This window comes from Momordica charantia, assembly GCF_013281855.1.
Source record: "Momordica charantia cultivar OHB3-1 chromosome 9 unlocalized genomic scaffold, Mcharantia_2.0 BLBB01000009.1, whole genome shotgun sequence".
Classification (NCBI taxonomy): domain Eukaryota; kingdom Viridiplantae; phylum Streptophyta; class Magnoliopsida; order Cucurbitales; family Cucurbitaceae; genus Momordica; species Momordica charantia.
The window spans coordinates 20,087,834-20,159,922 of record NW_028275167.1 but is presented as its reverse complement, the minus strand read 5'-3'; the positions used below and the strand labels follow the sequence as shown (position 1 = coordinate 20,159,922).

General features: G+C 35.5%; 1 protein-coding gene across 3 annotated transcripts; it reads left to right on the top strand.

Moving 5' to 3' along the window:
• Positions 1-25,421: 25,421 nt before the first annotated feature.
• On the top strand, positions 25,422-63,644 carry LOC111023887 (uncharacterized). 3 transcript variants are annotated; one of them, XM_022301385.2, is made up of 15 exons: positions 25,422-25,579; positions 25,706-26,229; positions 27,082-27,612; positions 27,873-28,973; positions 29,077-29,404; positions 47,353-47,608; positions 47,702-47,918; positions 48,053-48,399; positions 48,514-49,044; positions 50,027-51,242; positions 51,653-52,000; positions 54,525-54,762; positions 55,934-60,978; positions 61,064-61,206; positions 62,096-63,644. In XM_022301385.2, exons 2-15 carry the CDS (start codon positions 26,107-26,109, stop codon positions 63,444-63,446), a joined length of 11,775 nt encoding a protein of 3,924 aa, XP_022157077.1. In that variant the 5' UTR covers positions 25,422-25,579; positions 25,706-26,106; the 3' UTR covers positions 63,447-63,644. The 3 variants fall into 3 exon arrangements, with proteins under 3 accessions (XP_022157077.1, XP_087974098.1, XP_087974099.1); XM_088117972.1 differs by having other exon boundaries at positions 25,426-25,597; XM_088117973.1 differs by having other exon boundaries at positions 25,426-26,002; positions 26,072-26,229.
• Positions 63,645-72,089: the final 8,445 nt, after the last annotated feature.

Here is a 72,089-nt window from a genome sequence, read left to right as displayed (position 1 = left end):
TCCTATATGTGATTACAATCCTAGAGAATATCTACCAACTCATTTGCATTATGGGTCAGAGGACCTATGCCTAGGATCATATTTTATGCGCTTATTCCTAAGTCACATCCCATATTGGTTTCCTATTATTTTACCTAACTCACCTTTCCCAAGGTTGGGCTTTGGTGTATAAATCAAGTTCCCACCGGCCGAATGGAAAAAAGACGTAAAGAGAAGTTTTTAGAAACCAACCCAAAAAAGTGCCAGGCGCAATCTGGCCAAAATCCCAAGCGTGTTGAAATCAAATCATTTGACTAAGGCATTCCACAAGGAGGTTGATAACTAATTTAGATCATAATTAAATGAAAGTAAATGCACGAAAACATAAAGAAAGTATTTTTCATTGAATTTAAATGAATAAATAAGTCGTACAAGGAGTTCTAGCTTGACCCTCTTCTCTCTCGAGCGTGAGGGGAGTTGAAACTCGCTAAAGAACTTTAAAAGAACAGAATGAACAAAGAACGGAAGTAAGAAACTGAATTAAAGGCAATACGAAAGGTAAAAGCATGAAAAACGAAGAAATGAACAACTAGAACATGAACATAAACCCTAAAAACGTGTTCTACAACTAGAGAGCATCTAAAAGAAGATGAAATGAAGCTTGGAAGAGATGATTTGCTGAGGGATGGATGACTTCCTTTTATAGCACCATGGGTTAGTTGAAACTCCCCTCCATTTTAGGTGGAAAAGGGTTGAGATTCACCTAACCACCTCTCTTGGACTTGGACTCACGGTTTTGAACATGTGGGAAATGTCCTCCTTGCCCTTCATTAATCAAAACGTGCGTTTTGACAAATTGCCCTCCAAAAATGCGCCAGGTGCAATTCTGCAAAAGACAGAATTCTGTTATTTTCTTCCAACTTTGACCGCATTTATCTCATATTTTTCCTAAAGTACCATAGTTTGACTTTTATGCAGAAATAATCTATGTATGTTCTACTTTAAGAATATGTGGTCCTTTTTGGCAAATAATAATGGAAAATGGGTAAAAAACGTGGTCAAACAGGGCTACCGACATATGTTTCTGCAGTAAAAAGTCAACCCTAACATCTATCTCCTAAAAGAAATAAGCCCGAGCCTGCCCGAATGGACGACAGCAGAGGCATGCATGTGGAATTTGCTTTCGGCTTAGCTCAAACCACTTTTACAAGTCCACTAAAAGACTTTAGCATATAAAGCATCTTTCCAAAGCAAAACTTTCCATGTGAGACAAATGAGTTTATAAAACATATTTTTTATTGTCATTCCTAACAATCCCCACGAATGACAAATAGTAAAACAAAAGATTTTCTAAACAAAAGAAAGTAAACTTAGGCATTAATCTCTTTTGATTTGAATTAATGCATAATAAAGTATGACAACAACTTAAGTAGTGAAAGTAAGTTACCTCTTGAAGTTCTAGTAATTATAGTTGAGACTCCCATAATACGTTTAAATCATTGATTTTGATTCCGTGATAATTATCAAGTATTATTAATGGACATGCACATATAAAAACTTTGGGTCATCGTGAAAGCTCAAGAAAGTGACTTTTCAACTCTTCAATAGAGGTAGCCTCACCTTCATAGTCACGTTATTACTTCATCAAATCTATAATAGATGTAAGACTTTTTCATATTATCCATCAAGTCCATATATGGACCACCCGAATAAGGGCTATGTATTCACACAATGCTTCAATGCATCCATCAAGTCCATACATGGACCATCCAAAAGAAGGGATATGAATTCACACTACATCCATCAAGTCCGAACCACCTAAAAGAAGGGTTATAGATTCATATAAGTGCAAAACATCACTACACGAAATAACGTTTTTCCTGACGCTTAAAAACGTCGGGAAAAACCTAAAAAACGTAAGGAGTCATGGTTTTAGTCTCATAAATCCTAAAGACTCCAGAATTACTCTCTATATTTGGCCTTCGGTGAAAGGACGATCTGCTAAGTTGCTCTCGGACCTCACATACTCCAAGGAGATAATTCCACCTTTCAGCAACTGTTTTACAGCCATTCAGGCTCTTGCCTTTCTAGTTCAAGTGCTATGAACCCAAATTCCATACTCACCTATGTTGAAGAAAGGTTTGGAACCTTGTAGAGAATGAAGAAAAGCCAAGCATCTTCCCCTGAATAGTGCTTCTTGAGGCTCCACTCTCCCCGTAAGGCCCTGTTAGCCTGACGTCAGTAGGGAGGATGAAAGACAAAGAAAGGGATCAAGGGGCTTTATGATCGGAGAAAGGATCTTTATCAACACAAGACTTGGAGCCCCTTGCTCAAACAAAAAAACCTTCGGAATTGAAAATGCCTTTCGGATTTATTCTTGTGGATGGGAGAAGACTCATTTTTCATTCGAGATACGAGGGAGCTATTGTGAAGCCTAGAGAGGTGGAAACGACAAATCACTTTTACCGAGTTCCTCAACAGTAGCTTAGTAGCTCAACTCTTTCGACTGGCGTGACGCTGCTGGGAGGATCCGACAGAAGTACGAAATTCCAATTGTTTAGAGAATCATATCGGTTCTATTAAGGACATGTCATGTTGATGACCAAGAAAACTCTGAAGAAGAAGCAAAGCTTCAACGCTCCCCGAAAGAGTGAAGAGATTTTCGAGTACGAGAAACTGACTCCGATGTCACTACAAGCCCACGGTAGAGCACTCTTATTTGTCCAATTCTGTCTTGTCGCTCTTCAAAAAGTCGATCTCGTGGTCGATTCGATCAAGCTTTTTTAAGATATGTTCTATTTCATTGGCTGGCCAAGGCAAGTGTAGCTAAATCCAACCAATCGCATAGACCGAGCGTAACTCTAATTGTTTTGTTCCGAAGCAAACCACGAGGCGGTTCGTTCTATTCAGATATTAACGACCAAGAAATACTTGATTATCTTTCGGGTAGGCCGAATTTCAAAAGGAGAAGGAAGACTGGAATGCCAACAAACACCTATTATTGAATTCACCCGACCGAAGAAGGAGAGAGCAGACAGCTGTGGTGAAGTCGGATGCTCGAAGCCAATTCTTGTCTCGATAGGGTAGAAAAGGCCTCTTCAGAGTCTTCGGACATTAGCGGGAGGGGCGGGCTTTCCTATGGTAGTCCTGCTACGGCCTCTGACCGTCCGTCCCCAGTGGGGGGGTCGGACGGCTTTGTTTGCCCCAGCTTGGCGAATTGCATCCCCGCGCAATGACATTGTTTGTGTGCCAGTAAGCAAACTATCTATCTTTTCTACATTACAATCTTTCTTCTCTTATGAAATTCAGAGTTTGATCGAGGGCGCTTCTCCCCGCAACTGGAAGAATGTGAAATTCTTTTTCCTTTCTTCCGCAGGGACTAGAAAATTGGATCTAGCCGTAAGAAGAATTTTTGGCTAATAAATAACTCACTTCAGGAACCTTTAGGTTTTCGGGGCATTGGATTCTCACCAATGCTTGCGTTACTCAAGCCGACATTCTCGCTTCCGCTTCGTCCACCCCACTTGCACGGGTGGTGAAACCAATTCTTTCAGTCCCTCTCAATGGGAAAATCGGGGTAGACTAGCACTGTTAAAGGCTACTCCCAGCCATGTTCCCACTCGGTTTCAAGTCTACTATGTAGCGGCTGCCCTAGGGAAAATGAAATAAAAAAATTCATTGCTCTAATTTAATCCTTATCAATTTTGAATATCAGAAGAATTCGAGTTCGACCGCTGCAGCCCCTTTTTGGGGGATCAAGTTCCCGTCCCGAGACGCGTTCGTTGACAAAACCGCCGTAGGAATGGAGACCTTTCCCTCGAGTGGAGGCGCTTGTTCCCCCCAGGGCTATCTTCTTTCCTTTTGGATCCGCCTCTTTGACCTGTGATCCATGAGTCCCATTGTAGATAGCATCTTCAATACGAGTGGCTGCTTCAATCAAAGAGTCATAAGTAATCATCCATTGGAAGTCAAAATAGTAATGGTATTGCCTACTCATGTTATTGATCATTATCCGCACTTTTTCCTTTTCTGGGGGGAGATGGAGCGAGCAATGCAAATCTGCTTTGCTGATTTCCATGAGATAGCTCCTCTGCCAAAAGTAAACACATATCCACATATCCGCTAGTGGAGCTTACTTCATCATTATCTGTAACCCAGTTTGCATCACAATATCCTTCTAGCACAGTAGGAAATTTGTTAAAATGAAAACAATAATTCATTGTACCTCTAAGATACCTTAACAAACGATGTACGACAGTCCAATATTATTTACTAGGGTTAAGTGTATATCTACTCGATCTACTCACAACGTATGCAATATCTAGTCTAGTGTAGTTCATTAAAAACATGACACTACCTATGATTTTTACATATTCAGATTAAGATATACTATTCCTCTGATTTTTCTTAAAACTTATGCTAGCATCATAAGGTGATTTTTACTAGGTGAATTATCATAGTGATCAAATTCATTAATATTCTTGCAATATGATGTGATTGACATAAGGAAAACCTATTATCATTTTTTCTTATCTTAACACCAAGTACTACATCAGCCTCTCCTAACTCTTTTAGTTCAAAATGTGAAGATAGGACTAATTTGGTCTCATTAATGACATTTAAATTCGTACAAAAAATAAGCATGTCATCAACATATAAGCATATGTTCACATAATCAGCTCCAAACAATTTTGAGTAAACACATGTATCAGAATAATTTATTTTATAACAATTGCTTACTAAAGTAATATTAAAATTTTCATACCATTGTTTAGAAGCTTGTTTAAAACCAAAGAGAGACTTTTTAAACTTGCATACTTTATTTTCTTGACCAGCAACTAGAAAGCCTTCGAGTTGTGTCATATAGGGTGTACAAAGTTGACCGACAAACCGATCCGACCGACCAAAATTGACTGAACCGGTGTTGGTCGATCGATTTTCAACCCCTATCGGTCAGAGGTAGGTTTTGTTAATACAACGACCTGTTGGTCGATCGGTCAGGAAAATACCCTTTAAATCGACCGAAACCGACCAACATACATAGATTTTTTAAAAAAATTCAATTTCACGCGTGAATCAGCATGTATCACGATTTAGTGTGATTCACGCTAATTTAACGTTTTAATGGATTCACGTGAATGACCCATTTATTTTATTTTAAATATTAATTTTATTATTATTTTATTATTTTATACATTAATTAATTTCATTTATCTATCCATTCATTTCTCAACCTTCTCTACTATCTATAATTTTCACTACGGAGGTATGTGAAAAACACAAAATGCAAAAAAAAAAAAAAAAAATGAAAGTTGGTTTGTCGAAAACTGACCAAACCAATCGACTACAACATCGGGCGGTCGGTTTCCATTTGGAAATTTCAACCTGAAAATCGACCCAACTGACCGATGTACACCCCTAGTATCATATAGATCTCCTTCTCTAAATACATATCAAGGAATACTATTTTTACAACCATCTGATGTATTACTAGATCACGAATGGCAGCAAGAGTATTAGATACATGTAAGCAAATTGATCATTTATCTTGTCAAAGTTTTCCACTAAGTAGGTAGTTAAAAAGTCAGGTCTGAAACTTTTACTAATCTTTTGCCTTTTATTTCTCCTAGGTTCTAAATCTATGGTAGTATCCATCCTAGGTTCAACATGTATCATATCATCAGAAGAGTAGAGCAAAGATATGCATGTTTGTTTTAAAAATCCATTAGATTCACCAATAGTATTAATCATGGGGAAAATATATAAAGAAATTCAGCATCTCTATACTCACACGCTAAGTTACTACTTAAACACATGAACATATATGCAGAACTATTCTGAGCATAACCAATAAAGATGCAATCAAAGATTTTAGATCTAACCGTAGGTCTTTTGAATGCTTGATATGCCACTTTTGCTAAAGTACGCCCACATTATCAGGTAGCTTAGGTTGGGTGAATATATTTTCCAGAGCTCGTACAATGTCTTATCCAACTTTTTGTGAGCAACCATGTTAAGAATAAAACATGTAGAAAGCACAGGTTCCCCCCACATATCATTAGACAAACAAAACTTAATAACATGGCATTCATCATTTCTTTTAAGGTTCTATTTTTACGTTCAACTATGTTGGCTATTTGGCCCTTAATCTCAAATTAATTAATTTTAATTAACTAATTAATTAATCTTTTAATGATAACAAAATTAATTTTGATTATTGACATTTTTAGTGTTTTAAAGTATCCACGGTGTAGAGTTTAATACAATGATTCTAACGGATCTTGAACTACTCAATTCGGAGCTCAAACGAAGAAGTAATAGCCAAATGAAGTTGAAAGGAAAAATACTGAGATGATGATGTGGTGGACATGGACCAATAACAAGGTGACATCTGGCGAGCTGAAATTCAGTTTAGAAAATGAAATGAGAGAAAAGAAAAAAAGAAAAAGAAGTGAAAAGGAAGATAATAAAATAAAATAAAATAAAAAGACCGTTTGAAGAAGAAGAATAAAAAGAGAAGGAAAAAAAGGTCAAACAAATGGGAGGCATTGAATAGAAGAAATAATTAAAAAAGATCACATTTAAAGAAAGAATTTTTATATTATTATTATTTTATTTTCAATTCAATCTCCATCTTTGATTTAAATTCCACCTCAATCTAATGGTCCAAATTTAAAATTTGATTTCAAATTCTTTCCAACTTTTTTCCCTATATTTAAACAATTATTCTCTTCAAAAAGTAAACAACATTTTCTCTCAAATTCCTCTATTGTTCATCGCTCTAAAAGTTTTAATTTATGTTTCAATATCTTGTAAGAGATTTCATTTTGAGAGATATTGTGCATCCAATTTTATTTTCTCTTAGCCATTTGAGGGATTTTATTTATAAGAATTTTTCTTACAAATTTGTGAGCGAAAATTTGTAAATTCACTTTGATACGAGACAACTCAAGCGTATAGCCAATGTTAACCTATAGCCACTTTAGTTTAATAGTATAAGTGGTTTCAACCTAAAAGGTTAAGGGTTAGAGGGATTATCTTTGCAATCGTTACCTTGAGCAGACAGATTACTTACTATACTCGAGGCCGAAAATACTCAAGGAGTTTGATAACTAATCAAACAAGCATTCTCTAAGGGTAAAATAAATCCTAAGTTCAACCACACAAAGGAAATCAATATTTTGGGAGGGGTTTTGCACAATGCAAAGAGATGAGAAAACTCTCAATTTTCGAATTCTATATCAAATCAAAGGTATGTAAAACAAAGGGGGTACAAGACTATTTATAGGCTAAGACCCATGATCTTTACAAGAAATTTGTAAAATTAAAATTAATCTAAAAACTAATAAAACAAAATAATTGAAATGATATTTCCCTTAATTGCCAGTTTGCTAATCAAGTAACGCAATCATTTTGTTAAACTAACTTTGATAAAAATAAAATAAACTAAAGAAATCAATATAAAGATCTTTCCTAAAATCCACCAACTTGCTAATCAAGCAAGAGAAATTATTCCTTAAATGTATTTTGATAAAACAAAAATAAAACCAAGGAAAATACAAAGGAAATAATTTCCTTATTTGTAAAGAGTGGGTGACATGCAACATCCAATTTGGTGCCAAAGGGAGTGGGTGCGCGCCTGATGGCATGGCGGGGGCGTTGGTGCGCGTAGGGCAGCAGTAGGTGGCATGGCACTGGGTGTGTTGGTGGATCGGCGAGGCGTGGGCAGTAGGCATGGATGTTGAGCGAGGCGCACGGTAGGACACGCTGAGCGATAGGAGGTTCGTGGCAGGGGTACGCATGTGGCATTGGACGCATGCGGCAAGGCAGGGCAGGGTGTGCGACAAGGAGCGCGTTTTAGAGGTTGCATGCAGTTGAGGCAGCAAGAGAACGATGGTTGGAGTGCGTGGATAAGGGTGATGTGCTAGACGACATGAGTGCATGGTAGGCAGCATAAGGTGCAGGCGCGTGCGGGCTGGGTGTTGACGTGCTATAGGGACTTTCTCTACCTTTAAAAAGATTAGAGACTCGTGCAAGTGTACACGGTCACAAGAAATACTCGGAAGTAATCCAAGATCGAATCCTCAAGGACTTGTTGCTTTCAAAACAGTTTTTATGAAGTGAATGGTTCAAATATGCAATTGTAGTTTATGAAGAAAATAGTGATGAAATATCGTTGTTTGGGGTTTTAACTATCAAGCAATTTAATAAAACTCAACCTCTTTGTTTCCTACCTTAGTTTTGATATAAAACATGGAAAACACACTTTGTTGGGAAAATACACCAGGCACAATCCTAGCTTTTCTTGGGAAACTGAGTTCTATTCTTTCGCTACCGCTCTTGGTTGCTGCAGAGGCTAAGGTAACCTACAGTCATATGTCTATGTGTGATTATAATCTTAGAGAATAATTATCTAACTCACATGTATTATGGGTTAGATGACATATGTTTAGGACCATATTTATGCGCTTATGTCTAAGTCATATCCCATATTGGTTTTCTAATATTTTACCTAACTCACCATTCTCAGGGTTGGGCTTTAGTGTATAAATCAAGTTCCCACTGACCAAATGGAAAAAAGACTTAAAGAGAAGTTTTTAGAAACCAACCCAAAAAAGTGTCAGACACAATTCTAAGCAAATCCCGAGCGTGTTGAAAATCAAATCATTTTGACTAAGACATTCTACAAAGAGGTTGATAACTAATTTAGAACATTTTTAAAGGAAAGAAAATGCACAAAAACATAAAAGAGGTTTTTTTCATTAAATTAAACAAATAAACGAGTCGTACAATGAGTTATAGCTTGATCATCTTCTCTCTCGAGCGTGAGAGGAGTGTGAACTCGCTAAAGAACGTAATAAGAACATAATAAATGAAGAACAAAATATAGAACTTGAATTAAAAGCAATACGCTAAGCAAAAGTATGAAAATACAAGGAAATAACTAAAATATAAAACTAAAGCCTAAGAACGAGTTCTACAACGAAGGAGAAAGTAAATGAAGTTGAAAACGAGCTTGGAATGGATGATTTGCAAGTGGAAGGATGACTTTCTTATATAGGCCCTTTGAGTTGTTGAACTTCCCACCTTGTTATGTGGAAATGAGTTGAGATACACCAAACAACTTCAAACAACTCAAACACATGGAAAATGTCGTCCTTGCACCTCATTAATCAAAACGCACGTTTTGACAAAATTGTTCTCTAAAATTACGTTAGGTGCAATTCCTGCAAAACAAAAAACTGTTATTTTCTTTCAACTTTGACTGCGATTTTCTCATAATTTTTCTAAAGTACTATAGTTTGACTTTTCTGCAGAAATGTTCTATGCATATTCTACTATAAGAATATATAATCTTTTTTGGCAAATAATGATGGGAAAGGGGTAAAAAATGTGGTCAAACAGAACTACTGACACATGTTTCTACAGTAAAAAGTCAACCCTAACATGCACGCAGAGGTTGGCAGTGAGGCAAAGCCACGCGCACGGAGTGTGGTATCATGTACGCGTTAGGGGCTACTGATGGCGCTTGTGAGCACGAGCGGGTCGACGACTTGTAAGGTTAGCGCATTTTTGATGGTATAGTCGTGCACGTCGTGGGCATTTTGTGTACGGTGGTGCTCTCCTCTTAACTTGACTTGGTTCCAAGGACTTGAGGTAAATTATGATCATATCACACTCTTTTTAGAGATTTTGTAAGTTTGTTCTTCAAATTCCTATTCATTTGTAAGGGTTACTCTTGAGCCCGAAAAATAGCATTGTAACGGTTTGATCCTGAATCGTGGAAAAGATCAGGTTTGTTCTTACTCCCGGAAAAAGAACATTGTACCGGTTGGACTCTAAGTCATGGAACGAGTCGAGTTCTTCAATTGAACACCCAAGAGGAGCTTGAGAAGTGGAGTCGGTCGGTGTTGCGAACCATTATAAATTTCTGGTGTCATTTTCACTATCCCTATCCTATTTAATTTTTGCAATTAATTTTCTTTATCATAAATTGCATGAAATTTATTGTTAGAATTTATTGTGACTTTTAATTACTATTTTTTAGTTCACTTACTTGATAATGATTTGGGTGGTAGAATTAATTAGCGTGCTTGCATTTCTAATTTATTGATTAATGTTGTGTTAAGATTATCTCTTAGTAAAAAGTTTACTAATTTGTTTAAATTTGGTCAACCGTATTAAAAAGTTTATAAATTATGATTATACCCTATTCACCTCTATGTAGAGTTATCATACTGATCCAACAAGCTATTCCGTTATGTTGTGGTCAATATGGAGCTGTAATTTTATGTCTAATTCCATTTGATTCACAAAAATCCTTAAGATAATTATCACTATATTCACCACTCATATCTGATCTTAATCTTTTTATCTTCCTGTCTAATTGGTTTTCTACTTCAGCTTTGAATTTAAAAAACATACTACTTGCGTCATCTTTCGATTTCAGAAGATATATTTTCATATATCTAGAAAAATCATGAACAAAGGAAATTTAGTGTTTTTTTCCACCTCTACTAGTGGTGCTTTTAAAATCAGCTGAATTAGAACAAATTAATTCTAGTAGTTTAGTACACCTTGTGGTGATAGGTTTAAAAGATTTTTTTGGCAAATTTTGCTTCTACACAGATATGACATTTTGCAGTTTCAGGCATTACAGAATCATCAATTAAATTTAAAGTTCTAAACCTTTTAATCGATGCAATATTAACATGTCCTAATCTACCATGCCATACATCAAAAGACTCAACGATGTAAACGAAACAAGAATCAATTTCATTAATAGAAGCAAAAGTAGTGTTCATAACAAACAAACTGCCAACTAGATAGCTCTTACCAACAAAGTCACTATTTTTTGTGATGATTACCTTGTCAACCTCAAACAGAATCCTAAGCACAACCCGATTTAGTAAACTTCCAAACACCAGATTCCTCCTAGGAAGGAATAGATAACACATTACTTAATGATACAGTTTTGTCAGAGGTATGTTTTAAGAGGATCTTCCCTTTCCCAAATACTCCAGTAGTTGCCGAGTTCCTCATAAAAACACACTCGCCATCAGCAGAGTTTTAAAAGTCATGGAAGAGGTCACATTTCGAGCAGAAATGTCAAGACATTCTGGTGTCAAGAATCCAGTTCGACTTGTTCTCTACCAGTTTTGCTTCCATGATCACGACATCAATGACTTCGTCCATCTCTCCTAGGTTGCTTTTGGAGCATGCTTTTGATTTGCATGTCTTTCCTCTAGGTGTACGGATAGGATTTGTGTCCTGGTATTCCATAGACATACCAGCTTGGTCTTCTGGATTCTTCCACAAAAAATTTTGACTTAGAATCCATTCTTTTTTTGTGCCTTCTCCTTAGGAATCTGTCTTCCTTTGTTTTTTAACCTGTTTCTTAGAAGCACTAGAAGATTCGACCAAATTAGCATTCACTGAATTTACGGACTGAGAAGAAAGTTTATTATTTTGCCTATTGACTTCCTCTGTGCGCATGTGACTGATCAGTTCTTATATAGTCAAGTCCTTCTTTTGTGTTTCAGGTGGTTGTGATAGTCGCTCCAAGAAAGAAGGAATTTCTCGAGCAGAAGATTCACTTGAAGGATCTCACACTTCTTTATCATGCCTTCCGTCAGAACATTTGGCACCAGATTTTTTCATACTTATGAACCTGATCCGTTATTGGTTTGTCATCCGACATCTTAAATTGCAGCTATTTAACGACGACGTACTTCTTCCGGCCTGCATCGTCTCCACCATGTATGAACTTTAAAGTATCCCAAATAATATTTGCAGATTTTTGGACTATAAAAAAAATCAAAGAGAGAGTCGTTCATATGGTTGAGGAGATGCCCACAGACCGTTTTGTTGTCTTTCTCGAATATGTTAGTATCGATGACAGCGATAGTAGACGTCTCGGGATCAATAGCAACAATTGAGGCAGTTGCGGTAGACTAAACAATAGAGCAAGTGTCAGCAATGGGTGGTAGCAACGACGACGGGTTGAGCAACAGTGAGGATGTGATCGATCTCCAACTACTCAAAAAAATCAGTAGCTTCTGGGATCAGCGGCAATAGTTGGACCCATCGAGTGGTTCTAATTTTGACAAGTCTGATAGGACCTTTCTCGTTCACATAGCAGCCATGGATTTTTCCTTCAAATTGTTGGAAAGGATAAGGACAAAAACTGTAACGGTATATAAATTGTCGTTGTGTCGTGGATGGAACCACTACCGAGAAAGAAAAATCGGCATGACCTTGGTGCTAAATGTTGTACTGCCGGAATGCTCCCTTAAGTTAACACAACCTCCGACTTAGACGTACACTCTTCTGAACAAAGTGAAATGAATTTTGTCTCAGAAAATCTTTCGAGAATACAGATGAGAGAATAAAGTAAAGAATGAAAGAAAATGAAATGAGATAATTTGAAGCAGAAGAAGAATGTTGTATATATAGGGAATGAAAGGCCAAGAATAGATTTTTTAGTTTACAAAATTAAAAATAACTTCCAAATTAGCCATTACTTGACACGTGGCAAGACTTCATGGACCATTTGCAGATTTTTGGACTACAAAAACATCAAAGACAGAGTCGTTCATATGGTTGAGGAGATGCCCACAGACCATTTTGTTGCCTTTCTCAAATATGTCGGTATTGATGACAGTGGTAGTAGACGTCCCGGGATCAATAGCAACAACTGAGGCAGTTGCGGTAGACTAAACAGTAGAGCAAGTGGCAGCAGCGACAGGCTGACTGGTGGCGGCAATAGTGACGGCTACGGTAGTGACGGCACCAGCAGCAACGACGACGGGTTGAGCAGCAGTAAAGATGTGATCGATCTCCAACTGCTCAATAAAAATCAGTAGCTTCTGAGATCAGCGGCAATAGCTGGACCCGTTGAGTGGTTCCAATTTTGCCAAGTCTAGCAGGACCTTTCTCGATCAAATAGCAGCCATGGATTTTGCTTTCAAATTGTTGGAAATGATAAGGACAAAAATTGTCGTTGTGTCGTGGACGGAAGCCACTGCCTTGAAAGCAAAATTGGCATGACCCTGGTGCTAAATGTTGTACAGCCGGAATGCTCCCCTAAGTTAGCACAAACTCCGACTTAGACATGCGCTCGTCAGAACGAAGTGAAATGAATTTTGTGCTCAAAAAATCTTTCGAGAATACAGATGAGAGAACAAAGTAAAGAAGGAAAGAAAATGAAGTGAGATAATTTGAATCGGAAGAATGTTGTATATGTAGGGAAGGAAATGTCAAAAATAGATTTTTTAATTTAAAAATTAAAAAAACTTCCAAATTGGCCATTGCTTGACACGTGACGAGACTTATTCTTCAATGGGGTAAGGACCAAACATGTACATCGACTTTTTGTTCAATGCACAAGGGCCTGCAATACCTAAGGACCAAACACGTATTTAATCAATTTCATAAATTAAGAAACTTTTAAAGAAACCTATCTCCAAAAATAAGTAAGTTTGAGCCCGTTCGAACGGTCGGCGACAACGGCGTGCGTGTGAAATATGCTTTGGGCTTACCTCAAACTACTTTTACGTGTCCACACTAATTACAAAGCATCTTCCCAAAGCAAAAACTTTTCATGTGGGACAAAGGAATTTATAAAACATTTTTTCAATTTTCATTCCTAACAAAATTAACCTCCAATTTCTCTTGTATCAGAACGAGCCTATGCCTTTTTGTTCAGTTAAAGGTAGGTTCTCAAGGTAGATTATTTGTTTTTTATTTATTATGATCTTAGTAAATTATATGTTGTTTTACATGTTTGATATAAAAGTTTCATATTGGATATATATGTTTGAAGACAAAGTTGGATCAATATACTTATGAAATAGCATCAAGAAATATGATATGAAATGTATATTGCAAGCTTTATATCATGTCTTCTTGTTATTGAACAAATTAAAGAACTTTTTCATGAAAAGTCATGAATCTCATCAAACCATTATTTGCTGAAGTAAATATGGTAATGATCAATAATTGTGATAAATGTTGAGATCGTTACAGTATTGAAAAATCATTCCCTAAAATGAATCATATAAAGGGGCATGAGTCTTGAAATTGACATATGTCCATGCTTTTAATTGAACTTTTTTAAGCCTCGTTAAAGAAAAATGGGAAGAATGTTTGGAAGCAAACTTTGTTTATATCAATTCTTTTGACTCTTGAATCTAAAATATTTGGATGTTGCAAATGTCTTTAAATCTCCTAAAAAAATAATAGACAATATTGAAGGAGTTTTTTGAGAGATGATGAGTTCTCCTTAAGAGAGAATCTGCAATGTATGCCTGACAGATAGTGCAACGATGTACACAATACTGAAAAGTAAAAAAATATTTTTTCAAATTGACAATGTTGTAAGCAAAAGTCAAAACAATATCACGTTCTGCAAGTTTGATGGAAGGTTTTGGAAAAGTAAATGTTATTTTGCCTAGAGGAACAAAAATTTATAATTGACAATGCATTTTAATAATAAAAAAAGATGATTCCGGTCAAGATACCTACCAAAAAATCACTATTTGATTTTATTTTAAATTCTTAAGGGATAAACACCTATTTAAATGAGGTCGAGATCTCTGCCTCAATAGGTTTTTTGAACCTAGTTTTTAAAAACTATAATAAGTGAGATTTTTTTTTCAGATTTTTTTGATAAACCTCTAGAATTTCTCTCTCATTTAAATATGATATTTAACCATTTAACAAATTTGAAATAATTCTAGTTGGAATTTACTGAGAAATTGATAAATTCCATTTGCAATTGTCGTGTTATATATATATATATATATAATCAAAATTGATAAATCTGAATTTGTAGCCAACCTCAGTCGAAAGAGTTGCAACAAATCTAAAGCTTACCCTCTTTCAATTTTCTCTCTATTTTTCGTTAGTGAAATTTGGATCTAAGGGAGAAAAAAGTTTATAGTTCCAATAAAAAGGTTTTTGTTTTTTAGAGAGACCTTAAAGAAAAAATTGTGAAAAATAACGTGTGTAAAAGTAATTTCAAAGTCTATTTTATATCAGAAAGGGCTAAAATAACTGGTTTTAAAAACGACATAGACTTCTAGAAAGAAAAATCTTGGGATATAAAAAATGACAACTTTCCAACAAAAATGATAGCATGTAAATTTTTTTTTTATAAAAAACAACACTGCATTAAAAATAAATAAAACCGCTAAGAGTTACAGCAGAAGAGTGGTGACCACACACCACAATCAGAATCCACGAAGGAAAATAATTATCCACATTCAATGACGTCGGGGGAGAATCCTCAATTAATGGAGGGATCTTGTCAATTATGGCACCCCTATTTAGAATTGGAGGGGAAATAATTGTTTTTAAAGTTGCTTATCTTCCACTATGACCAGTAGGGAAGGACTGGACAAATTTCCCAAATCATGTTGGTGAATCTCAATACAATAAATACTGATATCCTCAACAAATTCCAAAACTTTGTTTGAGTCGATCACCACTGCACCTCCACCATCACCCACATTTTGCTTTTTCACCATTGCATATGGAAATATAAGTTTTCTGAACAAGAGTGCAATGAAGATGTAGAGTCATCCCAAGAAACCGCAGATGGTTGCCCTCTCCAATTTTGTGCCTAATAACTATTCAAAATGCCATGATGATGAAGTCACAAACCATACATAACAATGTTGCCTTTGATTTTGTCAGCCATAATAGCACTATCGGCATCCAACAAAGAGATTTCCGACAGTCGAGCATCATCCACCATCACAAAAACCAACGGGAAAAAATGATCCTCCCCGAAAATCGCCTCCACAACAACAAGAGAGGTCTTGTTATATCTCGACCTATGCTACTTACTTCTTGAAAAGACCCACGGAAAAATTGGGAAAACCATCTGAAAAAACTCAACCGGAAGACCGGGAGAAAACGCACACCCTTTATGGAGAGGATAAGGAAAGGAGGGGTGCAAGCCATTAGACACTAGCCACTCCCCTCCCCACTTTTTTGTCTAACTCCTTTAATAACTTTAATAACATGTAATCGAATTAAGAAATAACTTAGAAACCATAGACACATTGTGACCATAATGCTCCACCATTCACCTGCAAAACAATAAATCAGTAGTAATTAATTTTTTTTACCTTATATGTTAAAATAATAATAGTTCTTGATAACATGTAATTGAATTATGAACCATTACTATTTTTACATATAAGGTAAAAAGATTTTTTAAATTACTATTGATTTAGTGTTTTGCAAGCGAATGGTGGAGCATTAAAGATAACAGTGGGCCTATTGTTTGTAAGTTAGTGTTACTCGGATTTTGTCTCAAACAATTTCATTAATTGTGTACCTTTTGGGATTTGTTTCTTATTATCTATCAAGCTTTGAAGAACAATGAACTTCTTTAAATGTCTTAGATTCATGTACTTTATTTAGTTTCATATATAATTTCGGATCTAGACTTAATATAATATGTATTAGAACATTTTAAGTTTTATATGAACTTTTTTTTAGATTATATATATCTACTTAATTTGATGTGGGCTTGAAATTTGAAGATTTTGTATTTATGTACTTTAAAATTTCTAATACTTTGGAGGTGTGAATATGAAATTAGGTTCCTTTCATACGTAACTATGAAAACTATCTCAAATTGTGGTGGGAATAATGCTATAAGAATATGTGATGCTATTTGAAAAATGCTATAAATGTATGTGTATATATATATATATATATAATGACTTTTTTTTTAAAGGTTAATAATAGTCTAATTATGTAATATTTAATAGCGTTTAGCATGACGAAAAAAAAGCTATAAAAAGTTAGGTACTTTCTGTTACATTGGATACCACAACGTTTGAAAAAACGTTATGAAATCTTTATAATAGCATTAAAACGATGCTACATAAAATATTATGGAATATCAACTATAGTGTACATGACAAGTAGTGGAAAGAATTTATAACATTGAAAATATACAATTAGAAGTGAACTTTCTATAACGTTGTGCATAGCATGCAAAAAACACTCTGTAACATCGCCTACGTACGCGTCTCAAAAATGCTATAGAAAGTCTATGATAGTGTTTTTTCAATGCTATCATATGTGATATTTGTTGTAATGTCTGCATGTGAGCGAAATTGACATACATTTGCTCTGGCGCACACAAAACAAAGCTATCGGCTAGCTTACGAGAAGCCCCACTAACTTGTTTACTACCTACTACATAATGAAATTAAAAATTAGAGATATTGAGGCCAATGAAGAAAAAGTAGTAGAAACAAACTACATTCATTTGGTTGAGGTTAGAGCGGACTCCAACAATGATGGTAATGACCAACTTTTTCAATGGGTCTGACCATCATATTTTGATGATAAATTTGACAATTCAAACCTCAAGATTTGCCAACATGGCTATGCTGGTAGTGATACAGAACGAGTAATTAATGTTGAGGTAGGCGTAGGTAACGAAATTGAATCTTATGCTAATTTTCTGACTATCAAATAAATATATGTTTAAAATCTGCTACAATAATTACGTGGAAAAAAAGTTGTAAACATAAGTGTAAAAAGCGTTATATTGTAAAGAATGACAAACGATAAAAGATGACAACACTATAATGAAAATGATCATGATGATAACATACGATGGAGGAGGTGACACCAATGTAGAGACCTTAAATGGTTACTACCAAGTAGAAGAAGCACAATTAAGCAATTCAAGATCAAATCTTTTTTCATGTAAGGTTGGGTTTGACCATGTCACTCAAGTTGAGGACCATGAATCTTAGGGTGGTGAGAGGATTGCTACTATTGATAAGTTTTTCTATAGAAATCGAGATGTAAGATTTTATCTTATAATGAAAATTCACTAATCTCGGGTATGTAAAGAATGAGGCATAAACAAATATTAGCAAAAAAAACAAGGCTATGATTGTTGGAAAAATTAAATAAACCCTAATTCATGATTATTCTAAAACAAAAACCATAAAATTCAAGAACAATCAAGGCCAAGAATCTAAGCATGGAAGAAAACCAAAATCTATAAAGAGATTAGAATTACCTGAAACCATTAGATAGATTGACCATAATCTGCAAGAAGTTGTGGTTTGTGGTCTTCCTCAACTATGCAACCCAGACCAAATATGGGCAATACTCTCTGTTTGATGGGGAACAGGAGGCTCAAGAAGCATAGTGTATTGGGGACCATAACCATATATTTATAGGTTAATCCTAGGGTTTCCCGTAATCCCTTAGGATTAATGGGTTGATTTCTACTCAGCAAACCACACCACTAAATGGGAAGTCATGGGCCCATAATTAAGATCACTTGTATGCCCATTAAATAGCTCAAATATAATTGCTCTTTAATTTGTCACCTACATATGAATTAATTATTAAATTAATTCCAACAATCTCCCACTTTGGTAACAATTTTCTTTATTAGCAATTATATTAATTTAGTTCTTTAGTGCACATCTCAATGCTATTAAAATAAATTTCCCTTTAATAACAATCTGGTCCATCTCGTATATCGATGAAGAACCAAAGCGACTGTTGTCACATGTATAATCACGACTCAACCTTCAATGATCACCACACCAAATATACTCAATGACATGGATCAAGTGTGGAAGAGCAGCATGAGAATTACGTGTAATGTGATCTAAACATGTCTATTCTCAACTGGTCCAACTTTATTCTTTAAAGAGATCCAAATTTATGCTTTCTAGCTTTATGTTAAACTACATTTAGAAAGAAAATCATTCAGAGTAACAAAATAAATCATCTTCTTTATTCTGCAGAAAAGAAAAACATGTCTAATTTAAGAAAATACAAATTCTCATTCAACTGACATATCATAATTTTCACATCTATATGAGCATTATGCTCGTAAAACTTTTGTGAAAATTCTTAATGAGCGGATCCGCAATGATGGAGTTGCATTTCTTTAAACAAAAATACTCTGAATTTTCTTTATCAACTAAAGCTTAAATATTCATACAAAAGCTTTTGTTGATGTAATATGGAAAAATACAAATCTTTGTCAAAATAACCTAATGAAAAATACAAAAGCTTTATGCTAGAGAACTTGCAATACCTTTCAACATAGTTCTTTTGTGAATTCTCAATGTTACTTGAGATTGATCTTACAATATCATTTCACAATATAAAAGACATATGTTCAAGTAAGTTTTCATCCTCTAACAAGACCTTTATTATGTCGTAGACATATTACACTAGGTAAATAAATTTACTCCCACTAAACCTGTAATTCATAATTATTACTCCTATTACCTTCCGATATTACATATGATAATATCAATATGTAATGAAAATTATGAAATTGCAGATAAAAAATTCTTCATTGAGATCACAGATGAATTGAATATAAACCTTTTGAAACTTTGTGTTACTAGATCAAAAGTTTCCAAAATATACAAATTTATTGATTTCATAAATTATACAATTAAGAAACCAATCTTTATATTCATCTGACAAAACTCAAAAAAGTTATAAGTATTGTCATTTACTTGAAATAACTTTTCGAGAAGCCATAAAAAAGATCTCTAAAAAAAATTAATGTCAGCCTTAAGATTTGAAACCATAACAACTAGATGAGCCTTATATTTGTTAACATTGCCTTTTAAAAGCAATATAACAAAATGTAAAATATCTTCGTTGTTTGTTGTTTCAACACATTCTTTATGACATTCATTTTTCCTTTTAAGAGATAAGACTTTGTTTAACTGAAGAGAATATACTCTTTTTATCAAACTTTAATCTTTATAATCATATTTCTCCTATCTCTTCTACTTACTTTAATCACATTTTTAACGATGTTGAGCTTGTTTTACTAAAATGAGGAGAATCTTTATTCTTTGCTAATATTGTTATAAAGAGAAAATAACTAAATTTCTCTTAAATACAACATTCTTTACTTTATCTTCCCCCCAAACTCAACATCCTTAAGAAACTTTAAGATCTCATCCATATTAACTTTAAGTGAGAACTAACTTTAGAAATTATATATATTGAAAGACTAGTGTATCTAGAGTGACAACTAAAAACCTTAAGTCCAAGTCTCGTAAAGCCTTGAATTGCAAGTGATTTTAGTTGTTTCTTTATTTGGTACACCACTTAAGCTTTTTTTATAACAAACTTGAGTGCTTTCTCCAAATAGATTGAGGGTAAGGAAAAATGATTTGTCATATTTCTTACCACACCTTTTTGAGCTTTGAATCATTTTATAAGCAACACACATCTCAAGTTTGCCTGAAAATATATATTACTTATTAGCTCTATAAATCTTTAAAGGAGTTAGTAAATGGCTTAGACCTTATCTTTTCAATCCATCATATTTCCTAACGATTTTATTTACTACGAATTAATATATGATGACTTTTAAGATATCCAGGAATAAAGATCTGTCCTATATCAAATATCGATGCCCTTAACGAGAGTAAATTTAATTTCTTATAACTTTATGCAATGTTGTTAAACATTTAAAGAAGCCATATTGAATAGGCTATAAATTGATGTTCTAAAATACTAAAACTCTCAATAGCACCTAATTTGACAATTCCAGTTAAGTTCTCTTGATCATTCCTAATACAGACTTGAATGTCTGTTTAATCTTGAGAACCAACAAGCAACGAATAGAAATACCAAAGTCTATTCAACACATAATATAAGTTTTCATATGCAAGTCTAGCTTGTTAAATACCCTAAGTGAGAAGCCAAATTTTCTTTATACCTCATGTGGCAATGTATTTGGAACATTTTTTTGTTTTTTCTTATATATGTTCAAATTTCCTAAAAATATCAAGAGAAGTCCTAAGCTTGATTCTTTTGTGGTTTAGGCGAACATATGTTCCAAATAAATCTTAGTACCAACAATAATTTCTTTCTTTAAGGAAATAAACAATTAATGAATACAATTTTATCTTTTCTTACTTAACCTATTTTCCTTGAAACATCAGTTATAAGTATCATAACCCACTACATACCTACTGTATAATGTCTCAAATGGTATCAAATGCACAAGTAAATCCTTGAATATTTTAAATTTTGTGCATTAGATCCTTTATTGTACTCACTAGTGTTCCTTTATTCTTTATTAAGAAATAGTCAACAAAAATTTAAAGTCTATTCCTTTTGTACTTTTCAAAACAATCCTTAAAGAACTTTCCTAATTATTTCCTCATTAAACATAATCCTCTTGAATGTTGCAAAACACCGTCATAATACTTATGTAATTAAGGTTACTCCGACTTTTCAAGATCCCAATTAAACCTTAGAGGGATATTGATTTGCAAAAGTTGAAGTGTTTCCTTTCTTTATCAAAAATTCATGCAAACTTGAATAGAAATTATTTTTAAATACACAATAAGGCAATTAAATAATATTTACCAATGACTAATTCAATAATAAAACAAGCTCGAAATCAACCTTAAGTATTTATAAAAATACTTTATAATTAAACTCAATGAGAACAACAAGATACCTAACACAACATTGATAGTCTTCCTTTGGGCCGACAATATCAACTTGCAAGTGGTACTCTCCGTGTGGTGATCAAACATTGATAATCAATCATGTCAAGTGAAAGCCTTCCTTTGGGCCGGCAATCACTCACATGGCATAACTTTATATTATCCATGTTTATCACCATATAACTATATGTGGACCTGTTATTTGGCCAAACTGAAGTCTTCCTTTGGGCGGACTACAGAGTGCATAAATACATAAATCCACAAACATCTGATAATTTTGAAAGATATCAATATCAGAAATCAGAGGCTACTTTGGTAGCATGATTCATCAAATTAACACCAACCAAAAGGATCAGACAATTATGCAACATATATAACTTTAATTATTATTAATTTTATCTTTATGAAAATAAAACTACCAAAATTATTTCAAAATTAATAATAATATCTTTATATGCATAATTTAATAATTTGAAAAAGTCCTCTAAACAATTTATTAAATCCAGAAAAAAAATAAAAAATAAAAACTGGATTTTCCCAAAGGAATATTATTGATATTATAACTCATCAACAATTCAACATAGGCTATGGAGTATTAATTGCAGCACAATAATCTAATATCAATAATTAATTCCATAATTGTAAGTGTAGTTGTTATTTGGCCAAATTGTGACCTTCCTTTGGGCCGATCACAATTCGTATAAACAACAATACTCAAATCTCACAAAATTATTACTTAATTATTCTTAATTGTTTTCATATGGAAATAAAATACCTAAGTTATTTTCAACAATTAACAATAATATTTCTAAATCAAAACACTCATAGAAATTTAAAAAATTGTGCAAAGTATTGATTAAATTGTTAATTTATTCACCATAATCAACAATCTTTAATTAGCCCAACATAAAAGGAAAATTAAATCGACCTCCATATTTAAATTCGCCCAGAATATTCAAAACAGAATATAAATTGATAACTAAATAAATAGTTATTAAAAATTAAATAAATAGCCACAAAAAAGAACATCTATAAGTTTGCGTACTGCAACATTTAAAAAATAGTTAGTGCTTGGGCATTATCTCCATGCACCAGCCGTTATCTTCAAACGACACCTTAATGGAGTGCCGCAATTTTTTTAATTTTTCTTTTAATGAAAACTAAAGATTCACTATCTCAACTAATTTGTTAATAAAAAAAATAAACTTTATCAAATTAGTAAGGGATAAATTCGAACAATTTTCAATCAATTAAGAATTTTAATCATGTGAAAATTTTTCAAACATCTTATCAATCCAAATAATTTTAATAACTTTTTGTTTAAATAAATAAGTTATTAAAAGAACAATGAACTTAACTCTTAGAGATCCAGTAATCATGCATGCAAAACTTGCTCTGATACCACTTGTTGGAAAAATTAAATAAACCCTAATTCATAATTATTCTAAAACAAAAGCCATAAAATTCCACAACAATCAAGACCAAGGATCTAAGCATGGAAGAAAACCAAAATCTATAAAGAAATTAGAATTACCTGAAACCATTAGATAGATTGACCACGATCTGCAAGAAGTTGTGGTTTGTGGTCTTCCTCAACTATGCAACCCAGACCAAATATGGGCAATGAGCTGGTTTCTACTCAGCAAGCCACACCACTAAATGGGAAGTCATGGGCCCATAATTAAAATCACTTGTATGCCCATTAAATAGCCCAAATATAATTGCTCTTTAATTTGTCACCCACATATGAATTAATTATTAAATTAATTCCAACAATGATTTCTTATTACCATGGATATAATGATAACTAAAGTAGGTTAACAAGCTAAATACCACCGTATATGACTATCACCCTCAACCGAATCCTTGGGTTAATTTAATCCTTGGGTTAATAAGTTTGAAATTGGATTCTTTTTTTTTTTTTAAGAAAAACTTTAGGGAAAAAAACGGAATTTGTATACTCAAAATTTATAAGAAAAAAACTAAATATTTTTTTATCTAAAGTAATTCACTTTGAAGCAATTATTGAGTAGATATACACGTATGAATCAATTTAAAAAAGACCTAAAGTTATAGATTTATCAATGGATAATGTTGATCCAATTAAATAGATAATTTAAATATAGAATAAACATAAAAAATTCGAAGACAAATTTTACCAATAATGTAGTTTTAAAAGAATCCTAAAATATGGTAGTTTTTTAAGTAAATTTTATAAAAATGAAAGTGTAGTCTAAAATATTAAAAAAAAAGTTAGAAATAAGGTACCTTCTCAAAATATGGACAAAAATAGGATTATTTTTGCCACATCTGGAAATCGTGGGCATCAAACACGAGTTACGTGCTTATGTATGGTAGGGGTACGGACACATGGTATCATGCGATTTCCCAAAAATTCGAAATATTAATTTTAGATCAATATTATATGATATTCGACCAAAAACAAGAAAAGAAGCGTAAAGTAGAAAGAGAAATAGTAATGGGGATAAAATGATGGTTGGCTAGCTGAATAATAGTTGAACATTAATAGCAACGAGTGAGCCTGGAAATAAAAGGTAAAAGAAAAGAGCGTGAAACTAATAATATATGGAAGAGAGAGCGGTTTAATGAGGACATTACTTGCCAACCTGAGTATAATTCAACTAGTTATAGCGCTTATCTCCGACCAAAAGGTCGTGAGTTGGAATCTTCATCCCCATAGGCTATACTATAAAAATGAATAATACTTTTAGTATTGAAATTGGGAGAGAGAGAGATACTATGTACTAGAGATGAAAGTAGAAAAGTAGTATTTTCTTTCTTCTTGTTTTGTATTTTTCCATTGGTGCTTTGTAAAAAAAAAAAAATTATATTCCTTTAGTATTAGTGGTAGAGAGAAATGCTATATATATGTGTGTATATTACAGCTATCAATTTCTTATAAGTGGTTATTACGAAAATGAGTGTAAGATGTATATTCCTTCCCTTCACAATTTAACTCCACATCATTTTTAAAAGACTTCCGGTAGAGATGGGGAGATAGAGAAAATGAAAGAAATTCTTTTGATACAACATGTGGGGGTGGGGATTTGAAGTCATGACTTCTTGATCAGAAATAGGTGCCTAATCACATGAGTTATGCTTCGTTTGACAAAAATCAAAGAAATTCATGTAGAGGGAGGAGAAATATTTGGGATGTTTAATTTTTTCACGCGATCTACTCGAATCTAATTTGGTTGATTTCCACGATTCGTATATTCTATTTTTGGAATTAGTTTTTTGTACTAAAAAAAATTGGAATTAGTTTTAAACCTACTCTTTTTTTTTTCTCAAAAATATATTATTTATAAAAAAATTTGACTATCTAATTGATATTTTATGTGTAAAGTAAATATAACAGCATTTAAAGTACAAACTTAAAAAATCTATGATATTGTCAAAACGAGCATAGTATAACGATAATTGGTATATATTTCTTATTGAAAGATCATGAGTTCGAAACCTCACCCGCACAGTTTATGATACAATTTAGGAATGAATGAATGAGCATAAACTTTTTTATTCCAATGTTTACTTTTTGTTTATTCTACTTTATATTTTACCAAGTTTTTTTTTTAAATTAGTTGGTTTATAATTTTATTATTTCCTTTTCATTTATACTATTAATAATTTTTTTCTAATAAAGATTATTACTAATTGTTATATACATGATTTCCATCCATAAAATAGGCATTAGATGAACAATATTTTATAAATTTTTATTTTGATTTATTTCCATTCGATTTCTTGTAGGTAAAGAAGACGTTAATGAAATCAAAAGTTTACACTAAAAACTATCCATTTGAACTTAGCTCAAGTACACCTATATTCAACGGATTATTACTTACCTTACTGTTATATTTAAAAAGAAAAATTGATATAAAAAAATTGATTTTTTTCCCCTAAAATTCGCAATTCTCGAAATTGATGTGTTTTGGCGGATTCAGTTGTCGTCTAGTGGGTTTTACCAGAGTCTTCACCTGCAAGAAAGCTTCTACTTCCCAAAAACACTTCAAAAAACGAGAATCAATCCGCGTGGAAAGCAGTAACCAAATGTTGGGAATTGGCAGTGGCCGACTTTTGGGAACGTACAAAATCCGAATTAAGCTAAGAATATTTCAATTTTTGATTGGACGATGAAAAAGAGAACACTGACATTTCTACGATTTTGATTCTGTATGTATAATTTTTCCTGCTTTTGTTCTTTTTTACAGAGTAAACAATCCAAATATCTCTGTTCAGTTCCTTACCGATGGTGCAAAGTGAGAGCGTGGGGAAATGGCGTCCCCTTCCTTTTTGACGATGATCAACCAATTGGGTGTACGGAAAAAGGAGGAAAAAAAGTGGGAGTGGACCCATGTGATTCAATAGAAGTCATTTTTTAATCACTTCCAAGTCAATTCTGAGTCTACATTGTTTTCTTCATTCATGGGTTTGCTCTTATTTGTTCCTAAAAGATTCCCACCTTTTCTGATTAAGCAGCAGGATTCGAAGGAAGCATGGGGGAGGATGTGAGTGTTGATTTGAGGTTGAAATCTCCCAGTTTCCTCGTTTGTGTTTGAATTTGGATTTTGGTGCAGAGGGAGTTTGTGATTGGAGATTATCGTGCCTGAAAATGGAAATGGGGGACTCTTCAAAGAAGTTTAAAGCTAAGAAAATAGGTTACAATGGCCTCATTGACCATTTTTTTTCTTGGACTTTGGAAGATGTGTTGTATGATGATTTCTATAAAGACGAGGTTCTGTCTTCTTTTCATCTTTTGATTCTCTGAATTCTGATCGTCTTTTATTTTCTGGGTTCTTGTCTCTCCCTCATATGTCATGAGGCTGTAATTGTTTTGCAGTTTCTTTATTTTGATCTTATGATTTTGTGATGGTGAACTTTATTATGCTTCTCAATGTTGCTTCTAATTAACAGATGATGCTGGACCAGCTGACAATATTAACAAGTTTTAGTTCTTAATATTTACTATTTTTTCCCTGATAGATCTGTTATGACGTTTACTATCTGATGATATTTGGAATTTGATTTCCCTATATCCCTTTTTTTTTATAGGAGATTTCCCATATATATTATTCCCATTTTTTTCATGAATGGTTGTTTTTTTATTACCCTAAATTAAGGACTTGCTTGTTACACTGTACAATACACAACTGAATTTGGATGATGACAAAGATAAGATAATGGGATGTGGTTCAATGTTCACGAAGTTCCTAAATTTTAATGTCATAAATTCAGTGGATTGGAGGCCATAAGTTCAAGTTTTATGAGTTTCCCAACTTCAAATGTCAAACATTTAAATACTAGTTTGATGAGATCAATTGAAGTATTCATAAGTTGGCACGAGCATCTCTGTTTCTCATTAAAAAAAAAAAAAGTTGGCATGAGTATCGTACTTTTTTTTTCTCTAAATAAATGATCTTTCCTTTATTTTACCTGTAGTGTAAACTTTATACAATAGTGCATATCTATATCACTTGTCATTGCAAATTGAAGCAGCTTCTCCATTCCTGTAAAGGCTTTGGTTACGTCTGTTGAATAAAATCAGTCTTGATGAGTGTTTATACTTTTCGTGAGTTCAAAATTTCAGGTGCAAAAAATTCCAGAATCGTTTAAAACAGTGCATCAATATATTGGGTCATATGTCTTTCCTTTGTTAGAAGAAACAAGAGCAGAACTGTCTTCAAGTTTGAAGGTTATTCGTAGAGCGCCTTTTGCTCAACTGGTCTCTGTTGAGGAGCCAAAATCTAGTGGTAAATTGTTGTTAAATGTAAATGTTGATTCATGGAGGAATATTACCAACAATAGTGGGAAGGAGCCTTACAGAACATTGCCTGGGGATGTCTTTCTAATATTGGATGATAAGCCAGAGACCGTTATGGATTTACAATGCTCTACTAGGACCTGGGCTTTTGCTTGGGTTAAACAAATCACTGAGAATGGACGCTCTACTCATCTGAAACTAAATGTGTCAAAAAACATCAGTGATGAACATGGCATGCAGAAAAAATTATTTATTGCATTTCTGATGAATGTAACGACCAACTTGAGAATATGGAACTCATTACACTATTCTGAAGATATGAAGATATTCAAGCACGTACTGAGCAAAGAATCAATGGTAAGAACTTTTCCCCAGTGAAGATGTTCACATTGCTAGATTCTGTTATCTATCTGGGTCTTTCAGAGCATGATAATACTTCTCAACAAGAAAAGAAGAGAAAGCTATTGAAATATCGCCAACTGTTATGCAAAGTACTTACATTTATTGTGGTTTTTTGCTTGGATTTTTCATGTCCCAATTTTCTTTAAATATAATTTTGGGGAAAACTGAAACTATTTCAATGAATAGCAGTTAATATGATTGTTTTTGGATGTCAGGGTGATGACATCTGTAACAAATGCTCTTTGTATAGTAATGCTGTCTGTGCTGAAAAATTGGGGACAAGCTTATCTTTTGCGTTGAATGATTCTCAAAAAGCAGCAGTGCTATGTTCTGTTTGCAAGACACTTTGTGACCATAAGCCTTCGGTAGAGCTTATATGGGGTCCACCTGGTACAGGGAAAACTAAAACTATCAGTTTTCTGCTGTGGGCAATTTTGGAAATGAAGCAAAGGATTCTTGCCTGTGCACCAACAAATGTTGCTATTACAGAATTAGCCTCTCGAGTTGTGAAATTATTGAGGGAATCATCCAGAGGAGGAGGTGTGTTATGTTCTTTTGGAGATGTGCTTTTATTTGGGAATAAGGATCGACTGAAATTTGGTTCTGAACTTGAAGAAATATATTTAGATTATCGTGTTGACAGGCTTGCAGAGTGTTTTGGACAATCTGGTTGGAAATATCATATAACTTCTCTTATAGAACTTCTTGAAGGTAGGAATTCGTGTTACATGTTGGAGTCTGATATAAACATGAGCAGAAAGGACAAATTCAAATCTACTGCTTCCGCAGTTCGTGGATGCCTTCAAACTTTGACCACACATATACCCAAGCAATTCATTCTGGAATGTAATTTTCAGATTATAGAGATCCTTCTGAGTGTCATTGATTCATTTGACGCCTTTTTGTCTCAGGACAATGTGATCTCTGAGCAAATGGAGATTCTATTTTCAAATCCAGAAGCAGTTAAGGACTTTCCAAATTCTAATGTGGGAGTAACCTTTTCATATTTGAGAAGCCAGTGCCTCTCAATTCTAATAACTCTTCAGGCTTCTTTGGATCAACTTCAACTTCCAAATGCAGCAAGCAAAACGTGTGTGAGAAAGTTTTGTTTCCAGAGGGCTTCACTAATACTTTGCACTGCTTCCAGTTCATTCCAATTGAACTCAGTGAAAATGGACCCAGTGAACTTGTTAGTTATTGATGAAGCTGCACAGTTGAAGGAATGTGAATCAATAGTACCCTTACAACTTCCTGGCATAAAGCATGCTATTCTCATTGGTGATGAGTGCCAATTACCAGCAATAGTTAGTAGCCAGGTATGTTCAATTTACTGTCTTTTTTGATATCAACATTCAAATATAGTTTGTCCTTCAGTTATCCTCTTAAGCCACGCATAATGTCTAATTCTTTTTATATTAGGTTTGTGATGCAGCCGGATATGGTAGAAGTCTTTTTGAACGGCTGAGTTTATTAGGACATTCGAAGCACCTGCTTAACACACAGTATAGAATGCATCCATCAATAAGCTACTTTCCAAATTCCAAATTTTACAGTAATCAAATTCTGGATGCTCCTCTTGTCATGAATAAATCATATGAGAAACATTACATTTCTAGTCCAATATTTGGTCCGTATTCTTTCATAAATGTTTCTGTTGGAAAAGAGGAAGGGGATGATGATGGACATAGCAAAAAGAATATGGTTGAGGTAGCTGTAGTGATCACAATCATTGAAAAGCTTTATAAAGGTATGTTAATACAATTGAGGTGTTCTCTCGTCTTTTTTAATCTTATACACAAGGGTGTCCTCATACCATATTGATTTTTAATTTGTAGAATTTTTGTTTTAATCAGTTATGCAATTAGGGTGCTAAGCTGTTATTTATATAATTAGAATTGTAAAATATTGATGTCCGAGACGTGGTTCTTATGATCAAATTCTCATGATTCTTTCTAAATTGTGGTTCACTCAGGAACAATACATTCCTGTGTAGGTGGAATAGTTGTAATCGTACTATTCAGTGAAAAAAAGTAAGAAAAACAAAAGAAAAAAGAATGGAACCTGTAATGATAGTGAATTGCTCCTCCAGTGAAGAAAATGCAGTTAAGTTTTGGGAAGTACACACCAGGACCTTACCTTTCTTGGGTGTTAAATTTTCTTCATGAAGTTTGTGATGATAGAATCGATATATGATAGATTTGAATCAGGGTCAATTTTAAAGACACTATGGAGTAATATTGGGTGGGAGGCCACATCATGTGGTTTTGAATAGAGTGACAGTTCAATCAATTTAGTTGCTCATATGAAGGTTGTCGAGGCAGACAACTCCCAAAAGAACTCGGTTCAAGTATAGTAACTGACCTCAAATAATATTTTTTTTTGCCACTATAGGAGCGAGGATAGACATTTCTGAGATTAGCAGAAGAGTTTGGCTATGTAAGAAGTGGGGAATGAAGCTCTAACAGCAGTGAATGTTGATTACAATTGGGATCCTAGAATTCAAATCTTCTAATGGGCCCATGATGGTACAAAGCTTGAAAATCTAAAATAGTATTGTAATTCCATAGTAGACACAGAGAAGTCAAAGATCACATTAGCAATAATGCTTCTTGTTTTTTTTGTTTTTTTGTTTTTGTTTTATTTAATAAGAAACGATACTTTCATTGAGAAAAATGAAAAGAGAATACAAAAGAAACAAAAGGGGCCTATAAAAAAACAGCCCAGAGAGGAGTCCCTTACAGAAACTGACTCCAATCCAAAAGAATGAAACCTAACAGATAATTACAAAAGGCCTTAGAAACAGAGCCCCATAAAGAAGTATTAAATCTAATGAGATCCTAAACATAGTCAACAGATTTCTCCACCTCCCTAAACAACCTATTATTTCTCTCTAACCAAATCCCCCAAATAGCAGCCAGAAAACAAGCCTGCCACAAAAAACGACCCCTGTCACGAAAAGGGGGGTATAACAGCACCTCCTCCATCATCCCCCTACAATCTCTGAAACGGACCCAGGACACGCCAAAGCAATCAAAGAAATGGAGCCAAACATCCTGAGCAAACCGACAACTCATAACAAGTGCTCCAAATCTTCCGAGGCATTCCTACAGAGAATGCACCACTGTGGGCCAGACAAAAGGAAGACATCATCTGGATACGATCTAAAGTATTGACTTTCTCAAGTAAAACTTGCCACCTGAAGAATTTAATCTTCTTCGGAATCTTAATCTTCCAAAGAGAGTTGAACCAACAGGTCGAAGGGGAAGAAGGAGAAGGGAAAATCAAAATATTGAAATAAGAGTTACAAGAAAAATCTTTCGAGGGGTTAGGGGGACCACACCCTCACATCCTCCCTCCCAGCAAATAAAGACGCCTCAGACAACAACACCAACAACTCAGAAACCTCTAAATACTCCCGATCTGTCAAGGGACGAGAGAGGCCCAAAGAAATGGAAAGAACCCCCCCTCCCCCAGGATTCAAAATCTCGGCCACCGAAAGAAGCTTATTTTCAGATAGAAAATAAAGTCGAGAGAAAGCAAGGCACAAAGGTTTATCACAAACCCACGAATCCTCCCAGAAATAAGTATTTTGACAATCCCCCACAACAACACGAAGAGAACGGGAAAAAGCGGGGAAACACGAAGCTATAGCCTTCCAGGGATTGTTATTGCTCACCTTAAGACCATCTGCCAGGACCCAATCAAACGGGTGAGGCCCGTATTTACTCACAATGATCCTTCGCCACAGGGCCTAGGCTCATAGAAGAAGCGCCATAACCATTTAGCTAAAAAAGCCTCATTCCTAAGCCTCAAGTTTCCAATGCCCAAACCCCCTGCATCTAGAGGCTTGGTAACCACTTTCCAACTGACTAGATGATACTGCCCCCTCCTCTACTCCCTCCCAAAAGAAAATCCCTCATGATCTTTTCTAGACCCTCACTAACAGCCATCAGGATTTTAAATAGAGACATAAAGTAAGACGGAATTCCCCTCAAAACAGATTGGATTAATGTAAGTCTCCCTCCTTTAGAGAAAACGCTTTCTTCTAAGATGAAAGGCGTTTCTGCAACTTTTCACACACTGGCGTCCAAAAAGTCACACTCCTACGATTATGACCTAAAGGAAGACCGAGATAGGAGGAAGCAAACTCACCAACTTCACACCCAACCAGGGAAGCCCACTCTCTAAGATTACCCACGTCACAATTCGCCCCCAATAAAGAGCTTTTGCCTCGATTAATCTTAAGGACAGAAAGAGCTTCAAAAAAACCAAGGAGGCAATTAAGATTCTTGAAAGCACTGTCCTTACCAGAATAGAAAAAGACGGTATCATCTGCAAACTGAAGGTGAGAGAGGGTCACTTTCTCCTACCCACTTCAAAGGCTTCCAGACTCCCTTTTTCGACCCCGATGGAGACTAACCAGCTAAGAATGTCCACCACCAAAATGAACAGGAAATGAGACAAGGGATCCCCCTGACGAAAGCCTCTAGAAGCGAAGATTTTTCCTCTAGGTCTCCCATTCACCAGGATGGAGTAATTAACTGTCAACTCCACATCCAAGCCCTCCATTTATACCTGTAGAGACTAAGGTTGGAGAGAATCTAATGTGATTTATTCTCATTATTAAAGTATATATATATATAGACAAATATACAATGTTGACCTAATCCTATAAGGAGAAGGTAAAGGACAAATTAATATTAATACAAGAATATAAAATATACTAATATCTATACTCTAACACTCCCGCTCAAGTTGGTGCATATATATTAATCATGCCTAACTTGTTAGACAAACAACTATTCGTGCTCCATTCAATGCTTTAGTAAAGATATCTCCTAGCTGCACTTCAGTCTTCACATATCCTGTAGCCACCAATCCTTGCTGTATTTTCTCACGTACATAATGACAATCAACTTCAATGTGTTTGGTTCTGTTAGAGTATAGATATTAGTATATTTTATATTCTTGTATTAATATTAATTTGTCATTTACCTTCTCCTTATAGGGTTAGGTCAACCTTGTATATTTGTCTATATATATATAGACTTTAATAATGAGAATATAGGACATTGGATTCTCTCCAACCTTAGTCTCTACATGGTATCAGAGCTCTAGGTTTCTTGCCCATTAGGGTTTTGTGCCCATTAGGGTTTTGTCCCTTAGGGTTTTGTTCATTGCTATCCAACTCAACTCACTACTACTGCCGTCACCTCCGCCGACCGCCGCTGTTTGCTGATTCGCCAGTGCTGCTGTTTTCCGATTGCTGTTCGTGGGTTTCGTCTCGCTGCCAATCGCAGTCGCCGTCGCCGTATGCTTTCGTCACCGCCAATCGCCACCCGTCGCCTTCGCCCTTCTAGTTGTCGTGGGGTAGCACTTAGGGTTTCTGGTTTCAGAAAACACCTAATCCGGTTTGGTTCTAGCAGTTTGATTCATCTGTTTTGTTTCTTACTTTTCCAAGAAACTAAATTACCTCCGACAAATACACAATATCCTGAGGTTGATCTTCTATCTTCCTCAGAACCTGCCCAATCAGCATCTGAAAAACATTCAATATTAAGATGACCATGATCTTTATATAACAAGCCACGTCCAGGAGCACCTTTCAAATAACATAGAATATGTTCTAATGCGATCCAATGGTCAGTCGTAGGAGAACTCATAAACTGACTTATAATACTGACTGGATAAGCTATGTCTGGCCTCGTAACCGTAAGATAATTCAGCTTCCCTACTAATCTCCTATACTTATCAGGATCTTTCAACAACTCCCCTTCCTTTGTAAGTTGTAAATTAGGTATCTCTCCTATACTACGCGCCTTAGCAGCTAACTTTCCTGTTTCAGTTAACAGGTCAAGTACATATTTCTTCTGTGATAAGAGAATCCCTTTCTTGCTCCTTATTACCTCAATTCCTAAGAAATATTTCAGCACTCTCAAATCCTTCGTATGAAATTGACTATGAAGGAAAGTTTTGAGTGATAGGATGCCTGATGAATCATTACCAGTAATCACAATATCATCAACATATACAACCAGTAAGATAACACCAGACTCAGTTTGTTTATAGAAGACAGAATGGTCCGACTTACTCTTCTTCATTCCAAAGTTCTCAACCACCTGACTGAATTTTCCAAACCATGCTCGTGGACTTTGTTTCAACCCATATAAGGATTTACGAATGCGACATACCTTTCCATTCTCCCCCTGAGCAACAAAACCTGGTGGTTGCTCCATATACACTTCCTCTTGAAGATCACCATGGAGGAAGACATTTTTAATATCAAGCTGATGTAACGGCCAATGGTGAATAGATGTCAAGGAAATGAATAACCTAACAGAAGCCAATTTAGTAACCGGAGAAAAAGTATCACTATAATCAATTCCATAAGTGCGCAAATCCTTTAGCAACAAGGCAAGCTTTCAAACGGGCAATGGATCCATCAGGATGAACTTTAACAGCAAACACTCATTTACAACCGATAGGTTTCTTTCCTGCAAGAAGAGACACTAAATCCCAACTACCATTGTTATCTAAGGCAGTCATTTCCTCCAACATAGCAGCCCGCCAACCAGGATGAGACAAAGTTTCATGAACAGTTTTGGGAACAGATACAGACTCAAGGGATGCAAGAAACGAACAAGTAGGTGAGGACAAATGGTTATATAAGACAAAAGAAGAAACAGGATAAGTACATTTACGCTTACCTTTTCTAAGAGCAATAGGAAGGTCATCACTTGTTCCTGGATCCTCGGACAAAAAAGTTGCTGGTATAAGACATGAGTCTGTAGGAGGTTGGAGAGAATCCAATGTTATGTATTCTCATTATTAAAGTTATATATATAGACAAATATACAAGGTTGACCTAATCCTATAAGGAGAAGGTAAAGAACAAATTAATATTAATACAAGAATATACTAATATATACTCTAACACTCCTCAAGTTGGTGCATATATATTAATCATGCCCAACTTGTTAGACAAATAATCTATTCGTGCTCCATTCAATGCTTCAGTAAAGATATCTCCTAGCTGATATCCAGTCTTCACATACCCTGTAGTCACCAATCCTTGCTGTATTTTCTCACGTACATAATGACAATCAACTTCAATGTGTTTGGTTCGTTCATGAAATACTGGATTAGATGCAATATGAAGAGCTGCTTGATTATCACACCAAAGTTTTATTGGAGTGGTGATGCCAAATCCCAATTCAGTCAGAAGCTGATGTATCCATACTAATTCACACACCGACTGTGCCATAGCTCTATATTCTGATTCAGCACTCGAACGCGACACCACGTTTTGTTTCTTACTTTTCCAAGAAACTAAATTACCTCCAACAAATACACAATATCCTGAGGTTGATCTTCTATCTTCCTTAGAACCTGCCCAATCAGCATCCGAAAAACATTCAATATTAAGATGACCATGATCTTTATATAACAAGCCACGTCCAGGAGCACCTTTCAAATAACATAGAATATGTTCTAATGCGATCCAATGGTCAGTCGTAGGAGAACTCATAAACTGACTTATAATACTGACTGGATAAGCTATGTCTGGCCTCGTAACCGTAAGATAATTCAGCTTCCCTACTAATCTCCTATACTTCTCAGGATCTTTCAACAACTCCTCTTCCTTTGTAAGTTGTAAATTAGGTATCATTGGGGTACTACGCGGCTTAGCAGCTAACTTTCCTGTTTCAATTAACAAGTCAAGTACATACTTTCTTTGTGACAAAAAGATCCCCTTCTTGCTCCTTGTTACTTCAATTCCTAAGAAATATTTCAACATTCCCAAATCTTTTGTATGAAATTGACTATGAAGAAAAGACTTGAGTGATAGGATGCCTGATGAATCATTACCAGTAATCACAATATCATCAACATACACAACTAGTAAGATAACACCAGACTCAGATTTTTTATAAAAAACAGAATGATCTAACTTACTCTTCTTCATTCCAAAATTCTCAATCACCAGACTGAATTTTCCAAACCATGCTCGCGGACTTTGTTTCAACCCATATAAGGATTTACGAAGGCGACATACCTTTCCATTCTCCCTCTGAGCAACAAAACCTGGTGGTTGCTCTATATAAACTTCTTCTTGAAGATCACCATGGAGAAATGTATTTTTAATATCAAGTTGATGCGAGGGCCAATGGTGAATAGATGCCAATGAAATGAATAACCTGACAGAAGCCATTTTAGCAACCGGAGAAAAAGTATCAGAATAATCAATTCTGTAAGTCTGCGCATATCCTTTAGCAACAAGGTGAGCTTTCAAACGGGCAATTGATCCATCCGGATGAACTTTAACAGCAAACACCCATTTACAACTGATAGGTTTCTTTCCTGCAGGAAGAGACACTAAATCCCAAGTACTATTGTCATCTAAGGCAGTCATCTCCTCCAACATAGCAGCCCGCCAACCAGGGTGAGACAAAGCTTCATGAACAGATAAATGGTTATATGAAACAAAAGAAGAAACAGGATAAGTACACTTACGCTTACCTTTTCGAAGGGCAATAGGAAGGTCATCACTCGTTCCTGGATCCACAGGCAAAGAAGCTGCTGGTATAGGGCATGAATCCGTAGGAAGTTGCCGACGAGAATAAACTTGAGTAATAGTGGGGAGAGAAGGATCAGGTGCAGAGGGAGATGTATTGCTAGGAAGTTCTTCAGTAGAAGTAAAGACAATAGAATAGACAAGAAAGGTATCATCTTCCTGTGACTGCTCCCCCTGACTGGTACTCAAGAACGATGAAAAAGGAGTATTTTCAAAGAACGTAACGTCAGGAGAGACAAGATATCTATTGAGATCAGGACAATAACATCGATACCCTTTTTGAACACGAGAGTAACCAAGGAAAATGCATTTCAATGACTTAGGGTCTAATTTGGTGAGCTCGAGGCGAACATCCCGAACGAAACAAGTGCAACCAAATATTTTAGGTTTAATAGGAAATAAAGGTTGAGTAGGACATAGAGTACGATAAGGTATTCCACCCTTAAGAACTGACGAAGGCATGCGATTAATCAAGAAACAAGCCGTCGAAACAGCATCAGCCCAAAAGTATTTTGGAACATGCATTTGAAACATTAAGGCTCTTGCTGTTTCGAGAAGATGTCTATTTTTCCTTTCTGCAACTCCATTTTGAGACGGAGTATCAACACACGAGGATTGATGAATAATACCATGTTCACTTAAATAGGAGCCAAGAGCACTAGAAAAATATTCCTTAGCATTATCACTCCGTAGAACTTTAAGAGAGCCACCAAATTGAGTTCGAATTTCAGCATGAAAGTTACGAAAATAAGAAAGTAACTCAGAACGATGTTTCATCAAATATAACCAAGTTACACGAGAGAAATCATCGACAAAAGTAACAAAATACCGAAATCCATTTTTGGACTCAATAGGACAAGGACCCCAAACATCAGAATGGACTAATTCAAAAAGAGCATTAGCTCGTGTATTGACTCTAGGATAGGAACTGAGACGATGGAACTTAGCAAATTGACATGACTCACAATCTAAAGAATGCAAACTGTGAAATTGAGGACGGAGACTCTTTAACACGGAGAGAAATGGATGACCCAAACGACAATGTTCTTCGAAAGGAGTTGGCACTCGAGTGCAAACGGTAGTTGTAGGTATTTGTGTATCAAACGTGTAGAGGCCATTAGATTCACGCCCTTTACCAATAGTCTTCTTCGTTGTAAGATCCTGAAATAAGCAATAACCACGAAAGAATAAGACACAACAATTGAGATCACGAGTAAGTTTACTGACAGAGATCAAATTAAAAGAAAATTGTGGCAAATTTAAAACAGAGGTCAATGAAAGAGTTTTAGAGAGATGAACTGTGCCAGAGCCAAGAACAGGAGAAGTGGTGCCATCCGCTATTGTAACATCAGGTAAAGATGTAGATGGTGAAAAAGTAGCAAATAAATTGGGGTTACCTGACATATGATTCGTAGCACCAGAGTCAATGACCCATTTTGACGCGGAGGAAATAAGACATTTATTGGTATTACCTGAATCAGCAATGACAGTGATTGGATTAGAGGATGATGCCATCAATGACTCTTGATACTGTTGGAATTTAGCAAACTCTTCCGCAGAGATCGTTACCATTAATTTCTTTTCAATCATAACTTCAACAATATGAACACAAACAAAAACTGCACTGAAACAGACCAAACCAAATCTGAAGGAGGAAAGGGAATCGAACCAAACCAATTGAACAGAGCCAAGTGAACCAAACCAATTGAACTGAAACAAACGAACCGGACCAGAACTTCAACCAAACCGAACTGGAATGTGACGAACCAGACCGAACCGAACTTGAACTGGATGAACCAAACCACTTGAAACCAAACCGATTGAACTGGACCACTTGAACCGGATCAGGTATTTTCTAGAACCAGAAACCCTAAGTGCTACTCCACGACAACCAGAGGGGCAAAGGCGATTGGCGGTGACGGAAGCGCACGGCAACTAGCGGCGACGAAGGTGCGAAGAATGGCGAGATGAAACCCATGAATAGCAATTGGAAAACAGCAGCGTTGGTGAATCAGCAAACGGCGGCGATCGGCGGCGATCGGCGGCGGCGGCGGCGGCGGCGGTGGTGGTCGGCGGCGACGGCGGTCGTAGTGTTGGATGGCAATAAACAAAACCCTAAAGGACAAAACCCTAATGGACACAAAACCCTAATGGGCATCAAAACCCTAATGGGCACAAAAATTTTAGAAGAAACCTAGAGCTCTGATACCATGTAGAGACTAAAGTTGGAGAGAATCCAATGTTATGTATTCTCATTATTAAAGTCTATATATATAGACAAATATACAAGGTTGACCTAATCCTATAAGGAGAAGGTAAATGACAAATTAATATTAATACAAGAATATACTAATATATACTCTAACAAGAATAAACTTGGGTAGTGGTGGGAAGAGAAGGATCAAGCACATAGGAAGATGTATTGCTAGGAAGCTCTTCAGTAGAAGGAGAGACAATGAAATAGACAAGAAAGTTATCATCTTCTTGTGAACTCTCCCCCTGACTGGTACTCAAAGATGATGAAAAAGGAGTATCTTCAAAGAATGTAACGTCGTGAGAGACAAGATATTTATTGAGATCAAGACAATAACATCGATATCCTTTTTTAACACGAGAATAACCAAGGAAAATGCATTTCAAGGAATTGGGGTCCAATTTGGTGAGCTGAGGGCGAACATCACAAACAAAACAGGTGCAATCAAATATTTTAGGTTTAATAGGAAATAAAGGTTGCATAGGACATAGAGTATGATAAAGTATCTCACCCTTAAAAACTGATGAAGGCATGCGATTGATCAGGAAGCAAGCCGTTGAAATAGCATCGGCCCAAAAGCATTTTGGAACATGCATTTGAAACATTAAGGCTCTTGCCATTTCGAGAAGATGTCTATTTTTCTTTTTGCAACTCCATTTTGAGACAGAGTATCGACACAAGTGGATTGGTGAAGAATACCATATTCACTCAAATAAGAGCCAAGAGCTCCAGAAAAATATTCTTTAGCATTATCACTTCGTAGAACTTTAAGAGAGCCACCAAATTGAGTTCGAATTTCAACATGAAAGTTACGAAAATGAGAAAGTAACTCAGAACGATGTTTCATTAAATATAACCAAGTTACACGGGAAAAATCATCGACAAAGGTAACAAAGTACCGAAACCCAGTTTTGGACTCAATAGGACAAGGACCCCAAACATCAGAATGAACTAATTCAAAAAAGGTAGTAGCTCGTTTATTGAATCTAGGATACAAACTAAGACGATGAAACTTAGCAAATTGACATGACTCACAATCTAAAGAATGCAAACTATGAAATTGAGGACGAGGACCCTTTAACACGGAGAGAGATGGATGACCCAAATGACAATGTTCTTCGAAAGGAGAGGGTACTCGAGTGCAAATGGTAGCTGTAGGTATTTGTGTATCAAACGTGTAGAGGTCATTGGATTCACGCCCTTTACCAATAGTTTTCTTCGTCATAAGATCCTAAAATAGGCAATAACCAGGGAAAAATAAGACACAACAATTGAGATCACGAGTGGCGGCGACGGAGGTGCAAAGGACGGTGAGACGAAACCCATGAACAGCAATCGGAAAACAACAGCGTTGGCGAATCAGCAAAGGACGGCGGCAGCAGCAGTGGGCGGCGGCGGTGGGCGGCGGTAGTAGTGAGTTGAGTTGGATATCAATGAACAAAACCCTAATGGACAAAACCCTAATGGGCATCAAAACCTAAGTTCAAAAAAAATTTTAGAAGAAACCTAGAGCTCTTATACCATGTAGAGACTAAGGTTGAAGAGAATCCAATGTGATTTATTCTCATTATTAAAGTCTATATATATACACAAATGTACAAGGTTGACCTAATCCTATAAGGAGAAGGTAAAGGACAAATTAATATTAATACAACAATATAAAATATACTACTATCTATACTCTAACAACACCTAGGACCTTTCTTCCCAAGAATCTTATCTAAAAAGTTCCAATCCACATGATCATACGCCTTTTCGAAATCAATCTTAAAAATCACACCCTCCTTCATATTTTTCCTATAATCCTCAATCGCCTCATTAGCTATCAAAACTTGGTCCAAAATTTGCCTCCAGCAACAAAAGCCCCTCGCGTCTCAGAAATAGTAGAAGGCAAAACTTTTCTCAGCCTCTCTGCGAGAGTTTTAGCAATAATTTTGTAGAGACTTGTTGTCAAGCTAATGGGTCTAAACTCTTTCACTTTGACCGCATTCTCCTTTTTCGGGATCAGACACACATAAGTCTCGTTCATGGAGGCATCAATCACCCCCTCTCATAGAACTCCCAAAATACTTTCAACAAGTCCTCCTTAATACCGTCCCAATTATCTTGATAGAAAGCCATAGAAAAGCCATCCGGACCAAGGGATTTATTTCTGTCGAACCCAAACACCACCCGACGAATTTCTTCCAGAGAGAGAAGGGGACTTCCAAACTATCTTTCTCAGACACAGAAATTGGACTCCAATCCAGACCTTCCAAGAAAGGCCTAGGACAAGGTAAGGGGGCATAAAGGTTCTTAAAAAAAAGAAATCACTTCCTTTTCAATCTCTTGATCTTCACGCAGCACCTAACCATCCTCAGAGATCAACGAAGATACGAGGTTTTTGTTCTTCTGCCATTAGCCAAATTATGGAAAAACTTGGAATTACAGTCCCCTTCCTTAGCCCACTTGAATTTTGCTTTCTGTCTCCATTTCTGATCTTCCTTCCTAATCACCTCCCCAAACTGAGCTTTCAAACTACTCCTAACCTCTAATTGCTCCAGAGAAAGGGGCCCCTCCACTTCAAGGGAATCCAGGACTTTAAGCTTCTCGAGAATTTCCACCTTTTCCAACCTAATATCACCAATAACAGCCACATTCCAACTCTTTCCAACTCTTAAGCGAATCTTTCAAGACTTTCAACTTCTTAATAAACCGAAACCCTTCCCACCTCCCTTGAACTTCTGAATTCCACCACGATGGAAAAGAAGTTTTAAAGGAGGGGTGAGACAGCCACATGTTCTCGAACCTAAAAGGGTAGGGACCCCATTTAACCGCTCCCAACTCAAGGCAAACTGGCCAATGATCGGAAGTGATTCTAGGCCCCAAAGATGTTTCACAATCAAAAAACTATCTAGCCAACCCTTGGACAAGAGGAACCTAGAGGAACCTATCCAGCCTACAACCAACCCCTTGCCTTGACCAAGTAAATCTACCGTTGACCGGGGGGTCCAACAGCCTACAATCCTCAATGAGACTATTGAACTCTTTCATAGACCTTAAAAAACTTCCCGCTGAAGATTTTTCGGAAGGGAATCTAACAACATTGAAATCTCCTGCCATACACCAACGGTCTCCAGAGCCTAAAAAGACTACCTAGCTCTTCCCAAAACTTCTCCCGACCATTAGGAGACAGAGGACCATACACCCCAGAAATCCAGCCTACCCCCATCGAAGGGAAGTTGAAAGCAACCGAAAGGAAGAACGAACCCCGCACCTCCTCCATAGCCGAGAGACGCTTACTATTCTACAACATTAGAATTCCCCTCTAGGCCCCTGACGACCCTTCCCTTGCCCACTCCACATGACGATCATTCCAAAAACTTTTAATAAATTCCCTACAGTAATTCTCTTTTTTAGTCTCCACCAGAATCACAATATCAGGCCGTTCTAACCAAAGAAGCTCTTTCACCAATCTCCTTTTCTCCTTGTCCCCCAATCTCCTCACATTCCAAGCCAACAACTTCATTGGATACTAACTTTACCCGTGGCTTCTGAAGAAGCCACCTTCCTGTCATAATTAATGGAGCATTCCAAGTTCTTCAATTCTCTAAGCAGTAATGCTTCTTGTTGATGATGTCAAATTGTGGTGGAGGTTAAAAGTATAAAGATATTGAAAATGGCACTTGCATAATTGATACCTGGGAGGAACTAAAACAAGTGCCTGTAACTTAGCTCTTCAGTCTTCCTTGAAAATACCAAATTCATTGCTTGATGCAAACTAAGATCGTTTGAAGCACATCAGGTTCATCTGAGTTTATGTGAAAGAGTGCTCCACTTTGATGTTTGATATTCGTGGTATATTAGAGAAGAATAAGGCGTTTTGTTTCATCAAGTGGCTAAAACCCAAAGCCTGAACATGGTATATACTATATGAAGAATGAAATCCCAAGCGTTCTAGGAGGAGGGAAAGTGAAAGAATATTATATGATTTCTTTGCTCTCATTGGAGAAGAATATATAGCCCTAAAGGAGTGGCAGACCGGGTGTTATTGTAGAGGACAAAACTGGAAATTTTGTTTTCCAAGTATTTTAAGAGTTGTTTGGGGTATTTGTTTTAAGAGAAGTAGGCAGATTACAAGGAAAATGGCCTCAATGCCTTCAGCACTTGAATGAAATTTCAGTTTACTCTTTTTAGGCTCACTTTACCCCAAACAAAAAAAATTTGCCGAGCTGTTCCTCCTTTTGGAAATATATTTCTTATTTTATTCTGTTAAATTATAGTTTATTTTATTTTAAAGGTTTCCTATTTTATTTAGGTTAGGGTTTTATTGTCCTAATAGGTAAGTATTTCCTTATCCTAATAGGCAAGAATTTCTTTTTAGTTTTTTCTTTGTGACTGCTATTTATATAGCTTTGTATCAATCATTTGGAGTAATTAAGGAAGAATTATTTTCTTTTCTTATTATTAACATGGTATCAGAGCTTTAGGTTTCTTCAAAAAAAATTTTTTAACTTAGTTTTTGTGCCCATTAGGGTTTTTTTGTCCATTAAGATTTTGTTTATTACTGCCGTCGCTCAATTCACGGCCACCGCCGACCACTGCCGGCCACCATCGCCGACCGCCGTCGACCGCCGCCGGCCACCGCCGCCGGTGCCGTTTGCTGATTCGCCAGCGCTGCTGTTTTTCGAGTGCTGTTCGTGGGTTTCGTCTCGCTGTCCTTCGTCACCGACAACGGTCACTGTCACCGCTGTTATTCGTCGCCGCCACCGTTGCCGCCGTCGTCCTTTGCTGTTACGTCCGGTCCAGTCAACCCGACTCGTCCAGTTCGGTTCAGATAGTCTGGTTCAACTGGTTCGGTTCACTTGGTTCGGTCCAGCCAGTTCGGCTCCTTTAGGCTCAGTTCAAATCTTTGTTGGACTGGTTCAATGTTTTTCAGTCCGGTTCAGTTCATTGTCGGATCGTTTCGACAGGTTTCAGTTCGTTTCAGTCAGATTTGGTTCGATTCAATTGTTTTTGATTCGGTTCAGCCCTTTTTCGGTTCGGTACAGTACTATTTTTTCAGTTTTGGATCTCCATTTTTGAGTTGCAGTTTAGTCTTGGTATCAATGTCACAGTCGTCCAAAATTACAAAAAACTTGGACATAAATGAGATCAAACAATTAAAGAGCTTCTTAAAAACTTTGGATAATGCTCCTAGTCAAGGTACAGGTTCGGTAACTTTGACGAGTACAACTTCCCAGCCTAAACTTTGTACCTGGATTATTGATTCTGGTGCAACAGACCATATGACGAATAGTAGCTGTCATTTTATCTCTTACAGTATTTGTCCGAGCAATAAGAAAATTTCTACAGCAGATGGTACCTTGGTAACAGTAGTTGGTCAAGGAGACATCAAGATAAATTCAAACATTACTTTAAAGAATGTGCTTCATATACCACGTTTAACTGTTAATTTGATATCGGTAACGAATTTGATCAAAGATTTAGGTTGCAGAGTAACTTTTTCTGATTCTTCTTGTATTTTACAGGACCAGGGCAATGGGAAGATTATTGGACTTGCTAATGAAAAAGATGGACTTTATTATCTTAATGATCTTGTCGGTCAGACTAGTGTTCCAGTCTCCTTCACCTCACAAACTCATCATACTTCAAGTAAGCTTTTGTTGAATCATTATAGACTAGGACATCCTTCATTTAGAACTCTTAAAATATTGTTTCCCGATTTATTCGAAAATCTTAATCCCGAGTCACTTCACTATGAAGTTTGTGAATTCGCTAAACACAAGCGTGTACCCTTCCCTAGTAATAATAAACGAATATCAGTTCCCTTCTCTCTTATTCATACTGATGTGTGAGGTCCTTCCAATGTTCCAAATGTTTCCAAATTTCGTTGGTTTATTGTATTCATTGATGACTGTACTCGAGTCTCATGGGTTTATCTTTTAAAACAAAAATCTGATGTTGGTTCTACCATTCAAACATTCTTTCATATTATAGAAAACCAATTCGGAATCAAACCCAAACGATTCCGTTCTGACAATGCTCGAGATTACTTCAATCAAAACTTAACATCCTTCTTTCAAAAACATGGAGTCATCCATGAGTCGTCTTGTGTGGACACTCCTCAACAGAATGGAATGGCCGAAAGAAAAATTGGTCACATCCTTTCTGTGACACTTGCCATTCTTTTTCAAAGAAATGTTCCTAAATTCTTCTGGGGGGAAGCTGTGTTAACATCAACTTATTTAATCAATCGGTTACCATCTGCTACTCTAGACCATAGAACTCCTATGAATATCCTATCAAAATATTATCCTAATTTTCGAACAACAAATAACTTGACTCCTCGAGTATTTGGTTGTGTAGCCTTTGTTCATGTTCGCAGTCATCAGCGAGGTAAACTTGATCCACGAGCACTCAAGTGTATTTTTGTCGGATACTCGAACACTCAAAAGGGATATAAATGCTATCATCCTCCTTCAAAAAGGCTCTTCATCTCTGCTGATGTTACCTTTTATGAAGACACCAGCTTCTTTACCTCACCTTATCTTCAGGTGGAGGAACTATTATTGGAAGATAAGGATTTGCCCATTCCCAACCTCACATTTCCTATATCAAATCCTTTACCACCACCCTTAGACACCTTACCAGGACCATCTAACCCTTCTACAACTACACCATTACAAGTTTATTCAAGAAGGAACACTGAAAAAGATAAGCACGTCCAAGAGTCTGAACATATCCTTGTAACTGAAATTGACGAGAAAATAATCAATGATGAATCAGACATTATAGTATCTACTAATAATGAGTCAGACATTACAATATCTGCTAATGATGAGTCAGACCTGGATTTGCCGATTGCTTTAAGAAAGGGAAAACGAACTTGTACTCAATATCCATTGTCTCACTTTGTATCATATGACAAACTCTCAAGTCAGTATAGAAGTTTTATGGTTAACCTTACTCAGATAAATATTCCAAAAACATATATGGAGGCAATACAACATGAAGAATGGAGGCAAGCAATGAATCTTGAAATGCAAGCTTTAGAAAAAAATAAAACATGGGAGTTGGTTACTATGCCTAAAGATAAGAAAGCTGTAGGATGTCGACGGATATATACTGTAAAGTATAAAGCAGATGGAACACTCGAGAGGTACAAAGCACGATTGGTTGCTAAGGGATATACTCAAACATATGGAGTTGATTACCTTGAAACCTTTGCGCCTATTGCCAAGATGAACACAGTATGAATACTTCTATCTCTTGCTGTAAATCATGGATGGGACATGTTACAATATGATGTAAAAAATGCTTTTCTACATGGTGATCTTGAAGAAGAAATTTATATGGAGATTCCACCTGGATATCAGCAAGCAGGAAATAAAGTTTTAAATTAAAAAAGACGTTGTATGGATTAAAGCAATCTTCTAGGGCATGGTTTGGTAGATTTTCTCAAGTCATGAGGAAGATGGACTATAAACAAAGTCAAGGAGATCATACATTGTTTATAAAACATTCTGCTACAGGGGGAGTAACAGCATTGATTGTTTATGTGGACGATATTATCGTCACTGGCAATGATAATAATGAGCAAGGGAAACTGAGAAATTGTTTAATCCAAGAGTTTGAAGTTAAAGAATTGGGAAGACTGAAATATTTTCTTGGGATAGAAGTAGCCTATTCTAAACAAGGCATATTCTTATCACAACAGAAATATGTGATTGGCTTACTTTCTGAAACAGGAAAGCTTGGCAGCAGATCAATAGGAACGCCGATTGATCAAAACCATAGATTATGTGCATCTGAAGAGAGTTCTCCAGTAAATAAGGAAACTTACCAGAGGTTAGTTGGAAAATTAATATATCTTTCTCATACGAGACCAGATATTGCGTATACTGTAGGAGTGGTAAGCCAATTTATGCATAGTCCAAAAGAAATTCATCTTCAAGCTGTGTACCGAATACTCCACTATTTAAAGAACTCCATTGGGAGATGATTGTTGTTTAAGAAAGGCGAGAAACTCAATCTAGAAGTTTATATAGATGCAGATTATGCAGGATCAATAGACGATAGAAAATCCACTTCTGGCTATTGTACTTTCTTTGGTGGGAACTTAGTAACATGGAGAAGTAAAAAACAAAATGTAGTTGCAAGATCAAGTTCAGAAGCCGAATTTAGAGCAATGGCATTGGGCATCTGCGAATTACTGTGGATAAAAATTATTTTAGAAGATTTGAAGATTCCATAGGAAGGGCCTATGAAACTTTATTGTGATAACAAGTCTGCCATTAGTATTGCACATAATCCAGTTCAACATGACAGAACTAAGTATGTTGAAGTTGATAGACACTTCATAAAAGAGAAGTTAGATAGCGGCCTCATATGTACTCCATTTGTACCAACAAACAATCAAATAGCAGATATTCTTACAAAAGGATTGAACAACAACAACTTTGAGCATTTGGTTAACAAGCTGGGAATGGAAAATATTCATTCACCAGCTTGAGGGGGAGTGTTAAATTATAGTTTATTTTATTTTGAAGGTTTCCTATTTTATTTAGGTTAGGGTTTTATTGTCCTAATAGGTAAGTATTTTCTTATCCTAATAGGCAAGAATTTCTTTTTAATTTTTTCTTTGTGACTGCTATTTATATAGCCTTGTATCAATCATTTGGAGTAATTAAGGAAGAATTATTTTCTTTTCTTATTATTAACATATTCATTGCAATAATTACTCAAAAATCTTTTTAATCTCTTTTGCGATAGGTTTTGTATTTTCAATTAGATCATTTGCTTGCAGTTGGATTCTTTTTGTCCAATTCCTCTTCCTTTCTCTCCTTAATGAATTGGCTTTCTTTCATATGAAAAAAATATTCAGCATGGAGGAGAGCCAAGACAAAGCTCAGCATTGGTGTAATCTCTTTCTATGCTGCACAAGTTTCAGCAATTCAGGGCAAGCTTGGACACAAATATGAGAAGAGGGACAATTTTTCTGTAAAAGTGAAGTCTGTTGATGGTTTCCAAGGTGGTGAAGAGGATGTGATCATATTGTCCACAGTCAGATCCAACAGGAGAAAAAATATTGGGTTCATCTCCAATTCGCAGAGAATAAATGTTGCTTTAACAAGAGCTAGGTATAAATGTTATCCTCCATGTATATTTTGGTAATATTTTGGTAATATTAAAATTCTTTTACTTGTTACATTTTAGAATTTTTTTCTTTGTAGGCACTGTCTTTGGGTTGTGGGAGATGCAACAACATTGGGTAATAGTAATTCTGATTGGGAAACTGTAGTTTCAAATGCCAAGGATCGTCAATGTTTTTTCAATGCCGAGGAAGACAAGGATTTGGCAGATGCTATAATAGAGGTCAAGAAAGTGCTGCTTGAGCTTGATGATTTACTCAAAAAGGATAGCGTACTGTTTAAAATGTCTCGGTGGAAGGTATGTATCTTTTAATACTCTGTCCTTGTGTAATAGCACTTGGTTATTTTCAATATTAATATATACTTTCAGCTTATTAATATTCCAATCGATGTTTCATGTGCTCAAACAAATTCATCTTCCGGTAATCTCAGGTTCTTCTAAGTGATTCTTTTAGGGCATCATTCCAGAAAGTAGTCCCAATCAACCAAAAGAAATCAATTATTGTCATGTTGCTCAGACTTTCCAGTGGCTGGCGCCAAGAAACTGACAGCTTCTCCAACCCTAAATCTTCTAACATAATAAAATGTGTTAAAGTTGAAGGTCTATTCATCATATTCTCATTGGATATTGAGAAGGATTCAAAGTATAACCAAGTTCTAAAGATCTGGGATATCAAACCATTGGCGGATGTAAAAGTACTTGTTGATTGCCTTACCAGCATACATGAGCTGTATACTGATGACTTTCTAAGTCATTGTAAAGAAAAGTCTCGTAAAGGGTACATCCATGTCTTCTCATTTTAAATGTGAAATGTTAGAAAATTATTGCTCACTCAAATATTTACCAATTACATGATGTTGGCTTCACACAATTTTATTTTATGTGGCTCCAGGGATCTTGAGTTTCCGGTCTCATGGAGTGCTGCTTCTCATGATATCGTTCTCTATAAGGATAGCATGAAAGCTGAGCTAAATGCCATTTTAAGTTTGGAAGCTGACAGTGATGATGCTAAGAATTTAACTCTGAAAAAGAATTTTCTGCAGATGAAGTTTCAGTCTTTATCCTATCAAAAAGCAAAGCACTTACTTTCAGGCCGTGATATTAAAGAACTGGACCTTCCATGCCAAGTTGAAGATGAACAATTGGAGATAATTCTTTTGCCTACCAGTGCCTTCATAATGGGAAGGCCTGGTTCTGGAAAAACTGCAGCTTTGACAATAAAGCTGTTTATGAGAGAACAACAGCAGAAGATCCATATCGGGGGATGTAGTGAGGTAACGAGAGAAAATTCAGAAATAAGTTGTAGAAATGAGGGTGGTGAGGACGACAAAAAGACTGATAGGATTTTCCTGCGACAGCTTTTTATCACAGTCACTCTTAAACAATGTCATGCTGTAAAGGAGCACTTTTCCTACTTGAAGAGGTTTGTTAAAACTTTCTGATACTTGTTTTACAGTCATACCTTTAGTGAAAAATGCATTAGGTTCTGTTTGCTAAATTACATACGCCATGTTTGATGGAGGAGTCTGGCTTAATTAAGGGAATTGTTGACAATTAGTTTTATGATCTTATTCCTTATTTAGTCAAGTTTCCCGTATTTTTCTCCCTTGTGCCACATATTTTTGGTAGCTTTCTAGTCTTCTCTCCTTTTTTTTATTTTTCCTTTTTAGTTTTATATTTTACATTTTTTGCTTGTAATTTTTCAAGGAAGAGTAATAACAATTTTCTTCAACAATTTTTTTTTAATATATTGTCAAATTACCATTCCTAAGGCTTACACTGTTTGGAAAAGGACTTGAAATAATACATTAGACTTAGACAAACACATATGAGACTCTCCATTACTGATATAAAAGTGCTTTTACGTCGAAGGAGAGAAAAATTCTTAATTTGTTTAAATAAGGGTAAGTTTACAACTTTACATAAAAAAGGTTAGGTAATTGACTTTCTGAATTTAAATTGCTTAAAATGGCCCAACATTGAAAGTCAAGCTCCAAAGGCACAATGAAATTAAAGAAGCTTATAAAGCATATAATGAGCTTATACGTTGTCTCTCTCATTAAGCATCCGAATTGTTCAGTCAAAGAAACACTTCATAGAATTGTCATTTTGTTTTCTTGAACAAAAACTAGAAAGACGGCTACTAGGTTTTAGAATAGAACAAAAGTTTTAGTTATCATGTTGCTTATAATTGCAGTCTTGCACTTCCAAAGAACAAATATTATGTTGGTTGAGAAGATGATTGCATTTCCTCCTCTCTATGCAGTTATTTTACCACAAAGAATGATCTCATAATGTTTCTTGAGCTTTCTGAAATTATGTTTCTGACATATTCTATTTTTATTATAATCGAATTTTGCTTTATTTGTTTAAGCCATAAAATAAAAGGTTTCTTTTATATGCAGAATTTACGATAGTGGGAACATTTTAGAAAGGAACCAGAAGTTTAATAAAGTTGATATGCTCGATATGAATGATGATCAAGTTCTCTTGGATGTTCCAAATAGCTTTGATGGTATTCCATTCAACTCATATCCTCTTGTGATAACATTTCGAAAGTTTTTGATAATGCTTGATGGAACTGTGGGAGATTCGTACTTTGCTAGATTCCATAAACAGTGGAAACTTAGTTGCGGCAAGTCCAAAGATTCATTATCAAATGCTGCCCATAATTTTATGGTATCAAAGGAAGTAACTGCTAAAAACTTTGCTTCATCTTACTGGCCCTATTTTGATGGCCGTCTAACCAACAAGCTTGATGCTACCATGGTTTTCAATGAAATCACTTCCCAGATAAAAGGTGGATTAGGAGTAAAGGAAGCTCCCGATGGTAGACTTTGTAAGCTAGACTATACTCGAGTTTCCAGGGGTCAATCCACATTGAGCTGGAAGAAAAGAGAGAGAATTTATGATATATTTTTAGATTATGAAAAGATGAAGCAAGAAAAAGAGGAATATGATTTGGCTGATCTAGTCATTGATCTTCATCATCGGTTGGAAGTTATACAATATACAGGTGAACAAATGGATTTTGTATATGTGGATGAGGTGCAAGCTCTTTCTATGATGCAAATTGCTCTTTTGAAGTACCTGTGCAGAAATGTCAATTCGGGCTTTATTTTTTCAACCAATACAGTTCAAACTATTGCCAAGGGTGTTGGCTTCAGGTTCCAAGACATAAGATTTATGTTCTACAAGGAATTTGTATCAAGAGTAAAACCTGATGGCAAAGACGTTAGTGCAGGATTAATGAAAATCCCTGACATTCTTCACATAAATCAGAATTGTCATACACAACCCAAAATTCTCCAATTCGCTAATAGCATTACAGATCTCCTTTTTCGCTTCTTTCCTCAATCTATTGATATACTGTGCCCTGAAACAAGTGAAATGAGTTCTGTCAATCTTGAAACTCCAGTTCTTCTTGAAACTGGGAAAGGTCAAAACGTGATGAAGGTTTTATTTGAAGAGAGGGGTAATATACCAGCAGATACTCATGAATTTGGAGCAAAACAGGTCATTCTAGTTCGAGATGAGCATGCCAGGGAGGAGATCTCCACTTATGTAGGGAATCGAGCTATTGTCCTTACAATAATGGAGTGTCAGTGCTTGGAGTTTCAGGTGAATATTAATTCTTTACTTTTCAAATCTAATAAATCTGTTAAGAGTGACAAATATTGGTGGAAATGATATAGCTGGATTTAAATCCTCGTTGAATGGAAATATATTTGGTTTCTAAGAGTCTTCTCTAGTTTGGAGGACAAATGATGTCAAGTATTTTAAAAATCTTAAAACTCAGTTTATGGCATGTACTCATTTAAGTATCAGTTACCTTTCTAGTTTCTATCATCTAAAGCACAATCATTCATACCTTTGTTTTGTATATAATGTATGTTTATATGTTGAAGGTCTTTCTTTATATTAACAATAAATTTCTGAGCCAATCCCCACAGGCACAGAAAATATTCTTTCCACTTACAATCTGGTGGTTATACTATCCATGCACTGACTTAGTTCTCCTGCAATTTTAGGATGTCTTGCTGTACAACTTTTTCAACTCATCGCCACTGAGACATCAGTGGAGAGTAATATATCAATATATGATTGAGCAAGATATGCTTGAAATGGCTCCTGGTTCTCCAAACTTCAATCAACCTGTACGTATGGACTTATGTTGGGAATTAAAGCTGCTCCATACAGCAATTACACGTCCGAGGCAAAGATTATGGATTTATGAAGACAAACAGGACTTTTCCAATCCGATTGTTGACTATTGGAAAAAATTATGTTTTATTCAAGTCAAGACATTGGATTCTTCAATCATACAAGCAATGAAGGTTCCAAGCATGAAAGAGGAGTGGAGTTCGGTGGGAGTTGAGGTCTGATCAACTTTTCCTGCATTCATGATCATATACTAAATTACTGATAACAAGTACCCTCTTGATTATTCTAATAATTGTTGACAGTCTTCATATGGAGTCTAGGTACTTCTAGTATATTAGATACATAGATAGAGAGGAAAAACTCATCCTTTCTTTAAAATATCTAAAAGGTACAAGAGTCCCCAAGGGGCAGCTCAGTTGGCAAGGGCTTGGGGTCTCTTGGTCATAATGGCTTAGAGGTCTCAGGTTTGAACCTTCTTATGAGCTTAATATCAAAAACCCTTAATGTATCTGGGGTTCGGGCCTTGGGGCGGGCGCGGGTGTCCCTGGGTATAGGGGAGCAAAGCTCCGACTCCCAATTTTCAAAAAAAAAAAATATCCAAAAGGTACAAGGTGATAAGGATATTAACCCAAGAACGGTCCAAGGGAATTACAAAAGTTTCTCTAGTTTGCTTTAATAAGGAAAAAAAACCAAAGTTATTAGAAATTTTAGACAAGTATTAGTTTCTAGTGCTGTTTGTCGTCCTGGAACAAGTGGGGTGGGCATACTGAAATGAGGGAAAAGATGGGTTTCTTAGGAAATGTACCCTTCCCATGCTCTCTTTAAAAGTTTTCAGTTTTCCATGATGTAAAAACAAGAGGGGGCCATTTTCAGTTTGATAACACCCTTGCAAGACATAACAAAGTTTCTCAGTTTTTCTAAACATGGGAGGATGTATGGTATGTCACTTTTTCCAATACTTCTCTTTGAGCTCTCAATTCTAATTTATTTTGTTACTAGTCTTTTTTTCCCCGAACAAGAAACGAACTTTGATTAATGAAAAGGAATAGAAAATTGTTCAAAGATACAAACTCCCGAAGGAGTGAAAGAAAAAACGAAACAAAAATAACAGAAACAAGGATTAAGAAGGAGTTATAAAAGTCTCCCGGCTTGAACAAATCATACTTGAAGAATAATCAACAAACAAATTAGAAAGAGCACACCATTGAGAAGCATTAAACTTGGCTAAATTGAAAACATCAACCGAATCTTTACTCTTCACTTCGAAGATTCTTCGATTCCTTTTAAACCAAATATCGGACAGCGGAGCTTTAACTTCAAATATCAAATCTTTACTTTTTGTTACTAAAAGTTGGGGTCTGTTTTTGTAATTTTCTTGCAGGGTTTTCCCTTGTTTTGGTCGGACCTGTCTTTTAGTGGGTCTTTCCTTATATTTTTTTTCTTCATCTTGGTAATGAATTTTAGTTTTTCATAAAAAAATAACAAAAAATAAAAAGGAAAACAAGAACAAGAATAAAATCTTCAAGAGTTTTTAGATAAGGTGATATGGTATCTCGTTCCTTTTTTGTTGGAATTATGCTGAGTTCAATATAGAAGCTGGACTCAATAATGATTATGCTGATCTTTTTGGCTGCAAGATGGATAGACTTATTTTGGTATGCCCCTTGGTTATAGTCCAGATAGGAAAGGCCTTTTTGTAGTATTGTTGAGGAAAGGATGGAAAGGAAGCTGGAAGAACTTATGTTTGTCTGATAGGGAGATTGACACTTGTGAATGCAGTGTTGGAAAGTTTACCACTGTGTATTTAATGCCACTTAGAAGAATGCCAGAAAGGGTGGTTAGCCCAGCTGGTGTTTGTTATGCAGAAATTCAGTAGAAATTTTGAGTAATCTGTTCTTTTGAGATCACGGCTGGAAATTTTGAGACTTAATAAGGAGTTACATATTGCTTGGGCTTTTAATTTCTGAATGAATAATAAGTTGGCACAAATATTATGGGGAAACGGGTTAAAAGGAAAAGCTAAAATCATGTGAATGAATGTTTGTCAAAGCATTTATTTTGGCTATTTGGTTAAAATGAAATAACAGTGTACAATTAAAAATCAAGAGAATGGGAGAACTGTTGGAGTTAGCTGAACTTCATTGTTCTTCTTGGTGTTCTTACTCAAAATACTTTATAATTACAATGTCTGTAATCATTTTGGTATCGAGCTGTTTTTTGTAGTTGTAGTTCTTGTTTCCAATATTTGAAGGAATATCTGTACGGCCCAGTAAAGGGAAACGATAGCTTGGGGTGTGTGAGCAGTTGGAAGGTGGGGTTCTTGTACTGGTAACTGTTATGTTAAAATTTCGTTTTCATTCTTTTATTTTATTTGTCAAAAAAAAAAAAGAAAAAAAGAAAGAGAGATAAAGAGTTTCAAAACAAAGCCTTGTACGCTTGTTGGGTGAGATCCCAAATCTCACTCCCTTCTGAAAGAATGTTGAAAAAGACTAAGGCTTCAAAATCTTAGCTCACTGACCAAACAGATGACCGATGAGGGGTTTGTGGAAACATATTGGATAAATTTATATGAAATTCCAAATAGTTTTAGTTATATGAACTTGTCCTTTATATCTATATAGGCAAATATATATACTGGTTTGGTTGTTAGGATATTGAAATGTTAATTGATTCAATCCTCATTTCTGTTGCAAGTTTTTTTCTCTTCATATTTTGTTTTTATTTTATACATTATGGCAGTTATTTTCTGAGGGTGTTTATGGGGCAGCATCTTTGTGCTTTGAAAGAGCTCAAGACAGGCATAGAAAAGAATTGGCGAGGGCTGCTTCTCTTCGTGCAACTGCTGGCATATTGGATGGTTCAAATTCTCAAATGACTTGTAATGCTCTTCGGGAAGCTGCTGAAATTTATATTTCCATGGATCGTGCTGAGGTTGCTGCTAAGTGCTTCATTGAGTTGAAAGAATATAAAACAGCAGGTAACAAAATTTCAATTTGGAAATTTGAAGACATGATTTTAATCTTCTAGTTGTTTAAAGTCTAAGAGTTTTTCTCGGCTCTCAAGGAGAGTTTCATCTGGTTCTTGGAAAAGCAGCAGTTTTCTTTTCATTTTGGCTTTATTTCTCTTTGGAAAGTGTTGTGGGAGAAGCTTTTATTTTGCTTGGTTGTCTGTTCGGTTTTTTGAAGAACTCTCTCTTTTCATTCTTGATGGTTCACGCAGAGCCTCTTGGTTTTGCATCCTGAAGAGTTGTTTTTAGAAGAGGATGCTCCATTCTTTTCATTGCTTGGTCAGCCTTTCTTACCTTAGAGTTAGAATGGTTTTGACAATAAGGACCTTTTGCTTATAAGTTCTTTATAGAAGCAAGTTTGCAGTTTGAAGCTGAACGAGTTTAAAGTTTCAGTATTACATAACCTTGTTACATGAAGTTGTTTTCAAAGATGTTCCTGAAGTTGTTTTCATTAAAGTCTTTCGAAGACTAGTTCCTTTTAAGTGGGTGGTTTATCAAGCTTTTATTCCATGTTCTTTTTTGTCTTTTATCTTTCTTCTTCTTTGGGATTTTATTTCCCTCTTCGGGGTCTTGCTTTCTCTTTTCTTCTTTTTCGTCTCTCTCCCTTGGGAGATTGTTTCCTCTGAACAACTTTTGTTTCTTTTCATTAATCAACGAGAAGTTGGTATGTTGTTTAAAATAAAAGTCTAAGGTCATTCAAGGATCATAATTGGAACCTAATGGGACTAGATAGCAAGGCATAATATGTAGCAAGAGAGTTTGTTAAGAGTGGTTATAATAGGAGAAGGCAGGCAAAAGGGGCCTTATTTCCTCAAAATATAAGATTTCAAGAAATTCAAATTTCCTCAGATCATAGGAAATGGATAATAAAAATATAATTTACTTTGTCTTACTTCAGTTGTCTTTCCCTCAAAGGGACCTTATTTTTGTATTAGTTTTCTCTCTCCTATGCCACCTTCTGCATAAATATGTATTTGTTATCCATCGTTTTTATTTGCACCACTTCTTTATCGTTAAGTTATTATTATTTTTCTATTTCCTTTGATTTCTCTCCCTCTTTAAGTATATGATGCGTACTTTTTGAAGTGTAACACCCATCTTAAATTATCTTGTTAATGTAATGTCTCAATAATTTATGTAGCTTATATATATTTAACAAAATGTGGAGAAGCAAAGTTAGAAGATGCTGGGGACTGTTATATGTTGGCTGAATGTTACAAATTAGCGGCTGAGGCATATTCAAGGGGCAAATGCTTCTTAAAGTTCTTGAATGTCTGCACCGTTGCAAATATTTTTGACATGGGGTTGCAAGTGATCAGCCGCTGGAGCAAATTCGATGATGTTGATTTGATTGAGAAAAGTCAAGATATCTGGCATGTGTTTCTGGAGAAAGGTGCCCTTCACTATCACCAACTTCAAGATTTTAGTTCCATGATGAAATTCGTTGATTCCTTCAACTCCATGGATGAAAAATATTCATTCCTTAGGAATTTAGGTCTATCTGAAAAAGAATTATTGCTGGAGAAAGATGTAAAAGAGACAGCTAATATCGTGATGAATAAAGGGGATATTTTACTTGAGATTGATCGTTTAGAGAAGGCTGGAAACTTCAAGGATGCATCATCACTCATACTGCTATACGTGCTTTGCAGTTCTTTGTGGTCATGTGGAAAAACAGGTTGGCCACTTAAGTTATTTAAGCGAAAAGAGAAACTTTTAGCCAGAGCAGAGAAACTGGCAATGAACGAGTCAGACAGCTTCTATGATTATGTTACTACTGAAGCCAATATCTTATCAAATCGGACAAGGACACTGTTTGAGATGGAGCCGAACTGGAGTTCCTCCCACAGGCATGGAAATCTCAGAGGTGAAATTCTGTCTGCCTGGAGAATCCTTGATGCTCATCTCTCTTCCAGTGCCTCCAAATATATTTGGGAAAATGAAACGGAGACAGATTTAAGAGAACATGTGGAGAAAACAATTTCCTTAAACCGGATTTCCATTCAGACACTGGTTTTCTTTTGGAATTTCTGGAAAGAAAATGTCTTGAGCATATTGAATTGTCTGCAACTTCCTGAAAGCCAAGTTATCAGTGATTGTGGAAGCTATGAACAATTCTGTCTAGATTACTTGGGTGTAAGGAAGCAATTAAATTGCGGAAACAGTATTTTCCTTTTACTTGACCCTGATGCTGAATGGGCTAGGACTGTATCTTTTGAAGGCAATGAAAATTTGGGTAGCATCAATTCTCGAGAATTTGTTGCAGCTGCCCAGAGTTATTGGTTTTCACAAGTATTTTCTGTTGGGTTGAAGGTTTTAGCCAAATTAAAAGATCTTCATATGCTCTCCGTCAGGAGCTCTCTCTCATTTTATTTCCAAGCTTTCACTGCCGTTCATATTTTTGAAATGGCTAAGTTCTTTACAGACGATCATTATATCAAGTCATCCATTGACTATGAGAACCTGAGAATGATTTTTGACTTGGGGCTTTATTCCATCCAATTTTTAAGACTTCAACAGACTCCAAATGTAGATCTGGCCAATGAAATTCAAGCTGTTCACGACAAGTCACAATCTTATCTCGTGAGTTGTGCACTCCTTTTTCATGAAATACAAGATAGCAGCACCATGTTAAAGTTTGTCAGCGCCTTCTGTTCTATGGATTCGAAACGTTCATTTTTGAAGTCTTTCAACTACTTAAATGAACTTGGGACACTAGAATTGGAAGCACAAAACTTTCCAGAGGTTCTGGCCATTGCAAGGTCACAAGGCAACCTTCTTCTTGAAATTGATGCGCTAGAGAAGATGGGAAACTATAAAGAGGCATCTTTTCTTCTCATCTTCTATATATATGCAAACTCGCTGTGGACTTCTGGAAGCAAAGGTTGGCCATTAAAGGAGTTCGAGCACAAGCAGAAACTTATAGAAAAAACAATATCAATTGCGAAACAAGACTCAGAAGAATTTTGTGACATGATTTCTGTTGAGGCTAGTATCTTATCATGCAAAATAAGTGGCTTGGATGGGATGGAACAGAATCTTACTGCTTCTGAGGGCCATAAAAATTTCAAAGGTGTAATTCTTTCTGCCTGGAAGATTTTAGATGCTCATCTTAAACTAAATGTGTCAAATTACACGTGGGAAAATGTGATACAGAGTGATCTACAAAGGCATTCAAAAGAAACAATCTCCAAAAATCAGGTGTCTTTCCAAACATTGGTTTACTTCTGGTATCTCTGGAAGGATAGTCTCATTGACGTAATTGATTATCTATGTTCTATTGACATTGAAGATGATGTAAATGATTACTACAAGAGTCAACAGGATTTTTGTTTGTCTTACTTCGGAGTGAGGAGGGAATACAATAATCATGAAACACTCTACTTTTTGCTCAATCCTGATGCTAATTGGACTACAGAAGCGGTCAATGGGTCCCTGCATCGGAATGGTGGTTTAATTGGCATTGCTACTTGCCAGTTTACATCAGCTGGCTGGAGATATTGGAGTTCAGAAGTGCTTTCGGTTGGAATTAAGGTCTTGGAAAAACTAATAGCCCTTTATACTTTCTCTGCAAGTGCCTCTAACTTCTCTGAATTATATCAAAGTATGATAGCCATTAGTTTCTGTGAAGTTGGAAATTTTCTCAAGAATTCCCAGTTTCTAAAATCTGTCTCCGAGACATTGGTGCAAAAGTTTACCAATGTCAGGCTGCAGTTCATCCTCTGCTGCAAACAACATCTGGGTCAAGATAGTTTATTCAGTAATATTCATGATGAGTTGGAAGATTTGAAGCTTACTTTTTTAAGAAAATGTGCACTTCACTATCATAGGGTTCAGGATGAAAGAACAATGATGAAGTTTGTTGAAGCTTTTCACTCCATAGATTCCAAACGTTTATTTTTGAAGTCTTTGGGCTGCTTTGATGAGCTTTTATCACTGGAAGAAAAATCTGGCAATTTTATGGAGGCTGCCGCCGCTGCAAGGCTGAAAGGGGATCTTCTGCTTGAAGTTGATTTATTAGAGAGGGCTGACCAACTTGAGGAAGCTGTGGAACTCATTCTATTCCATGTTCTAGCCAGCTCTCTATGGACAAACCAAAGCAAAGGATGGCCCTTGAAGCATTTTAAGCAAAAGGAGGAGCTTCTATCAAAAGCAAAATCAATTGCAAAGCTACATTCAGATGTCTTCCACAGAAATGTTTGTTCAGAGACCAAAATACTATCTGATGGCATATATAGTTTGTTGGATATGAAACATCACTTGAGCAGTTCCCGGGAAAATAAGAACATTTGTGGTGAGATATTATCAGCTCGACGAATTCTTGATGCTCACCTTTCTTCAAATACCTTATCATACAACTGGGAAGATGAATTAGTCAGCGATCTCTTGAAACATGTGGAGATTAAAATTTCTCAGAGCCAGGTTTCCATTGAAACCCTTTCCCACTTTTGGAACCTCTGGAAGGATTATGTTACAGGCATAATAACATATCTTGAGTCCCTTGGTACCAAAATTGTCGATGAGTTCATAATTTATGAAGGGTTCTGTTTGAAATACTTGGGTATGAGGAAGCAGTTTGACTGTCTGAACACTTATCAGTTGTTATTTACTGATGCCGATTGGATTATGCATATCAGCCTTCATTCTATTCAGAGGAATGGAAAGCTGATGAGCATGAATGTTGAACAGTTCGCTCTTGCTGCTAGGAGTTATTGGAGCACAGAGTTACTTTCTGTCGGTATGAAAGTTTTGGAACATTTAAGCGACATTCATGGGTTCTCCGTCATGCATTCTTTCTCGAAATTTCGTCAAAGTTCAGCTGCCATTCGTATCTTTGAGATTGCAAACTTTCTGATATCATCCGACCTTGCCAAATGTCCTGACGATAACAAAAAACTGCAAAGTTATCTTGAACCATATGCTGATTGTTTCTTTGATAATGTTTTTGGTCTTTGTTGGACCGATCGAATGACTGAAAATATGATTGCTTTAAGAGAAACCAGACTTTCTAGGAGTGTCATTGAAACAGTCATATTGAAAATCATTCATTCGAAGGGTCAGTTATCATATGAAAAGATCGGAAAGGTGGTGATGGCACTTTTAGGTTCAGGGAGGCTAACTTCTGGACTGTATGACAAGGTTGCCAGTAGATGCCACGTGAAGTTACATTGGAAGGCAGTAATTGATGCTTTCAAAAGACACATGATAGCTTCACAAACTTCAGAAAGTTCAATGGCTAGAAAAGTTTATGAAACTTCTGAAGAAGGTGGTCTAATCAATCAGTTGCATGAGGCTTTGATGCTTACTTTTGTCAACTGGAAGAAAGAGTGTGATTACATGTCACCTAACTGTTTCCTGTATATAGTCGAGCGTCAATTTGTCCTGATATCAATGTCTCAAGGATGCTTTTATGCCACTCGATCTTCGTTCGTTGAGTGGCTCATGTGCGAGGAGTTGTCCGGCAGGCAAGGACAAATCGTGGTGAATACTGAAATATCTTCTGGAGACTTGTTTGACTCTATAGCAAAAATGGTTCATGAACTTCTCTTCAATAACTGTGGTGCAAGGGAGTGGATTAAGAGATCCAACATCAACTCAAAGGAGTACTATCCCATTTTTCTGCTGAGACTTGTCATTATGATGTGTTTACTTTCAGCCAATTTGGGGAAGTATTATAACCTGCTTTATGATTTTATTGGTAAAACTGATATGCATTCACAGTTACCTGAAGCATTCTCTGAGCTCTTTAAGAAAAGAAAGAAGCCGAACCTTCATTTCTTGAATTATATGGCAGAAGCAGTTTCGAAGATTAAGAATCCTCTTGTCAAAGTATGTTTAAGAGATAACTGCAAGAAACCTGTACCGCCCACAGCCATTTCCATCAGAATGAAGAACACTTGCAGGAAGGAAGATGTGTGGAAATTGCTTTTTGCAAAGAATCCCATGGATGACCACAATTGTGGAACTGCTTATTCTGGTAGGAAGAAAGCTGATCCTATCAATGATTCAACTCCGTTGAACACTAAACCGTCACAAGTTCTGCATAGTGCTAATGCGGATGACGGCTGCGATGGTGTAGTAATTCCAATCAGACAGAACTCAAGTAAAACGTCTGATTCCATGAAACCGGTAAAAAATACTCATATGGTAAATCCAAAGAGCAGCAAGTCCAATGCCCCAAAGAAGGTAACTTCTTGTATTTTAATGCTATCTGTTCTTTTCTTTTAACGTATATCTTTAAGCTGTATCTTTTTCCTAAATCTTATTTCAGATGAAATTGAAGAAAAAAGTTCATTGCATAAATACTTCAGTGCCCAAGTCCAGACAGAAAGGCTCTTTTGACAGAGAGAGCGAATTTTCTCGAGTGAGAAGCATACTTGATGAACTGAAGATGTCTCCTGCACTCAGTATGAGGTGAGTAGAGTTTCATTCTATAGCTTGTCATCATCATCAAGAGAGGCTTATCTAGTTATCTTCTTATTGTTCTCTGAACTCTGCTTGTTTATGTTGATTATTCTTGATAGAAATTGTCTCACCTTTGAATCCGTAGATTTCTGCTCAATTGGCTTTTAAGTTAGTGGATTCAAAAGTTTGTTTTCATCTCTTTTAATTTTAGATTTAAATACTATTATGGTCCTTGTACTTTCGGCTTTGGGTCATTCGGAACCCTGTACTTTCAACTTTTGTTTGTTTTATTCTCTGTACTTGCGAAATGTCTATTTTGGCCCTATATGTTTTTAAAAGAGAACCATTTTTGTCCCTTCAATTTCATTTTTATCTTATTTATTTCTATCACAATTTTAACATGACACTTCACTCACTATTCTTGAAACGTAGCCCTAAATTTGTATTATAGAGTTTGCATTGTATTAAAATGTTACAAATAGGATCAAAATTGTCACTTTTTAAAGCATAGGAACCAAAACAGACGTTTTAAAAATATAGGACTAAGACGAACAAAAGTTAAAAGTAGAGAGACCAAAATAGTGTATTTAAACCTTAATTTTACTTTTTGAAGTTTTGAAGAAGTGACTGAACAAATAAGGTAAAAGAATAATGGTAACAAATGAAAACAGAAAAAGGAAAGCATACAATCTGTACGCAAGAAAGCTAATTATGTTATGCCTACTAACAGTCCCCCTGAACCTGGGTTATATTTATGTTGATTTACTCAATTGGGAAGTCTATTTTTATAATTCCTCAAGACCAAATATATTCATCCTTCCCTTTTTTTTTCAATTTTTCTTTCTGTCATGAATGTATTCATCTTTTCATGTTCTTTACCTGTATTTTTTTTTTCCAGTGATCCCGAACTCATTACATCAATTGAAGAACTCTCGAGAAAGTTGGAGTGTGGAAGACAGAAGAACAACACTTCAAACATGGTTGGGGAAACAAGCCTGGGCACCAGTCTTTCATCTGCTTCCAGAAGGAAGAGCAGAGCAACAAAAAAGAAGGGAAAAGAAACAAGCCTGGGCACCAGCCTTTCATCTGCTTCCAGAAGGAAGAGCAGAGCAACAAAAAGGAAGGGCAAAGAGGACAAGACGAGTGTTACGAGTAACATGTCGACAGCTAAAGGGCCTTCACCTTCACCAGGGCTGCAGTTTCAGCCTAAGCTCGAGTCGGAAACAGTATCTCAAAATGATATGAAGACTCAGGACGAGATAAAAGTTGGCCATAACATGTCAACAACTAAAGAGTCTTCCAAAGGGTTGCAATTTCAACCTAAGCATGAGTCAAAAACAGCATCTCAAAATGATACAAAGACAAAAGGTAAGATGAAGGTTGTTGATAACATATCAACAACTAAAGGGCCTTCACAAGGGTTGCAGTTTCAACCTAAGCTCGAGTTGAAAACAGCATCTCAAAAGGATACGGTGACAAAAGGTAAGATGAAAGTTGTTGATAACATGTCGACAAGTAAAGGGTCTTCAGAAGAGTTGCAATTTCAACCTAAGCTCAAATCGAAAACAGCATCTCAAAATGATACAAAGACAAAAGGTAAGATGAAAGTTGTCAATAACATCCCAACAACTAAAGAGTCTTCGCAAGGGTTGCAGTTTCAACCTAAACTCGAGTCGGAAATAACATCCCAAAATGTTATGAAGACAAAGGATAAGATGAAAGCTGCTGGCAACATGCCATCAGTTAAAGGGTCGTCACAGAGGTTGCAGTTTCAACCTAAGCTCGAGTCGAGAACAGCATCCGAAAATGATATGAAGACTGATGGTAAGATGAAAGTTGTTGACATGTTAACAGATAAAGGATCTTCACAAGGGTTGCAGTTTCAGCCTAAGCAAGAGTCAACGCATAAAGAGAAAGCATCTGAAAATAATACGAAGACGGGGGATAAGATGAAAGTTACCCCTATCATGTCAACTGCTAAAGACTCTTCACACAAGTTTCAATTTAAGCCAAAGCCCGGGGTAGCGAAAAACGAAACAACAGCCCAAAATAATGTGAAGAATGAGAAAGATACAACGAATATCGACAATAACAAGGCTGAGTCTACACAAAAGTTGCAGTGCAAGCAGAAGCTCAAATATGTACAAAAGGAAACAACAGGCTCGAGGGGTTCGAAAGTGAAGAAGGATGAGATGAAAATCGCGGATAACTCGTCGGAAGCTCAAGAGCCATCTGCCGGATGTGCTTGACGGTCCCCCATAATACGCTCACTTGGGGGGAGAGGCTAGAAAAGGCGAGGCAAGGGGCTCTCCACAGCAGTTGCAAGTTGTACAGAAGAAGCTAAAACAAAAGGATGTGAAGGCTGAGAAAGCTGAGAAGCGTAAACAGAAAGTGAAGAACGCAAGTACATAGCCAAGCAGCACTCAAAAAGGTAACAGAAAATGCTATGAAATATCACTTTGTTTAGACACAGAGGATTTCTGTAGAAGTAGATGAGATAGGGACCTCAAAAGCATAGCATAATGTGCATGAATTCGAGCAGTTCTATGCACTCTGATTTCCTGTCTCATTCTTGTATATACATATGTATATATGTTAACTTTGGTTCTGTAATCTTCGGTTTTGCGTAAAAGTTTTTTCGATTTTCACATCTCTTTTTTCTCTTCTCTCACTGCCTCACCTCAATCGTGACGTTCATGTTTCAAATCTCTCACCGTCATTGAATTCGTGTTGCGTCTCTTCATTGGCGTGGTTGTGTTCGAGCTAAGGTGTGCATTGTTGTTCAAGTTCGTAAAGTATGATGTTGTTTATGTTCGTCCATTGTTGTTCACGCTCATGGGTTGTTGTTTGTGTTCCAAGCATATCAATGTTCTCCGATCTCTTACTAAATAAGAGCGAAAGGCTTCAAAATTTCTACAACCTTACAACCCAATCCAATCCATATATAGCAGATTGAGTTTGGTTCATTAGAATAAAGAACTCAATTTGTTTATAAATTACAAAACTAAATCATTACATGATAAAAATCGATTATTAATTTTGATGAGATTTTTCACCATAGAGTACAGGCGTCAAATGTGTTTTTTTTTATAAGATTTATTTTCAAATAAAAATGTTAATTTTTTAATTTAAAAATATTTAAAAAAGAAAACACAAAGGATTATGGAATGTACCCTTGTCTATTTTTTTTTTAACTTTTTTCATTAAAAAGGAAAGAATAAAAACCAGCAATGATTATGAAATATTTAATTATCAAAAGTTATATGGACTAAATCGTTATTCCAAACCAAACCTATTTTTAAACCTACAATTTATAAATAATAAAAAAAAAGTTAAATCAGCTGTTGCTTATATAATAATTATAATAATGCGTCATATCATTTTTTAATATAAGTTACTCTTAAAGAATTTGCTTGATATTGGATAGGATATTTAAAAATAATGCAATCATAGCCTCCTTTGAAATTCAAACATTTTCTTACTGTAAAAAGAATAATAATAAATAATTAAAACCTTTCCACTACCAAAGACAAAGTTTTTCAAAATGTTGTTTCTTTATTGCTTTTGCAGCCACTCAAATGAATCCTCCCATTACACTTTTTTCCTTTTTTCACCAAAAAAAAAAAAAAAAGTTTATCATTTTTGTTGCTTTTTTTTTTTAATATATGGAATCTCATAAACATTATTTTTCAACCATAGCAATACTCTTTTAGAATAATTGTAAATTGCACTTCTATGGTCATTGAATCTATTTTACAAATTAAATTATATAGTTAAGAATAATTTCGAATATCTCGCTATGTATCATATTTTCTATGTGTATGACATATGTATCGGTCTAATTAAAATTAGCTAATCGAAGAATTTGATTTTGTTATTTTATTATATATTTGTGAGTATAAATATTTGATTTGTAAAATAAATTAGGATTTTTATTTTTAAATAGATGATTGAACTTTAAAAAATTGTCGTGTTATGACCTTTTGGTTGAATTTTTATGTATTTCTTTCATTTCAAAATGATTTACAACTTTGACTTTTTGCTTTAATTTATATTATATTTTATGCTTCCCATTTTCTTATTCCCTTTAACTATATGAGACAATATTCAAATTTCAAATTTTGAATTCTAAAAATTTGTTATATTGAGATCTCATTTTGATTATCAAATCTATTTGATTTTTAAACTTAATTACCATTTAATGAGCTATTATTATACATTTTTTACAAAACTTTTCTTTTAACTATTCTTCCTTTTTCTAAGCTCCTAGTTTTAAGGAGGGATAACATGGATGGTAATGTCTTTTTATTTTGTCTAGTTTAGTTGAAATTGTAATTATAACTATATCTATCACAGATTATACTTTTGATTCCTGAACTTTAAGTTTGATTTATATATAGTCTACGAAAGTTTAAAAAGTGACATTTTATTTATTGAGATTTGAAAAATAGTTTCAAGTAATCTTTTACTACAGTTTAGTGTAACTTGATCCAACGAAAAAATATAATGTTGATGGTTAACTTGCTCGTTAAATACTCTGATAAAATGGAAATTTTAGTACATACATATATTTGCCGATTGAATTGGTTGACATGACTTTTCCCCGTCTCTTTCTTCCCCCTTCTTCCCTTCATACTTATTCTCACAATCAAAATTCACCATGGAGTATTTGACATCTATAGTTTGATACTAAAAACTATCATCTTTATCTTTACTTTCTAAATTGATTGTGTTGCTTCATCATGCCAAGAGACACTAGAGCCTCAATTATATAAGCTCAATGAACCAGATATGCTTCAAAAGTTGGGACCTCCAAGCCTTTGTTTAACGTGACAACAACCAAGTAGTGAACAAGTTAGTTGCCTTTCAAGCCTCTAGTTGCAATATGCATAATTTACTTTCTCTTCCCAAAATCAATTCAATGCTCTCATTCAAAGAATCCTTAATAGAAAATGTTATGAGTTAAAATGGGATGAGATTCAGTCAACGATGAAAGAGTGGGTCTAGATCAATCGTCGAAGATGCCCAATTACACAAAACAGTCAAATAAAGGCCAAAGGGCCCAAACCACATGGGTCGACCAGGGCTTATCCCCGACCCATGCTCGGTGTCGAGCAGGGCTCAGCCAAATGGCCAGGAAATTCCTTCCTTCTTCTCCAGTCAAGTGAAGTGGCCTAGTCCAAGGACCTCCATGACTCCACAACTCCATCAACGGTAGGTTAGACAAGTCCAACACGAGAGATCTCCAAGAAGATCCTAATGGAGAAACTCCTATAAATAGAACAACATGCTAAACCCTAGAGGTATGCCAAAACCATCTCCCGTACTTTGCATACGACTTCTCCATTTCTAACTTAACCATCGAAACCCGTGTGACAGGAGTCACACCAGTTTAGTGTTGTTCGGTTTTGCAGGGTTATCAGTCTCATGATTATCAAAATTTGATGCGAATTTGGTGAGAACCTAGGAGGCCAAATTTCTGCATCAACATAAAATATCACCTGTTATTGGTAAAAATTTGAAGCTCCACATGGCATACTCCCATTTAGACACATGTACTTGGGCCTAAGCTCGAGTACCCGAAGGCGAGGTGGATGGGAGAGTGGAAGAGCACCAAGCACTTGACTTGACTTTCACCTGAATATGATATATGTTAGCGCATTATATGCTGACATTCAGCAGAAAGACGATTGATTAAGTGTTTGAAATCTTCCGTTATGTCATCGTGCCCTATATATAATGACAGGTACAAAGTACAAAATGTCAGAATCTCACACTCATATCACACGCTTCTCCAATGTATGCAAACTCTTGCAAACAACCCTTGCTCGACATACTCATTACTCCCTCATTTAACTTACGTATTGAAGAGCATTTAGCTAACCCCCACACACCGATCCATATACATTTTAAAAGTATAGAGACAAAAACGTACATTTCGAAAGTATAGAGACTAAAATAAATAAAAGTTAAAAGTATATAGACCAAAATGAATGTTTTGAAAGTACGTAAACCAAAATGAACCAAATCAAAAAATATGACATTGATCAAAATAGTATTTAAACGTATTAATTACATAATTATGTTTTTATTAAATGAAAGATTAATATGTTAATATTAATAATATTAATTATGCTTATATTGAATAAAGGATTTATTATACCTATTAATCTTATCTATATAGAAACATTTTAGTATAACTAAGGTTTAAGCTTTATCTAAGTTTACCTTTTTGAATTAAAATTTAATCTTTAAATTGTGCTTATCATAATTAAATTAATTATAACAACAATTAGAACATCTTAATGTTATTTAAAGGTAATTTTTTTAATATTCATAATAAAATATTTTTTACAATTATTTAACCATATTCTTTTGAAAAAAAAAACTTCAAAAACTTTATGAGTTAGTCGTAGTTATTTTTTATAATAAAAAAGCTGATAGAACATTACAAACATACCATTAAAAAATTTCAACCAAATTTAATGAAAAGGTTATTCAATTTAATGATGGAGGGTTATGTAAAAGTCTCTCCGAAAATTAAAATATTTGTCAACAATTTGATTCATATCTCTATTGATATATCAATGTCAAGGAAAAAAAAATCTCTATTACTATTATCCATTAAATTGAAGAATTCAAAATTGATATTAAGATTCAGTCAATATTTTAGTATAGTGTAATTGCCAAATATTTTAGTATAGTGTAAATTGCCAAACACATACATATATATATTAACAAAAAATCACCCCTACTAATATAATAAATACTAAAATTGTTTAAAAATATTCGTCAACGGAGGTGGGATCAAACTCATGACCTCTTAGTCAAAGATTTGTCTTAACCACTTGAACTATGTTCGATTTAACTAGTTAAATCAGATTTAACTGTAGAAATATATTTAATACCTTGATTTGAGGTGCTATCAGACAAAAATAGAAACCTTTTCCCTTTGGTCATCACGTGACTTGGAAAGTTTGAAACATTACCATTATGGGTCCCACTCCCCTGCAATGCCTTTTTTTTTTTGCAGGTCTAATAAACTTACTGCTAATTTCAGAAAAATAAATAAAATAAACTTAATGCCAAATATATAATATACCACGTCATTGTCACGCTATAATTCAGAATTGGTCTCAATGATTGACACAGTTCCCTCGTTTTCAGACACGTGGTGTCCATAGTTTCATATTTTTTTACATATTAAAATGTCCTATTTTTGTCTTAGGCTAACCATATTATTTCATTTTTAATGTAAATACACATTTTGAATTGTCTTTACAGAATTCTCAATTTCAACTATAATGTACTTTTTTTTTTTGAAAAAAAATAAAGTTCTACATAGGTCAAAATTTGTTTGCATGATTAGGACTTCTACCTTGTAGAGATGAGATTTTTTAATCTTAAGACTCCCTCACGTAGATAAATTTGAGATCATATAGCAAGTCATCATATCTCTTCCCATCTTAGTATTGGTTGAATGTTAGAGCGTATCATATGGCCCTCTAAATATGCATGTATGTGCCTCAAGTACTTCTTCCGACTCTTTCTAAACAGAGTTGGGAGTTGTAATATCTAAAAAAAATATAAAAAGAATATTACCAACGCTATTTTAGAATGATCGGGAATATTAATATCTCTCGAATATTTTAGAAATAGTCGGGATTTGTAATATTTGAAAAAAAATTAAAAACAATATAGCCCAATAATTTATTAAAATATTGGTGTAAACTGTGAAGTCCATTTATCCCAACTTTTTTTATACAAATAGTCGGGAGTGGCAATTCTTAAAAAAAAAAAATTAAGAATAATATTGCCTTACTATATATTAAAATAGTCGAGAATATAAACATCTCCCGACTATTTTGAAAACCGTTGGGACTGGTAATATATAAAAACAAAATTTTACCCGACTATTATGCAAAAACGTCGGTAAGAGTAACTTCGCCCGACTATTCTTAAAAATAGTCAAGAGCATATTATTTTAAAAAGGATGAAAGAACAATATAGCCTGAAAGTTTATAAAAAGAGTCAGGAGATGTATTCCTTTCCCGACTATTTTAGCCAATAGTCGGCCAAAGTCCCGACTATTATTCTTTAGTCGGGAAAAAGATGTTTGTCCGACGACTTTCTTAGTGTTGGGAATAAAATCGTAGGAAAAAATTCATAATTCTTGTAGTGAGGAGTTGGTCAAATTTCTCTTGCCCCAAGGCAGGAACCTAGCTCTAAGTCGACTTGGGGACGCTGATATTGCTGGTAGAAGATCTGGTGGTCACTAGTGGAAAATTCGCTCTGTCAAGTATGAAGCTAGAAAGGCTGGGTAATGCTTCAAAAAGCTCCCCTTATAAAAGGCGGAGTCCGCTCTTTGTACGTCGTCTCTATGCAAACTACTTAAGCTCAACTTCACACCTACTTAGACTAAGTTCTAACTTAAGATTCGAATTGTATGTGGTGAAGCATCACACTAGTGCAACATTCTATGTACAGGTCTTCAGTACAGTTGACTAAGTGTGTGTCTCAAGTATGAAGTTGATTTGTCATACCATCCAGAATCCTGCATGAACATATGACGTCATATGTGGGAAACACTAACAAAACAAGTGATCTATCTTCCAATCATCTAAAATTAAGACTTGTTGACTAAAAAACAAGCTCCTCGAAAGGCTCCATCAGTGTGACCAACGCCACACGAACGCACTGCACAACGGAAGGTGATTTGCTGACAAACAACTATTGCTCGCCTCACCAACTGATAGAGAAAGAACTCCCACCTCAACCCAAGGGGAAAAAGCCATAAGGAATACTTTGACCCAAAAGAGGTAGGAGAATGGGATTGTGGCCTTGCCCCAGGTCTATGTTAATGGCTTGAAGGAGCAGATAAAGAAGGTGGACAAGCTCTTCTCTTGTCAATAGTAAACCAATGGGGTAGCCACCAAACACAAAAGAGAAAGAGATAATGAAAGGGAAGGGCCCAACCATGGATGACTATTGAACCTCTCGAAGAGGTTTAATACCCCTGAGGGACTGAAGGAATAAGCTGAACAAGAAGTTGGCCAACAGCTACACCCGACTTAAATCACAAATGGAAGTGATGCTCTTCAAAGTCGAAGACTTGACATTAATGGCATACCACCAAATTAGGGAGTCATAGGATCGTGGGAGAGCGAGTTGTAAAAACTTAAAGAAAAGCTAAAGAAAGAACGCAGGAATGAGCTTGGGTACTTAACTAAGACAGTTAAGGTGGGGCTATTGCAGGCTCACACAATCACTTTAGACTAAGTGCAAGTGTACAATATAATGTTAATTGTAGCATAAACAAGGTCGAAATCTATAGGGATTGAGCAAATACTATGAAATATGTCTAAGAATACCAATCAGATCAAACTAATAATACTTGAACAGATTAACTACATAGCAATAAAGAAATCGATAAGAAAACACAAGTAACAGCAAAGATGATTAAAATGCGAAAAGAAATGCTGGGACAAGAGATGTGAACACGCAAGGGAGATAAGCTAGCAGTAAAAAGGAACAAGGGAGATTTCGTACTATAATTCTTTGCTCACAAATTTAGTTGATGCTAAAACAGACTTGGCTCTCTTCCGAGATATCCAAACACGATTGTCACAACTTTCGTTGCTTCAATCGAGCATTAAAATAGTTTATTAAGCATAGTTAGGTGAATCTCATTCCCAAGCATTCACAACCTACTAAAAAAGAGTAGATTAACCATAAATAGAGTTCAACATGCATTTCATATACCCTTCCAAGTCATACAAGAGAAAGCAATTCGAAAATGGTGGCCAACAAATTCAGAGAGAGATGAAAGAAGAATAACAACTCTATTTATAAACGTGAACTCGGACTACAGTGCTATTTTCACATAATACAACAAGAAACCCCCCTGAAACGAAGCGAAGTCTATGGGGATGGGGGGAATACATAACGGGTAAAAAAGAGAAATGATAAGCGTTAATTAAATGCTAAAAAGAATAAATTTGCATGCGTAGTTGAGGGTTATTTAGGATGAAAAGTGCATGATGTTGCATCTATCTTAGCGAAAATGTGCATATTTTGTGATTAAGAACTTTGGCATTTAGTTAGGTAAATGAAGGCTAATTGGTGTAAATATGTTTACTTTGTAAGGAAAATTGAAGATTTATGATCAGAATGCCCCAGCCAGATTACTTTGAAAGTTCCAGCTTCACAATACTTCAGCAACATTCAATGCCTAGATTATCAAAACGAGTGACCAAGTATGGTCAAAGATTTGGTCTTACTTCCTAAGATCTCTACAACAACTAGTAGTTACCAACTTCCATAGAATTCTCAACATTTTGTTTTCTCCTAAGCCTATTAATTGAGCTTTCAAGGATTAGTTAAACACATCTTATTTTCCATACTTTTGTTCTTCCTTTCTACTTTGTTATCAACTTTAGTTTTTGAGTTTTTGTTATAGCATTTAAGTTTTGTTCTTCAATTAAACTTTCTGCAATTACTCTTTGTTTATTTTATTGCAATTCAATTTGTTCCAATTTTAATGAAAATGCATTCTTTTGTTATTGCATTTCTTTTACTTCCATGAGTAGCTAAATTACATTTTCAACCCTCCTACGAATATTTTAGTTCTTATGATTATAAATTACATCTATCAGTGAGCACGACATATTACGCTCTCTTTACTTTCCTGATTGATACAATTTATCCAGTTGATTTTCTTGTTGGTCATTTGTTAAATCACACTAGTTTGAATTTAATTTTGAAAATTTTAGAGTCAAACGGATTTCATCAAGGTAAAGCGGGAAGTTACTTAGAAATAAGAACTAAAACAAGATCCTAGACATAGACTCTCTTACCCGTTAAACGTAAGTTGGAATTTGATTTATTTAGGA

What these genes read in the sequence shown, in the direction of transcription:
- LOC111023887 (XM_022301385.2), top strand. Translation starts at nt 26,107, where the DNA reads ATGGAAATGGGGGACTCTTCAAAGAAGTTTAAAGCTAAGAAAATAGGT. An exon ending in ATGATTTCTATAAAGACGAG is followed by an intron (nt 26,230 to 27,081) that starts GTTCTGTCTTCT and finishes TCAAAATTTCAG; the next exon opens with GTGCAAAAAATTCCAGAATC. An exon ending in CATTGAAAAGCTTTATAAAG is followed by an intron (nt 29,405 to 47,352) that starts GTATGTTAATAC and finishes AAAAATATTCAG; the next exon opens with CATGGAGGAGAGCCAAGACA.